Raw genomic sequence first — 72,089 nt, 5'->3', positions numbered from 1 at the left:
TCCAACCCAATCCAATCCAATCCAAACCAATCCAATCCAATCCAGTCCAGTCCAATCCAAGGAACGGGATCCAATCCCATCCAATCCAATGCAATCCAATCCAATCCAATCCAATCCAATCCAATCCAATCCTATCCTATCCAATCCAATCAAATCAAATGCAATGCAATCCAATCCAATCCAAGGTACGGCATCCAATCCAATCGAATCCAATCCAATCGAATCCAATCCAAGGAACGGATTCCAATCCAATCCAATCCAATCCAATCCAAGGATCGGCATCCAATCCAATCCAATCCAATCCAATCCAATACAAGGAACGGCATCCAAACCAATCCAATTCATTCCAATCCAATCCAATGCAATCCAATCCAATCCAATCGAATCCTATCCAATCTAAGGAACGGCTTCCAATGCAATCCAATCCAATCCAATCCAATCCAATTAACGGCATCAAATCCAATCCAATCCAATCAAATGCAATCCAATCCAATCCGAGGTACGGCATCCAATCCAATCGAATCCAATCCAATCGAATCCAATCCAAGGAACGGATTCCAATCCAATCCAATCCAATCCAATCCAATCCAAGGATCGGCATCCAATCCAATCCAATCCAATCAAATCCAATACACTCCAAACAAACCCATCCAATCCAATCCAGTCCAGTCCAGTCCAGTCCAATCCAAGGAACGGGATCCAATCCTATCCAATACAATGCAATCCGATTCAATCCAATCCAATCCAATTCAATCAATTCCAATCTAAGGATCGGCATCCAATCCAATCCAATCCCATCCACTCCAACGATTACAATCCAATCCAAACCAATCCAATCCAGTCCAGTCCAATCCAAGGAACGGGATCCAATCCAATCCAATCCAATGCAATCCGATCCAATCCAATCCAATCCAATCCAATCCAATACTAGGAACGGCATCCAAACCAATCCAATCCATTCCAATCCAATCCAATGCAATCCTATCCAATCCAATCCAATCCAATCCAATCCGATCCAATCTAAGGAACGGCTTCCAATGCAATCCAATCCAATGCAATCCGATCCAATCCAATCCAATCCAATCCAATTCAATACTAGGAACGGCATCCAAACCAATCCAATCCATTCCAATCCAATCCAATGCAATCCTATCCAATCCAATCCAATCCAATCCAATCCAATTAAAGGCATCAAATCCAATCCAATCCAATCCAATGCAATCCAATCCAGTCCAGGGTACGGGATCCTATCCAATCCAATCCAATCCAATCGAATCGAATCCAATCCAATCCAAGTCAATCCAATCCAATTCAATCCAATCCAAGGAACGGCATCCAATCAAATCCAACCCAATCCAATCCAATCCAATCCAATCCAAGGAACGGCATCCAATCCAATCCAATCCCATCCAATCCAATCCTACCCAATCCAATCCCATCCAACAAACGGCATCCACTTCAATCTCATCCAATCCAATCCACTCCAATCCACTCCAACCCAATCCAATCCAATCCAAACGAATCCAATCCAATCCAGTCCAGTCCAGTCCAATCCAAGGAACGGGATCCAATCCCATCCAATCCAATGCAATCCAATCCAATACAATGCAAGCCAATCCACTCCAAGCTAAGGAACGGCATCCAATCCATTTCAATCCAATCCAATCCAATCCAATTCAAGGATCGGCATCCAAACCAATCCAATCCATTCCAATCCAATCCAATCCAATCGATGCAATCCAATCGAATCCAATCCAATCCAAGGAACGGCATCATATCCAAACCAATCCAATCCAATCTAAGAACCGGCATCCAATCAATCCAATCCAAGTAACGGCATCCAATCCAATCCAATCCAATCCCATCCAATGCAATCCACTCCAATCCAATCCAAACCAATCCAATCGAATCGAATCCAATCCAATCCAATCCAATCCAATCCAATCCAATGAAATCCAATTCAATCCAAGGAACGGCATCCAATTCAATCCAATCCAATCCAATCCACGGAACGGCATCTAATCCAATCCAATGCAATCCAAGCTAATCCGAGGAACGGCATCCAATCCAATCCAACCCAATCCAATCCCATCCAACAAACGGCATCCACTTCAATCTCATCCAATCCAATCCACTCCAATCCACTCCAACCCAATCCAATCCAATCCAAACCAATCCAATCCAATCCAGTCCAGTCCAATCCAAGGAACGGGATCCAATCCCATCCAATCCAATGCAATCCAATCCAATCCAATCCAATCCAATCCTATCCTATCCAATCCAATCAAATCAAATGCAATGCAATCCAATCCAATCCAAGGTACGGCATCCAATCCAATCGAATCCAATCCAATCGAATCCAATCCAAGGAACGGATTCCAATCCAATCCAATCCAATCCAAGGATCGGCATCCAATCCAATCCAATCCAATCCAATCCAATACAAGGAACGGCATCCAAACCAATCCAATTCATTCCAATCCAATCCAATGCAATCCAATCCAATCCAATCGAATCCTATCCAATCTAAGGAACGGCTTCCAATGCAATCCAATCCAATCCAATCCAATCCAATTAACGGCATCAAATCCAATCCAATCCAATCAAATGCAATCCAATCCAATCCGAGGTACGGCATCCAATCCAATCGAATCCAATCCAATCGAATCCAATCCAAGGAACGGATTCCAATCCAATCCAATCCAATCCAATCCAATCCAAGGATCGGCATCCAATCCAATCCAATCCAATCAAATCCAATACACTCCAAACAAACCCATCCAATCCAATCCAATCCAGTCCAGTCCAGTCCAATCCAAGGAACGGGATCCAATCCTATCCAATACAATGCAATCCGACTCAATCCAATCCAATCCAATTCAATCAATTCCAATCTAAGGATCGGCATCCAATCCAATCCAATCCCATTCACTCCAACGATTACAATCCAATCCAAACCAATACAATCCAGTCCAGTCCAATCCAAGGATCGGGATCCAATCCAATCCAATCCAATGCAATCCGATCCAATCCAATCCAATCCAATCCAATCCAATACTAGGAACGGCATCCAAACCAATCCAATCCATTTCAATCCAATCCAATGCAATCCTATCCAATCCAATCCAATCCGATCCAATCTAAGGAACGGCTTCCAATGCAATCCAATCCAATGCAATCCAATCCAATCCAATCCAATCCAATTAAAGGCATCAAATCCAATCCAATCCAATCCAATGCAATCCAATCCAGTCCAATGTACGGGATCCTATCCAATCCAATCCAATCGAATCGAATCAAATCCAATCCAATCCAAGCCAATCCAATCCAATTCAATCCAATCCAAGGAACGGCATCCAATCAAATCCAACCCAATCCAATCCAATCCAATCCAATCCAAGGAACGGCATCCAATCCAATCCAATCCCATTCAATCCAATCCTACCCAATCCAATCCCATCCAACAAACGGCATCCACTTCAATCTCATCCAATCCAATCCACTCCAATCCACTCCAACCCAATCCAATCCAATCCAAACGAATCCAATCCAATCCAGTCCAGTCCAATCCAATCCAAGGAACGGGATCCAATCCCATCCAATCCAATGCAATCCAATCCAATACAATGCAATCCACTCCAATCCAATCCAAACCAATCCAATCGAATCGAATCCAATCCAATCCAAACCAATCCAATGCAATCCAATTCAATCCAAGGAACGGCATCCAATTCAATCCAATCCAATCCAATCCAAGGAACGGCATCTAATCCAATCCAATCCAAGCTAATCTAAGGAACGGCATCCAATCCAATCCAACCCAATCCAATCCCATCCAACAAACGGCATCCACTTCAATCTCATCCAATCCAATCCACTGCAATCCACTCCAACACAATCCAATCCAATCCAAACCAATCCAATCCAATCCAATCCAGTCCAGTCCAATCCAAGGAACGGGATACAATCCCATCCAATCCAATGCAATCCAATCCAATCCAATCCTATCCTATCCAATCCAATCCAATCAAATGCAATCCAATCCAATCCAAGGTACGGCATCCAATCCAATCGAATCCAATCCAATCGAATCCAATCCAAGGAACGGCATCCAATCCATCCAATCCAATCCAATGCAATCCAATCCAATCCAATCCTATCCTATCCAATCCAATCAAATGCAATCCAATCGAATCCAATCCAAGGTACGGCTTCCAATCCAATCGAATCCAATCCAAGGAACGGATTCCAGTTCAATCCAATCCAATCCAATCCAATCCAAGGATCGGCATCCAATCCAATCCAATCCAATCCAATCAAATCCAATACACTCCAACCAATCCAATCCAATCCAATTAACTCCAGTCCAGTCCAATCCAAGGAACGGGATCCAATCCTATCCAATCCAATGCAATCCGATTCAATCCAATCCAATCCAATCCAATCAATTCCAATCTAAGGATCGGCATCCATTCCAATCCAATCCCATCCACTCCAACGATTCCAATCCAATCCAAACGAATCCAATCCAGTCCAGTCCAGTCCAATCCAAGTATCGGGAACCAATCCAATCCAATCCAATGCAATCCGATCCAATCCAATCAAATCCAATCCAATCCAATACAAGGAACGGCATCCAAACCAATCCAATTCATTCCAATCCAATCCAATGCAATCCAATCCAATCCAATCCAATCCAATCCTATCCTATCCAATCTAAGGAACGGCTTCCAATGCAATCCAATCTAATCCAATCCAATCCAATTAACGGCATCAAATCCAATCCAATCCAATCAAATGCAATCCAATCCAATCCGAGGTACGGCATCCAATCCAATCGAATCCAATCCAATCGAATCCAATCCAAGGAACGGATTCCAATCTAATCCATACCAATCCAATCCAAGGATCGGCATCCAATCCAATCCAATCCAGTCCAATCCAGTCCAATCCAAGGAACGGGATCCAATCCTATCCAATCCAATGCAATCCGATTCAATCCAATCCAATCCAATCCAATCAATTCCAATCTAAGGATCGGCATCGAATCCAATCCAATCCCATCCACTCCAACGATTCCAATCCATTCCAAACCAATCCAATCCAGTCCAGTCCAATCCAAGGATCGGGATCCAATCCAATCCAATCCAATGCAATCCGATCCAATCCAATCCAATCCAATCCAATACAATACAAGGAAGGGCATCCAAACCAATTCAATCCATTCCAATCCTCTCCAATGCAATCCAATCCAATCCAATCGAATCCTATCCATTCTAAGGAACGGCTTCCAAAGGAAACCAATCCAATCCAATCCAATCCAATTAAAGGCATCAAATCCAATCCAATCCAATCCAATGCAATCCAATCCAGTCCAAGGTACGGGATCCTTTCCAATCCAATCGAATCGAATAGAATCCAATCCAATCCAATCCAATCCAAGGAACGGCATCCAATCCAATCCAATCCCATCCAATCCAATCCTATCCAATCCAATCCTATCCAACAAACGGCATGCACTTCAATCTCATTCAATCCAATCCACTCCAATCCACTCCAACCCAATCCAATCCAATCCAAACCAATCCAATCCAATCCAATCTAATCCTATCCAACGAACGGCATTCAATCCAGTCCGATCCAATCCACTCCAATCCACTCCAATCCAATCCCACCCAATCCAACCCAATCCAATCCAATCCAGTCCAGTCCAAGAAACGTGATCCAATCCCAGCCAATCCAGTGCAATCCAATCAAATCCATTCCAAGCCAATCCACTCCAAGCTGAGGAACGTCATTCAAACCAATCCAATCCAATCCAATCTAATTCAAGGCTCGGCATCCAATCCAATCTAATCCATTCCAAGCTAATCCAATCCAATCCAAGGACGGCATCAAATCCAATCCAATCCAATCCAATCCAATACAATACAATCCAATATAATCCAATCCAATCCAAGGAACGGCTTCCAATCCAATCCAATCCAATTCAATCCATTCCAAGCCAATCCAATTCAATCCAATCTAAGGAACAAATCCAATCCAATCCACTCCAATCCAAGGAACGGCACCCAATCCAATCCATTCCAATCCAATCCAATCCAATCCAATCCAATCCTGTCACACGAACGGCCACCAATCCAATCCAATGTAATCCAATCCAATGCACTCCAATCCAATCCAATCCAATACAATCCAATCCAGTCCTGTCCCATCCATGGAACGGGATCCAATCCCAACCAACCCAATGCAATCAAACCCAATCCAATTCAAGCCAATCCATTCCAAGATAAGGAACGGCATCCAATCCATTCAAATCCAATCCAATCCAACCCAATCCAATCCAAGGATCGGTATCCAATCCACACCAATCCATTCCAATCCAATCCAATCCAATCCAATCCAATCCAATCAAATCCAATACCCTCCAACCAATCCAATCCAATCCAATTAAATCCAGTCCAGTCCAGTCCAATCCAAGGAACGGGATCCAATCCTATCCAATCCAATGCAATCCGATTCAATCCAATCCAATCCAATCCAATCAATTCCAATCTAAGGATCGGCATCCAATCCAATCCAATCCCATCCACTCCAACGATTCCAATCCACTCCAAACCAATCCAATCCAGTCCAGTCCAATCCAAGGATCGGGATCCAATACAATCCAATCCAAAGCAATCCGATCCAATCCAATCCAATCCAATCCAATACAAGGAACGGCATCCAAACCAATCCAATTCATTCCAATCCAATCCAATGCAATCCAATCCAATCCAATCCAATCCTATCCAATCGAAGGAACGGCTTCCACTGCAATCCAATCCAATCCAATCCAATTAACGGCATCAAATCCAATCCAATCCAATCAAATTCAATCCGATCCAATCCGAGGTACGGCATCCAATCCAATCGAATCCAATCCAATCGAATCCAATCCAAGGAACGGATTCCAATCCAATCCAATCCAATCCAATCCAATCCAAGGATCGGCATCCAATCCAATCCAATCCAATCAAATCCAATACACTCCAACCAAACCCATCCAATCCAATCCAATCCAGTCCAGTCCAGTCCAATCCAAGGAACGGGATCCAATCCTATCCAATCCAATGCAATCCGATTCAATCCAGTCCAATCCAATCCAATCAATTCCAATCTAAGGATCGGCATCGAATCCAATCCAATCCCATCCACTCCAACGATTCCAATTCAATCCAAACCAATCCAATCCAGTCCAGTCCAATCCAAGGATCGGGATCCAATCCAATCCAATCCAATGCAATCCGATCCAATCCAATCCAATCCAATCCAATCCAATCCAATACAAGGAACGGCATCCAAACCAATTCAATCCATTCCAATCCAGTCCAATGCAATCCAATCCAATACAATCCAATTAAAGGCATCAAATCCAATCCAATCCAATCCAATGCAATCCAATCCAGTCCAAGGTACGGGATCCTATCCAATCCAATCGAATCGAATCGAATCCAATCCAATCCAATCCAATCCAATCCAATCCAATCCAAGGAACGGCATCCAATCAAATCCAACCCAATCCAATCCAGTCCATTCCAATCCAAGGAACGGCATCCAATCCAATCCAATCCCATCCAATCCAATCCTATCCAATCCAATCCCTTCCAACAAACGGCATCCACTTCAATCTCATCCAATCCAATCCACTCCAATCCACTCCAACCCAATCCAATCCAATCCAAACCAATCCAATCCAATCCAGTCCAGTCCAATCCGAGGAACGGGATCCAATCCCATCCAATCCAATTTAATCCAATCCAATCCAATCCAATGCAAGCCAATCCACTCCAAGCTAAGGAACGGCATCCAATCCATTTCAATCCAATCCAATCCAATCCAATCCAAGGATCTGCATCCAATCCAATCCAATCCATTCCAATCCAATCCAATCCAATCCATGCAATCCAATCGAATCCAATCCAATCCAAGGAACGGCATCATATCCAAACCAATCCAATCCAATCTAAGAACCGGCATCCAATCAATCCAATCCAAGTAACGGCATCCAATCCAATCCAATCCAATCCAATCCAATCCAATGCAATCCAATTCAATCCAAGGAACGGCATCCAATTCAATCCAATCCAATCCAATTCAATCCAATCCAAGGAACGGCATCTAATCCAATCCAATCCAATCCAAGCTAATCCTAGGAACGGCATCCAATCCAATCAAATCCAATCCAATCCTATCCAACGAACGCCATCCAATGCAATCCAATCCAAGCCAATCCAATCCTATCCAACCCAATCAAATCCAGTCCAGTCCAATCCAAGGAACGGGATCCAATCCCATTCAATCCAATTTAATCCAATCCAATCCAATCCAAGCCAACCCTCTCCAAGCCAAGGAACGGCATCCAATCCAATCCAATCCAATCTAATCCAAGGAACGGCATCCAATCCAATCCAATCCAATCTAATCCAAGCCAAGCCAAGCCAATACAATCAAAAACAAGGAACGGCATCAAATCCAATCCAATTCAATACAATCCAATACAATCCAATCCAGGGAACGGCATCCAATCCAATACAATCCAATCCTATCCAACGAACGGCATCAAATCCAATCCAATTCAATACAATCCAATACAATCCAATCCAGGGAACGGCATCCACTCCAATCCAATCCAATCCAATCCAATCCAAAACAATCCAATCCAGTCCAGTCCAGTCCAATCCAAGGAACGGGATCCAATTCCAACCAATCCAGTGCAATCCAATCCAATCGAATCCAAGCCAATCGAATCCAATCCAAGGAACGGATTCCAATCCAATCCAATCCAATCCAATCCAATCCAAGGATCGGCATCCAATCCAATCCAATCCAATCAAATCCAATACACTCCAACCAAACCCATCCAATCCAATCCAATCCAGTCCAGTCCAGTCCAATCCAAGGAACGGGATCCAATCCTATCCAATCCAATGCAATCCGATTCAATCCAGTCCAATCCAATCCAATCAATTCCAATCTAAGGATCGGCATCGAATCCAATCCAATCCCATCCACTCCAACGATTCCAATTCAATCCAAACCAATCCAATCCAGTCCAGTCCAATTCAAGGATCGGGATCCAATCCAATCCAATCCAATGCAATCCGATCCAATCCAATCCAATCCAATCCAATCCAATCCAATACAAGGAACGGCATCCAAACCAATTCAATCCATTCCAATCCAGTCCAATGCAATCCAATCCAATACAATCCAATTAAAGGCATCAAATCCAATCCAATCCAATCCAATGCAATCCAATCCAGTCCAAGGTACGGGATCCTATCCAATCCAATCGAATCGAATCGAATCCAATCCAATCCAATCCAATCCAATCCAATCCAATCCAATCCAAGGAACGGCATCCAATCAAATCCAACCCAATCCAATCCAGTCCATTCCAATCCAAGGAACGGCATCCAATCCAATCCAATCCCATCCAATCCAATCCTATCCAATCCAATCCCTTCCAACAAACGGCATCCACTTCAATCTCATCCAATCCAATCCACTCCAATCCACTCCAACCCAATCCAATCCAATCCAAACCAATCCAATCCAATCCAGTCCAGTCCAATCCGAGGAACGGGATCCAATCCCATCCAATCCAATTTAATCCAATCCAATCCAATCCAATGCAAGCCAATCCACTCCAAGCTAAGGAACGGCATCCAATCCATTTCAATCCAATCCAATCCAATCCAATCCAAGGATCTGCATCCAATCCAATCCAATCCATTCCAATCCAATCCAATCCAATCCATGCAATCCAATCGAATCCAATCCAATCCAAGGAACGGCATCATATCCAAACCAATCCAATCCAATCTAAGAACCGGCATCCAATCAATCCAATCCAAGTAACGGCATCCAATCCAATCCAATCCAATCCAATCCAATCCAATGCAATCCAATTCAATCCAAGGAACGGCATCCAATTCAATCCAATCCAATCCAATTCAATCCAATCCAAGGAACGGCATCTAATCCAATCCAATCCAATCCAAGCTAATCCTAGGAACGGCATCCAATCCAATCAAATCCAATCCAATCCTATCCAACGAACGCCATCCAATGCAATCCAATCCAAGCCAATCCAATCCTATCCAACCCAATCAAATCCAGTCCAGTCCAATCCAAGGAACGGGATCCAATCCCATCCAATCCAATTTAATCCAATCCAATCCAATCCAAGCCAACCCTCTCCAAGCCAAGGAACGGCATCCAATCCAATCCAATCCAATCTAATCCAAGGAACGGCATCCAATCCAATCCAATCCAATCTAATCCAAGCCAGGCCAAGCCAATACAATCAAAAACAAGGAACGGCATCAAATCCAATCCAATTCAATACAATCCAATACAATCCAATCCAGGGAACGGCATCCAATCCAATACAATCCAATCCTATCCAACGAACGGCATCAAATCCAATCCAATTCAATACAATCCAATACAATCCAATCCAGGGAACGGCATCCACTCCAATCCAATCCAATCCAATCCAATCCAAAACAATCCAATCCAGTCCAGTCCAGTCCAATCCAAGGAACGGGATCCAATCCCAACCAATCCAGTGCAATCCAATCCAATCGAATCCAAGCCAATCCACTCCAAGCTAAGGAACGTCATTCAATCCAATCCAATCTAATTCAATCTAATTCAAGGAACGGTATCCAATCCAATCCAATCCGTTCCAAGCCAATCCAATCCAATCCAAGGAACGGCATCAAATCCAATCCAATCCAATACAATACAATACAATCCAATACAATATAATCCAATACAATCCAAGGAACGGCATCCAATCCAATCCAATCCAATTCACTCCATTCCAATCCAATCCAAACCTATCCAATCCAATCGAAGGAACGGCATCCAATGCAATCCAATCCAATCCAATCCAGTCCAATCCAAGGAACGGCATCCAATCCAATCCAATCCAATCCAATCCTATCCTATCATTCGAACGGCCACCAATCCAATCCAATCCAATCCAATTTTCTATGGTTCTATGGTTCTAATCAAATGCACTCCAATCCAATCCAATCCAATCCAACCCAATCCAATCCAATCCAGTCCTGTCCAATCCATGGAACGGGATCCAATCCCATCCAATCCAATGCAATCAAATCCAATCCAATCCAAGCCAATCCACTCCAAGTTAAGGAACGGCATCCAATCCATTCAAATCCAATCCAATCCAACCCAATCCAATCCAAGGATCGGTATCCAATCCAAACCAATCCATTCCAATCCAATCCAATCCAATCCAATCCAATCCAATCCAATCCAATCCAATCCAATCCAATCCAATCCAATCCAATCCATTCCAATCCAATCCAATCCAATTCAACCTAATCCAATCCAAGGAACGGCATCCAATCCAATCCAATCCAAGTAACGGCATCCAATCCAATCCAATCCAATGCAATCCAATCCAATCCAATCCTATCCTATCCAATCCAATCCAATCGAATCCAATGCAATCCAATCCAATACAAGGTACGGCATCCAATCCAATGCAATCCAATCGAATCCAATCCAAGGAACGGCATCTAATCCAATCCAATCCAATCCAAGGATCGGCATCCAATCCAATCCAATCAAATGCAATACACTCCAACCAATCAAATCCAATCCAATCCAATCCAGTCCAGTTCAGTCCAGTCCAATCCAAGGAACGGGATCCAATCCTATCCAATCCAATGCAATCTGATATCATCCAATCCAATCCACTCCAATCCACTCCAACCCAATCCAATCCAATCCAAACGATTCCAATCCAATCCAGTCCAGTCCAGTCCAATCCAAGGAACGGGATCCAATCCCATCCAATCCAATGCAATCCAATCCAATACAATGCAAGCCAATCCACTCCAAGCTAAGGAACGGCATCCAATCCATTTCAATCCAATCCAATCCAATCCAATTCAAGGATCGGCATCCAAACCAATCCAATCCATTCCAATCCAATCCAATCCAATCGATGCAATCCAATCGAATCCAATCCAATCCAAGGAACGGCATCATATCCAAACCAATCCAATCCAATCTAAGAACCGGCATCCAATCAATCCAATCCAAGTAACGGCATCCAATCCAATCCAATCCAATCCCATCCAATGCAATCCACTCCAATCCAATCCAAACCAATCCAATCCAATCGAATCGAATCGAATCGAATCCAAACCAATCCAATCCAATCCAATGAAATCCAATTCAATCCAAGGAACGGCATCCAATTCAATCCAATCCAATCCAATCCACGGAACGGCATCTAATCCAATCCAATGCAATCCAAGCTAATCCGAGGAACGGCATCCAATCCAATCCAACCCAATCCAATCCCATCCAACAAACGGCATCCACTTCAATCTCATCCAATCCAATCCACTCCAATCCACTCCAACCCAATCCAATCCAATCCAAACCAATCCAATCCAATCCAGTCCAGTCCAATCCAAGGAACGGGATCCAATCCCATCCAATCCAATGCAATCCAATCCAATCCAATCCAATCCAATCCTATCCTATCCAATCCAATCAAATCAAATGCAATGCAATCCAATCCAATCCAAGGTACGGCATCCAATCCAATCGAATCCAATCCAATCGAATCCAATCCAAGGAACGGATTCCAATCCAATCCAATCCAATCCAATCCAATCCAAGGATCGGCATCCAATCCAATCCAATCCAATCCAATCCAATACAAGGAACGGCATCCAAACCAATCCAATTCATTCCAATCCAATCCAATGCAATCCAATCCAATCCAATCGAATCCTATCCAATCTAAGGAACGGCTTCCAATGCAATCCAATCCAATCCAATCCAATTAACGGCATCAAATCCAATCCAATCCAATCAAATGCAATCCAATCCAATCCGAGGTACGGCATCCAATCCAATCGAATCCAATCCAATCGAATCCAATCCAAGGAACGGATTCCAATCCAATCCAATCCAATCCAATCCAATCGAAGGATCGGCATCCAATCCAATCCAATCCAATCAAATCAAATACACTCCAAACAAACCCATCCAATCCAATCCAGTCCAGTCCAGTCCAATCCAAGGAACGGGATCCAATCCTATCCAATACAATGCAATCCGATTCAATCCAATCCAATCCAATTCAATCAATTCCAATCTAAGGATCGGCATCCAATCCAATCCAATCCCATTCACTCCAACGATTACAATCCAATCCAATCCAATCCAATCCAATGCAATCCGATCCAATCCAATCCAATCCAATCCAATACTAGGAACGGCATCCAAACCAATCCAATCCATTTCAATCCAATCCAATGCAATCCTATCCAATCCAATCCAATCCAATCCGATCCAATCTAAGGAACGGCTTCCAATGCAATCCAATCCAATGCAATCCAATCCAATCCAATCCAATCCAATTAAAGGCATCAAATCCAATCCAATCCAATCCAATGCAATCCAATCCAGTCCAATGTACGGGATCCTATCCAATCCAATCCAATCGAATCGAATCGAATCCAATCCAATCCAAGCCAATCCAATCCAATTCAATCCAATCCAAGGAACGGCATCCAATCAAATCCAACCCAATCCAATCCAATCCAATCCAATCCAAGGAACGGCATCCAATCCAATCCAATCCCATTCAATCCAATCCTACCCAATCCAATCCCATCCAACAAACGGCATCCACTTCAATCTCATCCAATCCAATCCACTCCAATCCACTCCAACCCAATCCAATCCAATCCAAACGAATCCAATCCAATCCAGTCCAGTCCAATCCAATCCAAGGAACGGGATCCAATCCCATCCAATCCAATGCAATCCAATCCAATACAATGCAATCCACTCCAATCCAATCCAAACCAATCCAATCGAATCGAATCCAATCCAATCCAAACCAATCCAATGCAATCCAATTCAATCCAAGGAACGGCATCCAATTCAACCCAATCCAATCCAATCCAAGGAACGGCATCTAATCCAATCCAATCCAATCCAAGCTAATCTAAGGAACGGCATCCAATCCAATCCAACCCAATCCAATCCCATCCAACAAACGGCATCCACTTCAATCTCATCCAATCCAATCCACTGCAATCCACTCCAACACAATCCAATCCAATCCAAACCAATCCAATCCAATCCAATCCAGTCCAGTCCAATCCAAGGAACGGGATACAATCCCATCCAATCCAATGCAATCCCATCCAATCCAATCCTATCCTATCCAATCCAATCCAATCAAATGCAATCCAATCCAATCCAAGGTACGGCATCCAATCCAATCGAATCCAATCCAATCGAATCCAATCCAAGGAACGGCATCCAATCCATCCAATCCAATCCAATGCAATCCAATCCAATCCAATCCTATCCTATCCAATCCAATCAAATGCAATCCAATCGAATCCAATCCAAGGTACGGCTTCCAATCCAATCGAATCCAATCCAAGGAACGGATTCCAGTTCAATCCAATCCAATCCAATCCAATCCAAGGATCGGCATCCAATCCAATCCAATCCAATCCAATCAAATCCAATACACTCCAACCAATCCAATCCAATCCAATTAACTCCAGTCCAGTCCAATCCAAGGAACGGGATCCAATCCTATCCAATCCAATGCAATCCGATTCAATCCAATCCAATCCAATCCAATCCAATCAATTCCAATCTAATGATCGGCATCCATTCCAATCCAATCCCATCCACTCCAACGATTCCAATCCAATCCAAACGAATCCAATCCAGTCCAGTCCAGTCCAATCCAAGGATCGGGAACCAATCCAATCCAATCCAATGCAATCCGATCCAATCCAATCAAATCCAATCCAATCCAATACAAGGAACGGCATCCAAACCAATCCAATTCATTCCAATCCAATCCAATGCAATCCAATCCAATCCAATCCAATCCAATCCAATCCTATCCTATCCAATCTAAGGAACGGCTTCCAATGCAATCCAATCTAATCCAATCCAATCCAATTAACGGCATCAAATCCAATCCAATCCAATCAAATGCAATCCAATCCAATCCGAGGTACGGCATCCAATCCAATCGAATCCAATCCAATCGAATCCAATCCAAGGAACGGATTCCAATCTAATCCATACCAATCCAATCCAAGGATCGGCATCCAATCCAATCCAATCCAATCAAATCCAATACACTCCAACCAAACCCATCCAATCCAATCCAATCCAGTCCAATCCAGTCCAATCCAAGGAACGGGATCCAATCCTATCCAATCCAATGCAATCCGATTCAATCCAATCCAATCCAATCCAATCAATTCCAATCTAAGGATCGGCATCGAATCCAATCCAATCCCATCCACTCCAACGATTCCAATCCATTCCAAACCAATCCAATCCAGTCCAGTCCAATCCAAGGATCGGGATCCAATCCAATCCAATCCAATGCAATCCGATCCAATCCAATCCAATCCAATCCAATCCAATACAATACAATACAAGGAAGGGCATCCAAACCAATTCAATCCATTCCAATCCACTCCAATGCAATCCAATCCAATCCAATCGAATCCTATCCATTCTAAGGAACGGCTTCCAAAGCAATCCAATCCAATCCAATCCAATCCAATTAAAGGCATCAAATCCAATCCAATCCAATCCAATGCAATGAAATCCAGTCCAAGGTACGGGATCCTTTCCAATCCAATCGAATCGAATAGAATCCAATCCAATCCAATCCAATCCAATCCAAGGAACGGCATCCAATCCAATCCAATCCCATCCAATCCAATCCTATCCAATCCAATCCTATCCAACAAACGGCATCCACTTCAATCTCATTCAATCCAATCCACTCCAATCCACTCCAACCCAATCCAATCCAATCCAAACCAATCCAATCCAATCCAATCTAATCCTATCCAACGAACGGCATTCAATCCAGTCCGATCCAATCCACTCCAATCCACTCCAATCCAATCCCACCCAATCCAACCCAATCCAATCCAATCCAGTCCAGTCCAAGAAACGTGATCCAATCCCAGCCAATCCAGTGCAATCCAATCCAATCCATTCCAAGCCAATCCACTCCAAGCTGAGGAACGTCATTCAAACCAATCCAATCCAATCCAATCCAATCTAATTCAAGGCTCGGCATCCAATCCAATCTAATCCATTCCAAGCTAATCCAATCCAATCCAAGGAACGGCATCAAATCCAATCCAATCCAATCCAATTCAATACAATACAATCCAATATAATCCAATCCAATCCAAGGAACGGCTTCCAATCCAATCCAATCCAATTCAATCCATTCCAATCCAATCCAATTCAATCCAATCTAAGGAACAAATCCAATCCAATCCACTCCAATCCAAGGAACGGCACCCAATCCAATCCATTCCAATCCAATCCAATCCAATCCAATCCAATCCTGTCACACGAACGGCCACCAATCCAATCCAATGTAATCCAATCCAATGCACTCCAATTCAATCCAATCCAATCCAATCCAATCCAGTCCTGTCCCATCCATGGAACGGGATCCAATCCCAACCAACCCAATGCAATCAAACCCAATCCAATCCAAGCCAATCCATTCCAAGATAAGGAACGGCATCCAATCCATTCAAATCCAATCCAATCCAACCCAATCCAATCCAAGGATCGGTATCCAATCCAAACCAATCCATTCCAATCCAATCCAATCCAATCCAATCCAATCCAATCAAATCCAATACACTCCAACCAATCCAATCCAATCCAATTAAATCCAGACCAGTCCAGTCCAATCCAAGGAACGGGATCCAATCCTATCCAATCCAATGCAATCCGATTCAATCCAATCAATTCCAATCCAATCAATTCCAATCTAAGGATCGGCATCCAATCCAATCCAATCCCATCCACTCCAACGATTCCAATCCACTCCAAACCAATCCAATCCAGTCCAGTCCAATCCATGGATCGGGATCCAATCCAATCCAATCCAAAGCAATCCGATCCAATCCAATCCAATCCAATCCAATACAAGGAACGGCATCCAAACCAATCCAATTCATTCCAATCCAATCCAATGCAATCCAATCCAATCCAATCCAATCCTATCCAATTGAAGGAACGGCTTCCACTGCAATCCAATCCAATCCAATCCAATTAACGGCATCAAATCCAATCCAATCCAATCAAATTCAATCCGATCCAATCCGAGGTACGGCATCCAATCCAATCGAATCCAATCCAATCGAATCCAATCCAAGGAACGGATTCCAATCCAATCCAATCCAATCCAATCCAATCCAAGGATCGGCATCCAATCCAATCCAATCCAATCAAATCCAATACACTCCAACCAAACCCATCCAATCCAATCCAATCCAGTCCAGTCCAGTCCAATCCAAGGAACGGGATCCAATCCTATCCAATCCAATGCAATCCGATTCAATCCAGTCCAATCCAATCCAATCAATTCCAATCTAAGGATCGGCATCGAATCCAATCCAATCCCATCCACTCCAACGATTCCAATTCAATCCAAACCAATCCAATCCAGTCCAGTCCAATCCAAGGATCGGGATCCAATCCAATCCAATCCAATGCAATCCGATCCAATCCAATCCAATCCAATCCAATCCAATCCAATACAAGGAACGGCATCCAAACCAATTCAATCCATTCCAATCCAATCCAATGCAATCCAATCCAATACAATCCAATTAAAGGCATCAAATCCAATCCAATCCAATGCAATCCAATCCAGTCCAAGGTACGGGATCCTATCCAATCCAATCCAATCGAATCGAATCGAATCGAATCCAATCCAATCCAATCCAATCCAATCCAATCCAAGGAACGGCATCCAATCAAATCCAACCCAATCCAATCCAGTCCATTCCAATCCAAGGAACGGCATCCAATCCAATCCAATCCCATCCAATCCAATCCTATCCAATCCAATCCCTTCCAACAAACGGCATCCACTTCAATCTCATCCAATCCAATCCACTCCAATCCACTCCAACCCAATCCAATCCAATCCAAACCAATCCAATCCAATCCAGTCCAGTCCAATCCGAGGAACGGGATCCAATCCCATCCAATCCAATTTAATCCAATCCAATCCAATCCAATGCAAGCCAATCCACTCCAAGCTAAGGAACGGCATCCAATCCATTTCAATCCAATCCAATCCAATCCAATCCAAGGATCTGCATCCAATCCAATCCAATCCATTCCAATCCAATCCAATCCAATCCATGCAATCCAATCGAATCCAATCCAATCCAAGGAACGGCATCATATCCAAACCAATCCAATCTAAGAACCGGCATCCAATCAATCCAATCCAAGTAACGGCATCCAATCCAATCCAATCCAATCCAATCCAATCCAATGCAATCCAATTCAATCCAAGGAACGGCATCCAATTCAATCCAATCCAATCCAATTCAATCCAATCCAAGGAACGGCATCTAATCCAATCCAATCCAATCCAAGCTAATCCTAGGAACGGCATCCAATCCAATCAAATCCAATCCAATCCTATCCAACGAACGCCATCCAATGCAATCCAATCCAAGCCAATCCAATCCTATCCAACCCAATCAAATCCAGTCCAGTCCAATCCAAGGAACGGGATCCAATCCCATCCAATCCAATTTAATCCAATCCAATCCAATCCAAGCCAACCCTCTCCAAGCCAAGGAACGGCATCCAATCCAATCCAATCCAATCTAATCCAAGGAACGGCATCCAATCCAATCCAATCCAATCTAATCCAAGCCAAGCCAAGCCAATACAATCAAAAACAAGGAACGGCATCAAATCCAATCCAATTCAATACAATCCAATACAATCCAATCCAGGGAACGGCATCCAATCCAATACAATCCAATCCTATCCAACGAACGGCATCAAATCCAATCCAATTCAATACAATCCAATACAATCCAATCCAGAGAACGGCATCCAATCCACTCCAATCCAATCCAATCCAATCCAATCCAATCCAATCCAATCCAATCCAATCCAATCCAGTCCAGTCCAGTCCAATCCAAGGAACGGGATCCAATCCCAACCAATCCAGTGCAATCCAATCCAATCGAATCCAAGCCAATCCACTCCAAGCTAAGGAACGTCATTCAATCCAATCCAATCTAATTCAATCTAATTCAAGGAACGGTATCCAATCCAATCCAATCCGTTCCAAGCCAATCCAATCCAATCCAAGGAACGGCATCAAATCCAATCCAATCCAATACAATACAATACAATCCAATACAATATAATCCAATACAATCCAAGGAACGGCATCCAATCCAATCCAATCCAATTCACTCCATTCCAATCCAATCCAAACCTATCCAATCCAATCGAAGGAACGGCATCCAATGCAATCCAATCCAATCCAATCCAGTCCAATCCAAGGAACGGCATCCAATCCAATCCAATCCAATCCAATCCAATCCTATCCTATCATTCGAACGGCCACCAATCCAATCCAATCCAATCCAATTTTCTATGGTTCTATGGTTCTAATCAAATGCACTCCAATCCAATCCAATCCAATCCAACCCAATCCAATCCAATCCAGTCCTGTCCAATCCATGGAACGGGATCCAATCCCATCCAATCCAATGCAATCAAATCCAATCCAATCCAAGCCAATCCACTCCAAGTTAAGGAACGGCATCCAATCCATTCAAATCCAATCCAATCCAACCCAATCCAATCCAAGGATCGGTATCCAATCCAAACCAATCCATTCCAATCCAATCCAATCCAATCCAATCCAATCCAATCCAATCCAATCCAATCCAATCCAATCCAATCCAATCCATTCCAATCCAATCCAATCCAATTCAACCTAATCCAATCCAAGTAACGGCATCCAATCCAATCCAATCCAATGCAATCCAATCCAATCCAATCCTATCCTATCCAATCCAATCCAATCGAATCCAATGCAATCCAATCCAATACAAGGTACGGCATCCAATCCAATGCAATCCAATCGAATCCAATCCAAGGAACGGCATCTAATCCAATCCAATCCAATCCAAGGATCGGCATCCAATCCAATCCAATCAAATGCAATACACTCCAACCAATCAAATCCAATCCAATCCAATCCAGTCCAGTTCAGTTCAGTCCAATCCAAGGAACGGGATCCAATCCTATCCAATCCAATGCAATCTGATTCAATCCAATCCAATCCAATCCAATCAATTCGAATCTAAGGATCGGCACCCAATCCAATCCAATCCTATCCACTCCAACGAATCCAATCCAATCCAATCCAATCCAATCCAAAACAATACAATATAATCCAATCCAATCCAAGGAACGGCTTCCAATCCAATCCAATCCAATTCAATCCATTCCAATCCAATCCAATCCAATCCAATCCAATCCAATCCAATCCAATCTAAGGAACGGCATCCAATTGAAACCAATCCAAACCAGTCCAATCCAAGGAACGGCATCCAATCCAATCCATTCCAATCCAATCCAATCCAATCCATACCAATCCTATCATACGAACGGCCACCAATCCAATCCAATGCAATCCAATCCAATGCACTCCAATCCAATCCAATCCAATCCAGTCCTGCCCAATCCATGGAACGGGATCCAATCCCAACCAACCCAATGCAATCAAACCCAATCCAATCCAAGCCAATCCATTCCAAGATAAGGAACGGCACCCAATCCATTCAAATCCAATCCAATCCAACCCAATCCAATCCAAGGATCGGTATCCAATCCAAACCAATCCATTCCAATCCAATCCAATCCAATCCATTCCAATCCAATCCAATCCAATCCAATTCAATCTAATCCAATCCAAGGAACGGCATCCAATCCAATCCAATCCAAGTAACGGCATCCAGTCCAATCCAATCCAATGCAATCCAATCCAATCCAATCCTATCCTATCCAATCCAATCCAATAAAATGCAATCCAATCCAGTCCAATCCAAGGTACGGCATCCAATCCAATCGAATCTAATCCAATCGAATCCAATCCAAGGAACGGATTCCAATCCAATCCAATCCAATCCAATCCAATCCAAGGATCGGCATCCAATCCAATCCAATCCAATCAACTCCAATACACTCCAACCAATCCAATCCAATTAAATCCAGTCCAGTCCAGTCCAATCCAAGGAACGGGATCCAATCCTATCCAATCCAATGCAATCCGATTCTATCCAATCCAATCCAATCCAATCAATTCCAATCTAAGGATCGGCATCCATTCCAATCCAATCCCATCCACTCCAACGATTCCAATCCAATCCAAACCAATCCAATCCAGTCCAGTCCAGTCCAATCCAAGGATCCGGATCAAATCCAATCCAATCAAATGCAATCCGATCCAATCCAATCCAATCCAATCCAATACAAGGAACGGCATCCAAACCAATCCAATACATTCCAATGCAATCCAATGCAATCCAATCCAATCCAATCCTATCCAATCTAAGGAACGGCTTCCAATGCAATCCAATCCAATCCAGTCCAATCCAATTAACGGCATCAAATCCAATCCAATCCAATCAAATGCAATCCAATCCAATCCGAGGTACGGCATCCAATCCAATCGAATCCAATCCAATCGAATCCAATCCAAGGAACGGATTCCAATCCAATCCAATCCAATCCAATCCAAGGATCGGCATCCAATCCAATCCAATCCAATCAAATCCAATACACTCCAACCAACCCCATCCAATCCAATCCAATCCAGTCCAGTCCAGTCCAATCCAAGGAACGGGATCCCATCCTATCCAATCCAATGCAATTCGATTCAATCCAATCCAATCCAATCCAATCAATTCCAATCTAAGGATCGGCATCCAATCCAATCCAATCCCATCCACTCCAACGATTCCAATCCAATCCAAACCAATCCAATCCAGTCCAGTCCAATCCAAGGATTGGGATCCAATCCAATCCAATCCAATGCAATCCGATCCAATCCAATCCAATCCAATCCAATACAAGGAACGGCATCCAAACCACTCCAATCCATTCCAATCCAATCCAATGCAATCCAATCCAATCCAATCCAATCCAATCCAATCCTATCCAATATAAGGAACGGCTTCCAATGCAATCCAATGCAATCCAATCCAATTAAAGGCATCAAATCCAATCCAATCCAATCCAATGCAATCCAATCCAGTCCAAGGTACCGGATCCTATCCAATCCAATCCAATCGACTCGAATCGAATCGAATCGAATCCAATCCAAGCCAATCCAATCCAATTCAATCCAATCCAAGGAACGGCACCCAATCCAATCCAATCCCATCCAATCCAATCCTACCCAATCCAATCCCATCCAACAAACGGCATCCACTTCAATCTCATCCAATCCAATCCACTCCAATCCACTCCAACCCAATCCAATCCAATCCAATCCAATCCAATCCAATCCAATCCAGTCCAGTCCAGTCCAATCCAAGGAACGGGATCCAATCCCATCCAATTCAATGCAATCCAATCCAATACAATGCAAGCCAATCCACACCAAGCTATGGAACGGCATCCAATCCATTTCAATCCAATCCAATCCAATCCAATCCAAGGATCGGCATCCAATCCAATCCAATCCATTCCAATCCAATCCAATCCAATCGATGCAATCCAATCGAATCCAATCCAATCCAAGGAACGGCATCATATCCAAACCAATCCAATCCAATCTAAGAACCGGCATCCAATCAATCCAATCCAAGTAACGGCATCCAATCCAATCCAATCCAATCCCATCCAATGCAATCTGATTCAATCCAATCCAATCCAATCCAATCAATTCGAATCTAAGGATCGGCACCCAATCCAATCCAATCCTATCCACTCCAACGAATCCAATCCAATCCAATCCAATCCAATCCAATCCAATCCAATACAATACAATATAATCCAATCCAATCCAAGGAACGGCTTCCAATCCAATCCAATCCAATCCAAGCTAATCCTAGGAACGGCATCCAATCCAATCAAATCCAATCCAATCCTATCCAACGAACGCCATCCAATGCAATCCAATCCAAGCCAATCCAATCCTATCCAACCCAATCAAATCCAGTCCAGTCCAATCCAAGGAACGGGATCCAATCCCATCCAATCCAATGCACTCCAATCCAATCCAATCCAAGCCAACCCTCTCCAAGACAAGGAACGGCATCCAATCCAATCCAATCCAATCTAATCCAAGGAACGGCATCCAATCCAATCCAATCCAATCTAATCCAAGCCAAGCCAAGCCAATACAATCAAAAACAAGGAACGGCATCAAATCCAATCCAATTCAATACAATACAATACAATACAATCCAGGGAACGGCATCCAATCCAATACAATCAAATCCTATCCAACGAACGGCATCAAATCCAATCCAATTCAATACAATCCAATACAATCCAATCCAGGGAACGGCATCCAATCCACTCCAATCCAATCCAATCCAATCCAATCCAATCCAATCCAATCCAGTCCAGTCCAATCCAAGGAACGGGATGCAATCCCAACCAATCCAGTGCAATCCAATCCAATCGAATCCAAGCAAATCCACTCCAAGCTAAGGAACGTCATTCAATCCAATCCAATCCAATCTAATTCAATCTAATTCAAGGAACGGTATCCAATCCAATCCAATCCGTTCCAAGCCAATCCAATCCAATCCAAGGAACGGCATCAAATCCAATCCAATCCAATCCAATACAATACAATCCAATACAATATAATCCAATACAATCCAAGGAACGGCATCCAATCCAATCCAATCCAATTCACTCCATTCCAATCCAATCCAAACCTATCCAATCCAATCGAAGGAACGGCATCCAATGCAATCCAATCCAATCCAATCCAGTCCAATCCAAGGAACGGCATCCAATCCAATCCAATCCAAGTAACGGCATCCAGTCCAATCCAATCCAATGCAACCCAATCCAATCCAATCCTATCCTATCCAATCCAATCAAATGCAATCCAATCCAATCCAATCCAAGGTACGGCATCCAATCCAATCGAATCCAATCCAATCGAATCCAATCCAAGGAACGGATTCCAATCCAATCCAATCCAATCCAATCCAAGGATCGGCATCCAATCCAATCCAATCCAATCAACTCCAATACACTCCAACCAATCCAATCCGATTAAATCCAGTCCAGTCCAGTCCAATCCAAGGAACGGGATCCAATCCTATCCAATCCAATGCAATCCGATTCAATCCAATCCAATCCAATCCAATCAATTCCAATCTAAGGATCGGCATCCATTCCAATCCAATCCCATCCACTCCAACGATTCCAATCCAATCCAAACCAATCCAATCCAGTCCAGTCCAGTCCAATCCAAGGATCCGGATCAAATCCAATCCAATCCAATGCAATCCGATCCAATCCAATCCAATCCAATCCAATCCAATACAAGGAACGGCATCCAAACCAATCCAATACATTCCAATGCAATCCAATGCAATCCAATCCAATCCAATCCTATCCAATCTAAGGAACGGCTTCCAATGCAATCCAATCCAATCCAATCCAATCCAATTAACGGCATCAAATCCAATCCAATCCAATCAAATGCAATCCAATCCAATCCGAGGTACGGCATCCAATCCAATCGAATCCAATCCAATCGAATCCAATCCAAGGAACGGATTCCAATCCAATCCAATCCAATCCAATCCAATCCAAGGATCGGCATCCAATCCAATCCAATCCAATCAAATCCAATACACTCCAACCAAACCCATCCAATCCAATCCAATCCAGTCCAGTCCAGTCCAATCCAAGGAACGGGATCCAATCCTATCCAATCCAATGCAATCCGATTCAATCCAATCCAATCCAATCCAATCCAATCAATTCCAATCTAAGGATCGGCATCCAATCCAATCCAATCCCATCCACTCCAACGATTCCAATCCAATCCAAACCAATCCAATCCAGTCCAGTCCAATCCAAGGATTGGGATCCAATCCAATCCAATCCAATGCAATCCGATCCAATCCAATCCAATCCAATCCAATACAAGGAACGGCATCCAAACCACTCCAATCCATTCCAATCCAATCCAATGCAATCCAATCCAATCCAATCCAATCCTATCCAATATAAGGAACGGCTTCCAATGCAATCCAATGCAATCCAATCCAATTAAAGGCATCAAATCCAATCCAATCCAATCCAATGCAATCCAATCCAGTCCAAGGTACCGGATCCTATCCAATCCAATCCAATCGACTCGAATCGAATCCAATCCAATCCAAGCCAATCCAATCCAATTCAATCCAATCCAGGGAACGGCATCCAATCAAATCCAACCCAATCCAATCCAATCCAATCCAATCCAAGGAACGGCACCCAATCCAATCCAATCCCATCCAATCCAATCCTACCCAATCCAATCCCATCCAACAAACGGCATCCACTTCAATCTCATCCAATCCAATCCACTCCAATCCACTCCAACCCAATCCAATCCAATCCAAACCAATCCAATCCAATCCAATCCAGTCCAGTCCAGTCCAATCCAAGGAACGGGATCCAATCCCATCCAATTCAATGCAATCCAATCCAATACAATGCAAGCCAATCCACTCCAAGCTAAGGAACGGCATCCAATCCATTTCAATCCAATCCAATCCAATCCAAGGATCGGCATCCAATCCAATCCAATCCATTCCAATCCAATCCAATCCAATCGATGCAATCCAATCGAATCCAATCCAATCCAAGGAACGGCATCATATCCAAACCAATCCAATCCAATCTAAGAACCGGCATCCAATCAATCCAATCCAAGTAACGGCATCCAATCCAATCCAATCCAATCCCATCCAATGCAATCTGATTCAATCCAATCCAATCCAATCCAATCAATTCGAATCTAAGGATCGGCACCCAATCCAATCCAATCCTATCCACTCCAACGAATCCAATCCAATCCAATCCAATCCAATCCAATACAATACAATATAATCCAATCCAATCCAAGGAACGGCTTCCAATCCAATCCAATCCAATCCAAGCTAATCCTAGGAACGGCATCCAATCCAATCAAATCCAATCCAATCCTATCCAACGAACGCCATCCAATGCAATCCAATCCAAGCCAATCCAATCCTATCCAACCCAATCAAATCCAGTCCAGTCCAATCCAAGGAACGGGATCCAATCCCATCCAATCCAATGCACTCCAATCCAATCCAATCCAAGCCAACCCTCTCCAAGCCAAGGAACGGCATCCAATCCAATCCAATCCAATCTAATCCAAGGAACGGCATCCAATCCAATCCAATCCAATCTAATCCAAGCCAAGCCAAGCCAATACAATCAAAAACAAGGAACGGCATCAAATCCAATCCAATTCAATACAATCCAATACAATCCAATCCAGGGAACGGCATCCAATCCAATACAATCCAATCCTATCCAACGAACGGCATCAAATCCAATCCAATTCAATACAATCCAATACAATCCAATCCAGGGAACGGCATCCAATCCACTCCAATCCAATCCAATCCAATCCAATCCAATCCAGTCCAGTCCAATCCAAGGAACGGGATCCAATCCCAACCAATCCAGTGCAATCCAATCCAATCGAATCCAAGCCAATCCACTCCAAGCTAAGGAACGTCATTCAATCCAATCCAATCCAATCTAATTCAATCTAATTCAAGGAACGGTATCCAATCCAATCCAATCCGTTCCAAGCCAATCCAATCCAATCCAAGGAACGGCATCAAATCCAATCCAATCCAATCCAATACAATACAATCCAATACAATATAATCCAATACAATCCAAGGAACGGCATCCAATCCAATCCAATCCAATTCACTCCATTCCAATCCAATCCAAACCTATCCAATCCAATCGAAGGAACGGCATCCAATGCAATCCAATCCAATCCAATCCAGTCCAATCCAAGGAACGGCATCCAATCCAATCCAATCCAATCCAATCCAATCCAATCCTATCCTATCATTCGAACGGCCACCAATCCAATCCAATCCAATCCAATTTTCTATGGTTCTATGGTTCTAATCAAATGCACTCCAATCCAATCCAATCCAAACCAATCCAATCCAATCCAGTCCTGTCCAATCCATGGAACGGGATCCAATCCCATCCAATCCAATGCAATCAAATCCAATCCAATCCAAGCCAATCCACTCCAAGTTAAGGAACGGCATCCAATCCATTCAAATCCAATCCAATCCAACCCAATCCAATCCAAGGATCGGTATCCAATCCAAACCAATCCATTCCAATCCAATCCAATCCAATCCAATCCAATCCAATCCAACCCAATCCAATCCAATCCAGTCCTGTCCAATCCATGGAACGGGATCCAATCCCATCCAATCCAATGCAATCAAATCCAATCCAATCCAAGCCAATCCACTCCAAGTTAAGGAACGGCATCCAATCCATTCAAATCCAATCCAATCCAACCCAATCCAATCCAAGGATCGGTATCCAATCCAAACCAATCCATTCCAATCCAATCCAATCCAATCCAATCCAATCCAATCCAATCCAATCCAATCCAATCCAATCCAATCCAATCCATTCCAATCCAATCCAATTCAATTCAACCTAATCCAATCCAAGGAACGGCATGCAATCCAATCCAATCCAAGTAACGGCATCCAATACAATCCAATCCAATGCAATCCAATCCAATCCAATCCTATCCTATCCAATCCAATCCAATCCAATCGACTCCAATGCAATCCAATCCAATACAAGGTACGGCATCCAATCCAATCCAATCAAATGCAATACACTCCAACCAATCAAATCCAATCCAATCCAATCCAGTCCAGTTCAGTCCAGTCCAATCCAAGGAACGGGATCCAATCCTATCCAATCCAATGCAATCTGATTCAACCCAATTCAATCCAATCCAATCAATTCGAATCTAAGGATCGGCACCCAATCCAATCCAATCCTATCCACTCCAACGAATCCAATCCAATCCAATCCAAAACAATACAATATAATCCAATCCAATCCAAGAAACGGCTTCCAATCCAATCCAATCCAATTCAATCCATTCCAATCCAATCCAATCCAATCCAATCCAATCCAATCTAAGGAACGGCATCCAATCCAATCCAATCCAAACCAGTCCAATCCAAGGAACGGCATCCAATCCAATCCATTCCAATCCAATCCAATCCAATCCATACCAATCCTATCATACGAACGGCCACCAATCCAATCCAATGCAATCCAATCCAATGCACTCCAATCCAATCCAATCCAATCCAGTCCTGCCCAATCCATGGAACGGGATCCAATCCCAACCAACCCAATGCAATCAAACGCAATCCAATCCAAGCCAATCCATTCCAACATAAGGAACGGCACCCAATCCATTCAAATCCAATCCAATCCAACCCAATCCAATCCAAGGATCGGTATCCAATCCAAACCAATCCATTCCAATCCAATCCAATCCAATCCAATCCATTCCAATCCAATCCAATCCAATCCAATTCAATCTAATCCAATCCAAGGAACGGCATCCAATCCAATCCAATCCAAGTAACGGCATCCAGTCCAATCCAATCCAATGCAATCCAATCCAATCCAATCCTATCCTATCCAATCCAATCCAATCAAATGCAATCCAATCCAATCCAATCCAAGGTACGGCATCCAATCCAATCGAATCCAATCCAATCGAATCCAATCCAAGGAACGGATTCCAATCCAATCCAATCCAATCCAAACCAATCCAAGGATCGGCATCCAATCCAATCCAATCCAATCAACTCCAATACACTCCAACCAATCCAATCCAATTAAATCCAGTCCAGTCCAGTCCAATCCAAGGAACGGGATCCAATCCTATCCAATCCAATGCAATCCGATTCAATCCAATCCAATCCAATCCAATCAATTCCAATCTAAGGATCGGCATCCATTCCAATCCAATCCCATCCACTCCAACGATTCCAATCCAATCCAAACCAATCCAATCCAGTCCAGTCCAGTCCAATCCAAAGATCCGGATCAAATCCAATCCAATCCAATGCAATCCGATCCAATCCAATCCAATCCAATCCAATACAAGGAACGGCATCCAAACCAATCCAATACATTCCAATGCAATCCAATGCAATCCAATCCAATCCAATCCAATCCTATCCAATCTAAGGAACGGCTTCCAATGCAATCCAATCCAATCCAATCCAATCCAATTAACGGCATCAAATCCAATCCAATCCAATCAAATGCAATCCAATCCAATCCGAGGTACGGCATCCAATCCAATCGAATCCAATCCAATCGAATCCAATCCAAGGAACGGATTCCAATCCAATCCAATCAAATCCAATACACTCCAACCAAACCCATCCAATCCAATCCAATCCAGTCCAGTCCAGTCCAATCCAAGGAACGGGATCCAATCCTATCCAATCCAATGCAATCCGATTCAATCCTATCCAATCCAATCCAATCAATTCCAATCTAAGGATCGGCATCCAATCCAATCCAATCCCATCCACTCCAACGATTCCAATCCAATCCAAACCAATCCAATCCAGTCCAGTCCAATCCAAGGATTGGGATCCAATCCAATCCAATCCAATGCAATCCGATCCAATCCAATCCAATCCAATCCAATACAAGGAACGGCATCCAAACCACTCCAATCCATTCCAATCCAATCCAATGCAATCCAATCCAATCCAATCCAATCCTATCCAATATAAGGAACGGCTTCCAATGCAATCCAATGCAATCCAATCCAATTAAAGGCATCAAATCCAATCCAATCCAATCCAATGCAATCCAATCCAGTCCAAGGTACCGGATCCTATCCAATCCAATCCAATCGACTCGAATCGAATCGAATCCAATCCAAGCCAATCCAATCCAATTCAATCCAATCCAGGGAACGGCATCCAATCAAATCCAACCCAATCCAATCCAATCCAATCCAATCCAAGGAACGGCACCCAATCCAATCCAATCCCATCCAATCCAATCCTACCCAATCCAATCCCATCCAACAAACGGCATCCACTTCAATCTCATCCAATCCAATCCACTCCAATCCACTCCAACCCAATCCAATCCAATCCAAACCAATCCAATCCAATCCAATCCAGTCCAGTCCAGTCCAATCCAAGGAACGGGATCCAATCCCATCCAATTCAATGCAATCCAATCCAATACAATGCAAGCCAATCCAGTCCAAGCTAAGGAACGGCATCCAATCCATTTCAATCCAATCCAATCCAATCCAAGGATCGGCATCCAATCCAATCCAATCCATTCCAATCCAATCCAATCCAATCGATGCAATCCAATCGAATCCAATCCAATCCAAGGAACGGCATCATATCCAAACCAATCCAATCCAATCTAAGAACCGGCATCCAATCAATCCAATCCAAGTAACGGCATCCAATCCAATCCAATCCAATCCCATCCAATGCAATCTGATTCAATCCAATCCAATCCAATCCAATCAATTCGAATCTAAGGATCGGCACCCAATCCAATCCAATCCTATCCACTCCAACGAATCCAATCCAATCCAATCCAATACAATACAATATAATCCAATCCAATCCAAGGAACGGCTTCCAATCCAATCCAATCCAATTCACTCCATTCCAATCCAATCCAATCCAATCCAATCCAATCCAATCTAAGGAACGGCATCCAATCCAATCCAATCCAAACCAGTCCAATCCAAGGAACGGCATCCAATCCAATCCATTCCAATCCAATCCAATCCAATCCATACCAATCCTATCATACGAACGGCCACCAATCCAATCCAATGCAATCCAATCCAATGCACTCCAATCCAATCCAATCCAATCCAATCCAATCCAATGCACTCCAATCCAATCCAATCCAATCCAATCCAGTCCTGCCCAATCCATGGAACGGGATCCAATCCCAACCAACCCAATGCAATCAAACCCAATCCAATCCAAGCCAATCCATTCCAACATAAGGAACGGCACCCAATCCATTCAAATCCAATCCAATCCAACCCAATCCAATCCAGGGATCGGTATCCAATCCAAACCAATCCATTCCAATCCAATCCAATACAATCCATTCCAATCCAATCCAATCCAATCCAATTCAATCTAATCCAATTCAAGGAACGGCATCCAATCCAATCCAATCCAAGTAACGGCATCCAGTCCAATCCAATCCAATGCAATCCAATCCAATCCAATCCTATCCTATCCAATCCAATCCAATCCAATCCAATCAAATGCAATCCAATCCAATCCAATCCAAGGTACGGCATCCAATCCAATCGAATCCAATCCAATCGAATCCAATCCAAGGAGCGGATTCCAATCCAATCCAATCCAATCCAATCCAAGGATCGGCATCGAATCCAATCCAATCCAATCAACTCCAATACACTCCAACCAATCCAATCCAATTAAATCCAGTCCAGTCCAGTCCAATCCAAGGAACGGGATCCAATCCTATCCAATCCAATGCAATCCGATTCAATCCAATCCAATCCAATCCAATCAATTCCAATCTAAGGATCGGCATCCATTCCAATCCAATCCCATCCACTCCAACGATTCCAATCCAATCCAAACCAATCCAATCCAGTCCAGTCCAGTCCAATACAAGGATCCGGATCAAATCCAATCCAATCCAATGCAATCCGATCCAATCCAATCCAATCCAATCCAATACAAGGAACGGCATCCAAACCAATCCAATACATTCCAATCCAATCCAATGCAATCCAATCCAATCCAATCCAATCCAACCCAATCCAATCCCATCCAACAAACGGCATCCACTTCAATCTCATCCAATCCAATCCACTCCAATCCACTCCAACCCAATCCAATCCAATCCAAACCAATCCAATCCAATCCAGTCCAGTCCAATCCAAGGAACGGGATCCAATCCCATCCAATCCAATGCAATCCAATCCAATCCAATCCAATCCTATCCTATCCAATCCAATCCAATCAAATGCAATGCCATCCAATCCAATCCAAGGTACGGCATCCAATCCAATCGAATCCAATCCAATCGAATCAAATCCAAGGAACGGATTCCAATCCAATCCAATCCAATCCAATCCAAGGATCGGCATCCAATCCAATCCAATCCAATCCAATCCAGTCCAATACAAGGAACGGCATCCAAACCAATCCAATTCATTCCAATCCAATCCAATGCAATCCAATCCAATCCAATCCTATCCAATCTAAGGAACGGCTTCCAATGCAATCCAATCCAATCCAATCCAATCCAATTAACGACATCAAATCCAATCCAATCCAATCAAATGCAATCCAATCCAATCCGAGGTACGGCATCCAATCCAATCGAATCCAATCCAATCGAATCCAATCCAAGGAACGGATTCCAATCCAATCCAATCCAATCCAATCCAAGGATCGGCATCCAATCCAATGCAATCCAATCAAATCCAATACACTCCAAACAAACTCATCCAATCCAATCCAATCCAGTCCAGTCCAGTCCAATCCAAGGAACGGGATCCAATCCTATCCAATCCAATGCAATCCGATTCAATCCAATCCAACCCAATTCAATCAATTCCAATCTAAGGATCGGCATCCAATCCAATCCAATCCCATCCACTTCAACGATTACAATCCAATCCAAACCAATCCAATCCAGTCCAGTCCAATCCAAGGATCGGGATCCAATCCAATCCAATCCAATCCTATCCTATCCAATCCAATCCAATCAAATGCAATCCAATCCAATCCAATCCAAGGTACGGCATCCAATCCAATCGAATCCAATCCAATCGAATCCAATCCAAGGAACGGATTCCAATCCAATCCAATCCAATCCAATCCAAGGATCGGCATCCAATCCAATCCAATCCAATCAACTCCAATACACTCCAACCAATCCAATCCAATTAAATCCAGTCCAGTCCAGTCCAATCCAAGGAACGGGATCCAATCCTATCCAATCCAATGCAATCCGATTCAATCCAATCCAATCCAATCCAATCAATTCCAATCTAAGGATCGGCATCCATTCCAATCCAATCCCATCCACTCCAACGATTCCAATCCAATCCAAACCAATCCAATCCAGTCCAGTCCAGTCCAATACAAGGATCCGGATCAAATCCAATCCAATCCAATGCAATCCGATCCAATCCAATCCAATCCAATCCAATACAAGGAACGGCATCCAAACCAATCCAATACATTCCAATCCAATCCAATGCAATCCAATCCAATCCAATCCAATCCAATCCAACCCAATCCAATCCCATCCAACAAACGGCATCCACTTCAATCTCATCCAATCCAATCCACTCCAATCCACTCCAACCCAATCCAATCCAATCCAAACCAATCCTATCCAATCCAGTCCAGTCCAATCCAAGGAACGGGATCCAATCCCATCCAATCCAATGCAATCCAATCCAATCCAATCCAATCCAATCCAATCCTATCCTATCCAATCCAATCCAATCAAATGCAATGCAATCCAATCCAATCCAAGGTACGGCATCCAATCCAATCGAATCCAATCCAATCGAATCAAATCCAAGGAACGGATTCCAATCCAATCCAATCCAATCCAATCCAAGGATCGGCATCCAATCCAATCCAATCCAATCCAATCCAATCCAATACAAGGAACGGCATCCAAACCAATCCAATTCATTCCAATCCAATCCAATGCAATCCAATCCAATCCAATCCTATCCAATCTAAGGAACGGCTTCCAATGCAATCCAATCCAATCCAATCCAATCCAATTAACGACATCAAATCCAATCCAATCCAATCAAATGCAATCCAATCCAATCCGAGGTACGGCATCCAATCCAATCGAATCCAATCCAATCGAATCCAATCCAAGGAACGGATTCCAATCCAATCCAATCCAATCCAATCCAAGGATCGGCATCCAATCCAATGCAATCAAAGCAAATCCAATACACTCCAAACAAACTCATCCAATCCAATCCAATCCAGTCCAGTCCAGTCCAATCCAAGGAACGGGATCCAATCCTATCCAATCCAATGCAATCCGATTCAATCCAATCCAATCCAATTCAATCAATTCCAATCTAAGGATCGGCATCCAATCCAATCCAATCCCATCCACTCCAACGATTACAATCCAATCCAAACCAATCCAATCCAGTCCAGTCCAATCCAAGGATCGGGATCCAATCCAATCCAATCCAATGCAATCCGATCCAATCCAATCCAATCCAATCCAATCCAATCCAATCCAATCCAATACAGGGAACGGCATCCAAACCAATCCAATCCATTCCAATCCAATCCAATGCAATCCTATCCAATCCAATCCAATCCAATCCTATCCAATCTAAGGAACGGCTTCCAATGCAATCCAATGCAATCCAATCCAGTCCAAGGTACGGGATCCTATCCAATCCAATCCAATCGAATCGAATAGAATCCAATGCAGTCCAAGCCAATCCAATCCAATTCAATCCAATCCAAGGAACGGCATCCAATCAAATCCAACCCAATCCAATCCAATCCAATCCAATCCAAGGAACGGCATCCAATCCAATCCAATCCCATCCAATCCAATCCTACCCAATGCAATCCCATCCAACAAACGGCATCCACTTCAATCTCATCCAATCCAATCCACTCCAATCCACTCCAACCCAATCCAATCCAATCGAAACCAATCCAATCCAATCCAGTCCAGTCCAGTCCAATCCAAGGAACGGGATCCAATCCCATCCAATCCAATGCAATCCAATCCAATACAATGCAAGCCAATCCACTCCAAGCTAAGGAACGGCATCCAATCCATTTCAATCCAATCCAATCCAATCCAATCCAAGGATCGGCATCCAATCCAATCCAATGCAATCCAATCCAATCCAATACAAGGAACGGCATCCAAACCAATCCAATTCATTCCAATCCAATCCAATGCAATCCAATCCAATCCAATCCAATCCTATCCAATCGAAGGAACGGCTTCCAATGCAATCCAATCCAATCCAATCCAGTCCAATTAACGGCATCAAATCCAATCCAATCCAATCAAATGCAATCCAATCCAATCAGAGGTACGGCATCCAATCCAATCGAATCCAATCCAATCGAATCCAATCCAAGGAACGGATTCCAATCCAATCCAATCCAATCCAATCCAAGGATCGGCATCCAATCCAATCCAATCCAATCAAATCCAATACACTCCAAACAAACTCATCCAATCCAATCCAATCCAGTCCAGTCCAGTCCAATCCAAGGAACGGGATCCAATCCTATCCAATCCAATGCAATCCGATTCAATCCAATCCAATCCAATTCAATCAATTCCAATCTAAGGATCGGCATCCAATCCAATCCAATCCCATCCACTCCAACGATTACAATCCAATCCAAACCAATCCAATCCAGTCCAGTCCAATCCAAGGATCGGGATCCAATCCAATCCAATCCAATGCAATCCGATCCAATCCAATCCAATCCAATCCAATCCAATCCAATCCAATCCAATCCAATCCAATCCAATACTAGGAACGGCATCCAAACCAATCCAATCCATTCCAATCCAATCCAATGCAATCCTATCCAATCCAATCCAATCCAATCCGATCCAATATAAGGAACGGCTTCCAATGCAATCCAATCCAATCCAATCCAATCCAATTAAAGGCATCAAATCCAATCCAATCCAATCCAATGCAATCCAATCCAGTCCAAGGTACGGGATCCTATCCAATCCAATCCAATCGAATCGAATCCAATCCAATCCAAGCCAATCCAATCCAATTCAATCCAATCCAAGGAACGGCATCCAATCAAATCCAACCCAATCCAATCCAATCCAATCCAATCCAAGGAACGGCATCCAATCCAATCCAATCCCATCCAATCCAATCCTACCCAATCCAATCCCATCCAACAAACGGCATCCACTTCAATCTCATCCAATCCAATCCACTCCAATCCACTCCAACCCAATCCAATCCAATCCAAACCAATCCAATCCAATCCAGTCCAGTCCAGTCCAATCCAAGGAACGGGATCCAATCCCATCCAATCCAATGCAATCCAATCCAATACAATGCAAGCCAATCCACTCCAAGCTAAGGAACGGCATCCAATCCATTTCAATCCAATCCAATCCAATCCAAGGATCGGTATCCAATCCAATCCAATCCATTCCAATCCAATCCAATCCAGTCGATGCAATCCAATCGAATCCAATCCAATCCAAGGAACGGCATCATATCCAAACCAATCCAATCCAATCTAAGAACCGGCATCCAATCAATCCAATCCAAGTAACGGCATCCAATCCAATCCAATCCAATCCAATCCCATCCAATGCAATCCACTCCAATCCAATCCAAACCAATCCAATCGAATCGAATCCAATCCAATCCAAACCAATCCAATGCAATCCAATTCAATCCAATCCAATCCAATCCAAGGAACGTCATCTAATCCAATCCAATCCAATCCAAGCTAATCCTAGGAACGGCATCCAATCCAATCCAACCCAATCCAATCCCATCCAACAAACGGCATCCACTTCAATCTCATCCAATCCAATCCACTCCAATCCACTCCAACCCAATCCAATCCAATCCAATCCAAACCAATCCAATCCACTCCAATCCACTCCAACCCAATCCAATCCAATCCAATCCAAACCAATCCAATCCAATCCAATCCAGTCCAGTCCAATCCAAGGAACGGGATACAATCCCATCCAATCCAATGCAATCCAATCCAATCCAATCCTATCCTATCCAATCCAATCCAATCCAACCAAATGCAATCCAATCCAATCCAAGGTACGGCATCCAATCCAATCGATTCCAATCCAATCGAATCCAATAAAAGGAACGGATTCCAATCCAATCCAATCCAATCCAAGGATCGGCATCCAATCCAATCCAATCCAACAAATCCAATACACCCCAACCAATCCAATCCAATTAAATCCAGTCCAGTCCAGTCCAATCCAAGGAACGGGATCCAATCCTATCCAATCCAATGCAAACCGATTCAATCCAATCCAATCCAATCAATTCCAATCTAAGGATCGGCATCCAATCCAATCCAATCCCATCCACTCCAACGATTCCAATCCAATCCAAACCAATCCAATCCAGTCCAGTCCAATCCAAGGATCCGGATCAAATCCAATCCAATCCAATCCAATCCAATACAAGGAACGGCATCCAAACCAATCCAATTCATTCCAATCCAATCCAGTGCAATCCAATCCAATCCAATCCAATCTTATCCAATCTAAGGAACGGCTTCCAATGCAATCCAATCCAATCCAATCCAATTAACGGCATCAAATCCAATCCAATCCAATCAAATGCAATCCAATCCAATCCGAGGTACGGCATCCAATCCAATCGAATCCAATCCAATCGAATCCAATCCAAGGAACGGATTCCAATCCAATCCAATCCAATCCAAGGATCGGCATCCAATCCAATCCAATCCAATCAAATCCAATACACTCCAACAAAACCCATCCAATCCAATCCAATCCAGTCCAGTCCAGTCCATTCCAAGGAACGGGATCCAATCCTATCCAATCCAATGCAATCCGATTCAATCCAATCCAATCCAATGCAATCAATTCCAATCTAAGGATCGGCATCCAATCCAATCCAATCCCATCCACTCCAACGATTACAATCCAATCCAAACCAATCCAATCCAGTCCAGTCCAATCCAAGGATCGGGATCCAACCCAATCCAATCCAATGCAATCCGATCCAATACAATCCAATCCAATCCAATCCAATACAAGGAACGGCATCCAAACCAATCCAATCCATTCCAATCCAATCCAATCCAATCCAATCCAATCCCATCCTATCCAATCGAAGGAACGGCTTCCAATGCAATCCAATCCCATCCAATCCAAGTAAAGGCATCAAATCCAATACAATCCAATGCAATGCAATCCAATCCAGTCCAAGGTACGGGATCCTATCCAATCCAATCCAATCGAATCGAATCCAATCCAAGTCAATCCAATCCAATACAATTAATTCCAATCAAAGGAACGGCATCCAATCAAATCCAACCCAAGCCAATCCAATCCAATCCAAGGAACGGCATCCAATCCAATCCAATCCCATCCAATCCAATCCAATCCTACCCAATCCAATCCCATCCAACAAACGGCATCCACTTTAATCTCATCCAATCCAATCCACTCCAATCCACTCCAACCCAATCCAATCCAATCCAAACCAATCCAATCCAATCCAGTCCAGTCCAGTCCAATCCAAGGAACGTGATCCAATCCCATCCAATCCAATGCAATCCAATCCAATACAATGCAAGCCAATCCACTCCAAGCTAAGGAACGGCATCCAATCCATTTCAATCCAATCCAATCCAATCCAATCCAAGGATCGGCATCCAATCCAATCCAATCCATTCCAATCCAATCCAATCCAATCCAATCGATGAAATCCAATCGAATACAATCCAATCCAAGGAACGGCATCACATCCAAACCAATCCAATCCAATCTAAGAACCGGCATCCAATCAATCCAATCCAAGTAATGGCATCCAATCCAATCCAATCCAATCGAATCCAATCCCATCCAATGCAATCCACTCCAATCCAATCCAAACCAATCCAATCGAATCGAATCGAATCCAATCCAATCCAAACCAATCCAATGCAATCCAATTCAATCCAAGGAACGGCATCCAATTCAATCCAATCCAATCCAATCCAAGGAACGGCATCTAATCCAATCCAATCCAATCCAAGCTAATCCTAGGAACGGCATCCAACCCAATCCAACCCAATCCAATCCCATCCAACAAACGGCATCCACTTCAATCTCATCCAATCCAATCCACTCCAACCACTCCAACCCAATCCAATCCAATCCAAACCAATCCAATCCAATCCAGTCCATTCCAGTCCAATGCAAGGAACGGGATACAATCCCATCCAATCCAATGCAATCCAATCCAATCCAATCCTATCCTATCCAATCCAATCCAATCAAATCCAATCCAATCCAATCCAAGGTACGGCATCCAATCCAATCGAATCCAATCCAATCGAATCCAATCCAAGGAACGGATTCCAATCCAATCCAAGGAACGGCATCCAATCAAATCCAACCCAATCCAATCCAATCCAATCCAATCCAAGGAACGGCATCCAATCCAATCCAATCCCATCCAATCCAATCCTACCCAATCCAATCCCATCCAACAAACGGCATCCACTTCAATCTCATCCAATCCAATCCACTCCAATCCACCCCAACCCAATCCAATCCAATCCAAACCAATCCAATCCAATCCAGTCCAGTCCAGACCAATCCAAGGAACGGGATCCAATACCATCCAATCCAATGCAATCCAATCCAATACAATGCAAGCCAATCCACTCCAAGCTAAGGAACGGCATCCAATCCATTTCAATCCAATCCAATCCAATCCAAGGATCGGCATCCAATCCAATCCAATCCATTCCAATCCAATCCAATCCAATCCAATCGATGCAATCCAATCGAATGCAATCCAATCCAAGGAACGGCATCATATCCAAACCAATCCAATCCAATCTAAGAACCGGCATCCAATCAATCCAATACAAGTAATGGCATCCAATCCAATCCAATCCAATCCAATCCCATCCAATGCAATCCACTCCAATCCAATCCAAACCAATCCAATCGAATCGAATCGAATCGAATCCAATCCAATCCAAACCAATCCAATGCAATCCAATTCAATCCAAGGAACGGCATCCAATTCAATCCAATCCAATCCAATCCAAGGAACGGCATCTAATCCAATCCAATCCAATCCAAGCTAATCCTAGGAACGGCATCCAATCCAATCCAACCCAATCCAATCCCATCCAACAAACGGCATCCACTTCAACCTCATCCAATCCAATCCACTCCACTCCACTCCAACCCAATCCAATCCAATCCAAACCAATCCAATCCAATCCAGTCCAGTCCAATCCAAGGAACGGGATACAATCCCATCCAATCCAATGCAATCCAATCCAATCCAATCCTATCCTATCCAATCCAATCCAATCAAATGCAATCCAATCCAATCCAAGGTACGGCATCCAATCCAATCGAATCCAATCCAATCGAATCCAATCCAAGGAACGGATTCCAATCCAATCCAATCCAATCCAAGGATCGGCATCCAAACCAATCCAATCCAATCCACTCCATCCAATCCCATCCAATCCAAACCAGTCCAATCCAATCCAGTCCAGTCCAATGCAATCCGATCCAATCCAATTCTATCCAATCCAATCAATTCCAATCCTAGGAACGGCATCCAATCCAATCCAATCCAATCCAATCCAATCCAAGGAACGGCATTCAATCCAATCCAGTCCAATGAAACTCAACGCAATCAAAGGAACGGCATCCAATCGAATCCAATCCAATCCAATCCAATCCGAACCAATCCAATCCAATCCAACCCAATACAATCCAATCCAATGAACGACATCCAATCCAATCCAATGCAATGCAATCCAGTCCAATCCAATCCGATCCAATCCAATCAAATCCAATCCAATCTCAGGAACGACATTCAATCCAATCCAATCCAATCCAATCCAGTCCAATCCAATCCAATCCAATCCAAAGAACGGCATCCACCCCAATCCAATCCAATCCAATCAAATCCTATCCATTCCAATCCAATCCAATGCAATCCAATCCAACGAACGGCATCCAACCCAATCCAATCCAATCCAATGAACGGCATCAAATCCAATCCAATCCAATGCAATCCATTCCAATTCAATCCAATCCAATTCAATCCAAGGAACGGCATCTAATCCAACCCAATCCAATCCAATCCAATCCACTCCTATCCAATTCAGTACAAGAAATGCCATCCAATCCAATCCAATTCAATCACATTCGATCCAATCCAATCCAATCCAATCCAATCCAATCCAAGGATCGGCATCCAATACAATCCAAACCAATCTAATCGAATCCAATCCAATCCAATGCAATTCAATCCAAACCAAGGAACGGCATCCAATCCAATCCAATCCAATCCACTCCAATCCAATCCAATCCAATCCAATCCACTTCAATCAGGTCCAGTCCAATCCAAGGAACGGGATCCAATCCAATCCAATCCAATCTAATGCAAGGAACCGCATCCAATCCAATCCAATCCAATGAACATCATCCAATGCAACCCAATCCAATCCAATTCAATCCAAGTAACGGCATCCAATCGAATCCAATCCAAGGAACGGCATTAAACCAAACCAATCCAATCCAATCCAACGAACGGCATCCTCCCCAATCCAATCCAATCCAATCTAATCCTATCCAATCCAATGTAATCCAAGGAACGCCATCCAATCCATTCCAATCCAATCCGATCCAATCCAATCCAATCCAATCCAAGAAACGGCATCCAATCCAATCCAATCCAATCCAATCCAAGGATCGGCATCCAATCCTATCCAATCCAATCGAATCCACTCCACTCCAATCCAATCCCATCCCATCCCATCCAATCCAAACCAATCCAATCCAATCCAGTCCAGTCCAGTCCAGTCCAGTCCAGTCCAATCCAAGGAACGGGATCCAATCCAATGCAATCCGATCCAATCCAATTCTATCCAATCCAATCAATTCCAATCCTAGGAACAGCATCCAATCCAATCCAATCCAATCAAATCCAAGGAACGGAATTCAATCCAATCCAATCCAATCCAGTCCAATGAAACCCAATGCAATCAAAGCAACGGCATCCAATCAATTCCAATCCAATCCAAACGAAACCAATCCAATCCAACCCAATACAATCCAATCCAATGAACGGCATCCAATCCAATCCAATCCAATCCAATCGGAGCCAATCCAATCCAAGGAACGGCATCCAATCCAATCCAATCCAATGCAATCCAATCCAACGAACGGCATCCAACCCAATCCAATCCAATCCAATGAACGGCATCAAATCCAATCCAATCCAATGCAATCCATTCCAATCCAATCCAATCCAATTCAATCCAAGGAACGGCACCTAATCCAATGCAATCCAATCCAATCTAATCCAATCCAATGCAATCCAATCCACCGAACGGCATCCAACCCAATCCAATCCAATCCAATCCACTCCTATCCAATTCAGTCCAAGAAATGCCATCCAATCCAATCCAATTCAATCACATTCGATCCAATCCAATCCAATCCAATCCAATCCATGAAACGGCATCCAATCCATTCCAATCCAATCCAAGGATCGGCATCCAATACAATCCAAACCAATCTAATCGAATCCAATCCAATCCAATGCAATTCAATCCAAACCAAGGAACGGCATCCAATCCAATCCAATCCAATCCAATCCACTCCAATCCAATCCAATCCAATCCACTTCAATCAGGTCCAGTCTAATCCAAGGAACGGAAACCAATCCAATCCAATCCAGTCTAATGCAAGGAACCGCATCCAATCCAATCCAATCCAATGAACATCATCCAATGCAATCCAATCCAACCAAAACCAATCCAATCCAATCAAATCCAAACAAAGGAACGGCATTCAATCCAATCCAATCCAATCCAATGAACGTCATCCAATCCAATCCAATCCAACCCAAACCAATCCAATCCAATCAAATCCAAACTAAGGAACGGCATTCAATGCAATCCAATCCAACCCAATCCAATCCAAGGAACGGCATCCAATCCAATCCATTCCAATCCAATCCAATCTAATCCAATCTATCCAAGGAACGGCATCCTATCTAATCCAATCCAATCCAATCCAATTCAATGAACGGCATCCAATCCAATCCAATCCAATCCAAACAAATCCAATCAAAGGAACGGCATCCAATCCAATCCAATCTAATCCAATCCAATCTAATCCAAGTAACGGCATCCAATCCAATCCTATGCAATGCAATCCAAGGAGCGCCATGCAATTCAATCCAATCCAATCCAAACAAATCCAATCTAAGGAACGGCATTCAATCCATTCCAATCCAATCCAATCCAATCAAAGGAACGGCATCCAACCCAATCCAATCCAACCCAATCCACTCCTATCCAATTCAGTACAAGAAATGCCATCCAATCCAATCCAATTCAATCACATTCGATCCAATCCAATCCAATCCAATCCAATCCATGAAACGGCATCCAATCCAATCCAATCCAATCCAAGGATCGGCATCCAATACAATCCAATCCAATCCAATCGAATCCAATCCAATGCAATCCAATCCACCGAACGGCATCCAACCCAATCCAATCCAATCCAATCCACTCCTATCCAATTCAGTACAAGAAATGCCATCCAATCCAATCCAATTCAATCACATTCGATCCAATTCAATCCAATCCAATCCAATTCATGAAACGGCATCCAATCCAATCCAATCCAATCCAAGGATCGGCATCCAATACAATCCAAACCAATCTAATCGAATCCAATCCAATCCAATGCAATTCAATCCAAACCAAGGAACGGCATTCAATCCATTCCAATCCAATCCAATCCAATCAAAGGAACGGCATCCAACCCAATCCAATCCAATCCAATCCACTCCTATCCAATTCAGTACAAGAAATGCCATCCAATCCAATCCAATTCAATCACATTCGATCCAATCCAATCCAATCCAATCCAATCCATGAAACGGCATCCAATCCAATCCAATCCAATCCAAGGATCGGCATCCAATACAATCCAAACCAATCTAATCGAATCCAATCCAATCCAATGCAATTCAATCCAAACCAAGGAACGGCATCCAATCCAATCCAATCCAATCCAATCCACTCCGATACAATCCAATCCAATCCAATCCACTTCAATCAGGTCCAGTCCAATCCAAGGAACGGGATCCAATCCAATCCAATCCAATCTAATGCAAGGAACCGCATCCAATCCAATCCAATCCAATGAACATCATCCAATGCAATCCAATCCAACCAAAACCAATCCAATCCAATCAAATCCAAACTAAGGAACGGCATTCAATCCAATCCAATCCAATCCAATGAACGTCATCCAATCCAATCCAATCCAACCCAAACCAATCCAATCCAATCAAATCCAAACTAAGGAACGGCATTCAATGCAATCCAATCCAATCCAATTCAGGGAACGGCATCCAATCCAATCCATTCCAATCCAATCCAATCTAATTCAATCTATCCAAGGAACGGCATCCTATCCAATCCAATCCAATCCAATCCAATCCAACGAACGGCATCCAATCCAATCCAATCCAATTCAAACATATCCAATCTAAGGAACGGCATTCAATCCATTCCAATGCAATCCAATCCAATCAAAGGAACGGCATCCAATCCAATCCAATCTAATCCAATCCAATCTAATCCAAGTAACGGCATCCAATCCAATCCTTTGCAATGCAATCCAAGGAGCGCCATGCAATTCAATCCAATGCAATCCAAACAAATCCAATCGAAGGAACGGCATTCAATCCAATCGAATCCAGTCCAATCCAAGGACCGCATCTAATCCATTCCAATCCAATCCAATCCAATCCAATCCAATCCAATCAAAGGAACTGCATCCAATCCAATCCAATCCAATCCATCCAATGAACGGCATGCCATCCAAACCAATGCAACCCAATCCAATCCAATTCAATCCAAGGAACGGCATCCAATCGAATCCAATCCAAGGAACGGCATTAAACCAAACCAATCCAATCCAATCCAACGAACGGCATCCTCCCCAATCCAATCCAATCCAATCTAATCCTATCCAATCCAATCCAAGGAACGCCATCCAATCCATTCCAATCCAATCCGATCCAATCCAATCCAATCCAATCCAAAAAACGGCATCCAATCCAATCCAATCCAATCCAATCCAAGGATCGGCATCCAATCCTATCCAATCCAATCGAATCCACTCCACTCCAATCCAATCCCATCCCATCCAATCCAAACCAATCCAATCCAATCCAGTCCAGTCCAGTCCAGTCCAGTCCAGTCCAATCCAAGGAACGGGATCCAATCCAATCCAATCCAATGCAATCCGATCCAATCCAATTCTATCCAATCCAATCAATTCCAATCCTAGGAACAGCATCCAATCCAATCCAATCCAATCAAATCCAAGGAACGGAATTCAATCCAATCCAATCCAATCCAGTCCAATGAAACCCAATGCAATCAAAGCAACGGCATCCAATCAATTCCAATCCAATCCAAACCAAACCAATCCAATCCAACCCAATACAATCCAATCCAATGAACGGCATCCAAACCAATCCAATCCAATCCAATCGGAGCCAATCCAATCCAAGGAACGGCATCCAATCCAATCCTATGCAATGCAATCCAGTCCAATCCAATCCAATGCAATCCAAACCTATCCAATCCAATCCAAGGAACGCCGTCCAATCCAATCCAATCCAAGCCGATCCAATCCAATCCAATCCAATCCATTCCAAGAAACGGCATCCAATCCAATCCAATCCAAGGATCGGCATCCAAACCAATCCAATCCAATCCAATCCACTCCATCCAATCCCATCCAATCCAAACCAGTCCAATCCAATCCAGTCCAGTCCAATGCAATCCGATCCAATCCAATTCTATCCAATCCAATCAATTCCAATCCTAGGAACGGCATCCAATCCAATCCAATCCAATCCAATCCAATACAAGGAACGGAATTCAACCCAATCCAATCCAATCCAGTCCAATGAAACTCAATGCAATCAAAGGAACGGCATCCAATCGAATCCAATGCAATCCAATCCAATCCGAACCAATCCAATCCAATCCAACCCAATACAATCCAATCCAATGAACGACATCCAATCCAATCCAATGCAATGCAATCCAGTCCAATCCAATCCGATCCAATCCAATCAAATCCAATCCAATCTCAGGAACGACATTCAATCCAATCCAATCCAATCCAATCCAATCCAGTCCAATCCAATCCAATCCAATCCAAAGAACGGCATCCACCCCAATCCAATCCAATCCAATCAAATCCAATCCATTCCAATTCAATCCAATGCAATCCAATCCAACGAACGGCATCCAAACCAATCCAATCCAATCCAATCCAATCCAATGAACGGCATCAAATCCAATCCAATCCAATGCAATCCATTCCAATCCAATCCAATCCAATTCAATCCAAGGAACGGCATCTAATCCAATCCAATCCAATCCAATCGAATCCAATCCAATGCAATCCAATCCACCGAACGGCATCCAACCCAATCCAATCCAATCCAATCCACTCCTATCCAATTCAGTACAAGAAATGCCATCCAATCCAATCCAATTCAATCACATTCGATCCAATCCAATCCAATCCAATCCAATTCATGAAACGGCATCCAATCCAATCCAATCCAATCCAAGGATCGGCATCCAATACAATCCAAACCAATCTAATCGAATCGAATCCAATCCAATGCAATTCAATCCAAACCAAGGAACGGCATCCAATCCAATCCAATCCAATCCAATCCACTCCAATCCAATCCAATCCAATCCAATCCACTTCAATCAGGTCCAGTCCAATCCAAGGAACGGGATCCAATCCAATCCAATCCAATCTAATGCAAGGAACCGCATCCAATCCAATCCAATCCAATGAACATCATCCAATGCAATCCAATCCAACCAAAACCAATCCAATCCAATCAAATCCAAACTAAGGAATGGCATTCAATCCAATCCAATCCAATCCAATCCAATGAACGTCATCCAATCCAATCCAATCCAACCCAAACCAATCCAATCCAATCAAATCCAAACTAAGGAACGGCATTCATTGCAATCCAATCCAATCCAATCCAATCCAAGGAACGGCATCCAATCCAATCCATTCCAATCCAATCCAATCTAATCCAATCTATCCAAGGAACGGCATCCTATACAATCCAATCCAATCCAATCCAATTCAATGAACGGCATCCAATCCAATCCAATCCAATCCAAACAAATCCAGTCTAAGGAACGGCATTCAATCCATTCCAATCCAATCCAATCCAATCAAAGGAACGGCATCCAACCCAATTCAATCCAATCCAATCCACTCCTATCCAATTCAGTACACGAAATGCCATCCAATCCAATCCAATTCAATCACATTCGATCCAATCCAATCCAATCCATGAAACGGCATCCAATCCAATCCAATCCAATCCAAGGATCGGCATCCAATACAATCCAAACCAATCGAATCCAATCCAATCCAATCCAATGCAATTCAATCCAATCCACTCCAATCCAATCCAATCCAATCCACTTCAATCAGGTCCAGTCCAATCCAAGGAACGGGATCCAATCCAATCCAATCCAATCTAATGCAAGGAACCGCATCCAATCCAATCCAATCCGATGAACATCATCCAATGCAATCCAATCCAACCAAAACCAATCCAATCCAATCAAATCCAAACTAAGGAACGGCATTCAATCCAATCCAATCCAATCCAATGAACGTCATCCAATCCAATCCAATCCAACCCAAACCAATCCAATCCAATCAAATCCAAACTAAGGAACGGCATTCAATGCAATCCAATCCAATCCAATCCAATCCAAGGAACGGCATCCAATCCAATCCATTCCAATCCAATCCAATCTAATCCAATCTATCCAAGGAACGGCATCCTATCCAATACAATCCAATCCAATCCAATTCAATGAACGGCATCCAATCCAATCCAATCCAATCCAAACAAATCCAATCTAAGGAACGGCATCCAACCCAATCCAATCCAATCCAATCCAATCTAATCCAAGTAACGGCATCCAATCCAATCCTATGCAATGCAATCCAAGGAGCGCCATGCAATTCAATCCAATGCAATCCAAACAAATCCAATCGAAGGAACGGCATTCAATCCAATCGAATCCAATCCAATCCAAGGACCGCATCTAATCCATTCCAATCCAATCCAATCAAAGGAACTGCATCCAATCCAATCCAATCTAATCCAAGGAACGGCATCCAATCCAATCCGATGCAATGCAATCCAAGGAACGCCATGCAGTCCAATCCAATGCAATCCAATCCGATCCAATCCAATCCAATCCAATCCAAGCAACGGCATCCAATCCAATCCAAGCCAATCCAATCCAAACCAAGCCAATCCGATCCAAGGAACGGCATCAAATCCAATTCAATACAATCCAATACAATCCAATCCAAGGAACGGCATCCAATCCAATCCTATGCAATGCTATCCAAGGAACGCCATGCAATCCAATCCAATGCAATCCAATCCGATCCAATCAAATCCAAACAAATCCAATCTAAGGAACGGCATTCAATCCAATCCAATCCAATCCAATCTAAGGACCTGCATCCAATCAATCCAATCCAAGTAACGGCATCCAATCCAATCCAATCCAATCCCATCCAATGCAATCCACTCCAATCCAATCCAAACCAATCCAATCCAATTCAATCCAATCCAATCCAATGCAATCCAATTCAATCCAAGGAACGGCATCCAATTGAATGCAATCCAATCCAATCCAATCCAATTCAATGAACGGCATCCAATCCAATCCAATCCAAACAAATCCAATCTAAGGAACGGCATTCAATCCATTCCAATCCAATCCAATCCAATCAAAGGAACGGCATCCAATCAATCCAATCCAAGTAACGGCATCCAATCCAATCCAATCCAATCCCATCCAATGCAATCCACTCCAATCCAATCCAAACCAATCCAATCCAATTCAATCCAATCCAATCCAATGCAATCCAATTCAATCCAAGGAACGGCATCCAATTGAATCCAATCCAATCCAATCCAATCCAATTCAATGAACGGCATCCAATCCAATCCAATCCAAACAAATCCAAACTAAGGAACGGCATTCAATCCAATCCAATCCAATCCAATGAACGTCATCCAATCCAATCCAATCCAACCCAAACCAATCCAATCCAATCAAATCCAAACTAAGGAACGGCATTCAATGCAATCCAATCCAATCCAATCCAATCCAAGGAACGGCATCCAATCCAATCCATTCCAATCCAATCCAATCTAATCCAATCTATCCAAGGAACGGCATCCTATCCAATCCAATCCAATCCAATTCAATGAACGGCATCCAATCCAATCCAATCCAATCCAATCCAAACAAATCCAATCGAAGGAACGGCATTCAATCCATTCCAATCCAATCCAATCAAAGGAACGGCATCCAACCCAATCCAATCCAATCCAATCCACTCCTATTCAATTCAGTACAAGAAATGCCATCCAATCCAATCCAATTCAATCACATTCGATCCAATCCAATCCAATCCAAACCAATCCATGAAACGGCATCCAATCCAATCCAATCCAATCCAAGGATCGGCATCCAATACAATCCAAACCAATCTAATCGAATCCAATCCAATCCAATGCAATTCAATCCAAACCAAGGAACGGCATCCAATCCAATCCAATCCAATCCAATCCACTCCAATACAATCCAATCCAATCCAATCCACTTCAATCAGGTCCAGTCCAATCCAAGGAACGGGATCCAATCCAATCCAATCCAATCTAATGCAAGGAACCGCATCCAATCCAATCCAATCCAATGAACATCATCCAATGCAATCCAATCCAACCAAAACCAATCCAATCCAATCAAATCCAAACTAAGGAACGGCATTCAATCCAATCCAATCCAATCCAATGAACGTCATCCAATCCAATCCAATCCAACCCAAACCAATCCAATCCAATCAAATCCAAACTAAGGAACGGCATTCAATGCAATCCAATCCAATCCAATCCAATTCAAGGAACGGCATCCAATCCAATCCATTCCAATCCAATCCAATCTAATTCAATCTATCCAAGGAACGGCATCCTATCCAATCCAATCCAATCCAATCCAATCCAACGAACGGCATCCAATCCAATCCAATCCAATCCAAACAAATCCAATCTAAGGAACGGCATTCAATCCATTCCAATCCAATCCAATCCAATCAAAGGAACGGCATCCAATCCAATCCAATCTAATCCAATCCAATCTAATCCAAGTAACGGCATCCAATCCAATCCTTTGCAATGCAATCCAAGGAGCGCCATGCAATTCATCTAATCCATTCCAATCCAATCCAATCCAATCCAATCCAATCAAAGGAACTGCATCCAATCCAATCCATCCAATGAACGGCATGCCATCCAAACCAATGCAACCCAATCCAATCCAATTCAATCCAAGGAACGGCATCCAATCGAATCCAATCCAAGGAACGGCATTAAACCAAACCAATCCAATCCAATCCAACGAACGGCATCCTCCCCAATCCAATCCAATCCAATCTAATCCTATCCAATTCAGTACAAGAAATGCCATCCAATCCAATCCAATTCAATCACATTCGATCCAATCCAATCCAATCCAATCCAATTCATGAAACGGCATCCAATCCAATCCAATCCAATCCAAGGATCGGCATCCAATACAATCCAAACCATTCTAATCGAATCCAATCCAATCCAATGCAATTCAATCCAAACCAAGGAACGGCATCCAATGCAATCCAATCCAATCCAATCCACTCCAATCCAATCCAATCCAATCCAATCCAATCCAATCCACTTCAATCAGGTCCAGTCCAATCCAAGGAACGGGATCCAGTCCAATCCAATCCAATCTAATGCAAGGAACCGCATCCAATCCAATCCAATCCAATGAACATCATCCAATGCAATCCAATCCAACCAAAACCAATCCAATCCAATCAAATCCAAACTAAGGAACGTCATCCAATCCAATCCAATCCAACCCAAACCAATCCAATCCAATCAAATCCAAACTAAGGAACGGCATTCATTGCAATCCAATCCAATCCAATCCAATCCAAGGAACGGCATCCAATCCAATCCATTCCAATCCAATCCAATCTAATCCAATCTATCCAAGGAGCGGCATCCTATACAATCCAATCCAATCCAATCCAATTCAATGAACGGCATCCAATCCAATCCAATCCAAACAAATCCAATCTAAGGAACGGCATTCAATCCATTCCAATCCAATCCAATCCAATCAAAGGAACGGCATCCAACCCAATTCAATCCAATCCAATCCACTCCTATCCAATTCAGTACAAGAAATGCCATCCAATCCAATCCAATTCAATCACATTCGATCCAATCCAATCCAATCCAATCCAATCCATGAAACGGCATCCAATCCAATCCAATCCAATCCAAGGATCGGCATCCAATACAATCCAAACCAATCTAATCGAATCCAATCCAATCCAATGCAATTCAATCCAAAGCAAGGAACGGCATCCAATCCAATCCAATCCAATCCAATCCACTCCAATCCAATCCAATCCAATCCAATCCAATCCACTTCAATCAGGTCCAGTCCAATCCAAGGAACGGGATCCAATCCAATCCAATCCAATCTAATGCAAGGAACCGCATCCAATCCAATCCAATCCAATGAACATCATCCAATGCAATCCAATCCAACCAAAACCAATCCAATCCAATCAAATCCAAACTAAGGAACGGCATTCAATCCAATCCAATCCAATCCAATGAACGTCATCCAATCCAATCCAATCCAACCCAAACCAATCCAATCCAATCAAATCCAAACTAAGGAACGGCATTCAATGCAATCCAATCCAATCCAATTCAGGGAACGGCATCCAATCCAATCCATTCCAATCCAATCCAATCTAATTCAATCTATCCAAGGAACGGCATCCTATCCAATCCAATCCAATCCAATCCAATCCAACGAACGGCATCCAATCCAATCCAATCCAATTCAAACATATCCAATCTAAGGAACGGCATTCAATCCATTCCAATCCAATCCAATCCAATCAAAGGAACGGCATCCAATCCAATCCAATCTAATCCAATCCAATCTAATCCAAGTAACGGCATCCAATCCAATCCTTTGCAATGCAATCCAAGGAGCGCCATGCAATTCAATCCAATGCAATCCAAACAAATCCAATCGAAGGAACGGCATTCAATCCAATCGAATCCAGTCCAATCCAAGGACCGCATCTAATCCATTCCAATCCAATCCAATCCAATCCAATCCAATCCAATCCAATCAAAGGAACTGCATCCAATCCAATCCAATCCAATCCATCCAATGAACGGCATGCCATCCAAACCAATGCAACCCAATCCAATCCAATTCAATCCAAGGAACGGCATCCAATCGAATCCAATCCAAGGAACGGCATTAAACCAATCCAATCCAATCCAATCCAACGAACGGCATCCTCCCCAATCCAATCCAATCCAATCTAATCCTATCCAATCCAATCCAAGGAACGCCATCCAATCCATTCCAATCCAATCCGATCCAATCCAATCCAATCCAATCCAAAAAACGGCATCCAATCCAATCCAATCCAATCCAAGGATCGGCATCCAATCCTATCCAATCCAATCGAATCCACTCCACTCCAATCCAATCCCATCCCATCCAATCCAAACCAATCCAATCCAATCCAGTCCAGTCCAGTCCAGTCCAGTCCAGTCCAATCCAAGGAACGGGATCCAATCCAATCCAATCCAATGCAATCCGATCCAATCCAATTCTATCCAATCCAATCAATTCCAATCCTAGGAACAGCATCCAATCCAATCCAATCCAATCAAATCCAAGGAACGGAATTCAATCCAATCCAATCCAATCCAGTCCAATGAAACCCAATGCAATCAAAGCAACGGCATCCAATCAATTCCAATCCAATCCAAACCAAACCAATCCAATCCAACCCAATACAATCCAATCCAATGAACGGCATCCAAACCAATCCAATCCAATCCAATCGGAGCCAATCCAATCCAAGGAACGGCATCCAATCCAATCCTATGCAATGCAATCCAGTCCAATCCAATCCAATGCAATCCAAACCTATCCAATCCAATCCAAGGAACGCCGTCCAATCCAATCCAATCCAAGCCGATCCAATCCAATCCAATCCAATCCATTCCAAGAAACGGCATCCAATCCAATCCAATCCAAGGATCGGCATCCAAACCAATCCAATCCAATCCAATCCACTCCATCCAATCCCATCCAATCCAAACCAGTCCAATCCAATCCAGTCCAGTCCAATGCAATCCGATCCAATCCAATTCTATCCAATCCAATCAATTCCAATCCTAGGAACGGCATCCAATCCAATCCAATCCAATCCAATCCAATCCAAGGAACGGAATTCAACCCAATCCAATCCAATCCAGTCCAATGAACCTCAATGCAATCAAAGGAACGGCATCCAATCGAATCCAATGCAATCCAATCCAATCCGAACCAATCCAATCCAATCCAACCCAATACAATCCAATCCAATGAACGACATCCAATCCAATCCAATGCAATGCAATCCAGTCCAATCCAATCCGATCCAATCCAATCAAATCCAATCCAATCTCAGGAACGACATTCAATCCAATCCAATCCAATCCAATCCAATCCAGTCCAATCCAATCCAATCCAATCCAAAGAACGGCATCCACCCCAATCCAATCCAATCCAATCAAATCCAATCCATTCCAATTCAATCCAATGCAATCCAATCCAACGAACGGCATCCAACCCAATCCAATCCAATCCAATCCAATCCAATGAACGGCATCAAATCCAATCCAATCCAATGCAATCCATTCCAATCCAATCCAATCCAATTCAATCCAAGGAACGGCATCTAATCCAATCCAATCCAATCCAATCGAATCCAATCCAATGCAATCCAATCCACCGAACGGCATCCAACCCAATCCAATCCAATCCAATCCACTCCTATCCAATTCAGTACAAGAAATGCCATCCAATCCAATCCAATTCAATCACATTCGATCCAATCCAATCCAATCCAATCCAATTCATGAAACGGCATCCAATCCAATCCAATCCAATCCAAGGATCGGCATCCAATACAATCCAAACCAATCTAATCGAATCCAATCCAATCCAATGCAATTCAATCCAAACCAAGGAACGGCATCCAATCCAATCCAATCCAATCCAATCCACTCCAATCCAATCCAATCCAATCCAATCCACTTCAATCAGGTCCAGTCCAATCCAAGGAACGGGATCCAATCCAATCCAATCCAATCTAATGCAAGGAACCGCATCCAATCCAATCCAATCCAATGAACATCATCCAATGCAATCCAATCCAACCAAAACCAATCCAATCCAATCAAATCCAAACTAAGGAATGGCATTCAATCCAATCCAATCCAATCCAATCCAATGAACGTCATCCAATCCAATCCAATCCAACCCAAACCAATCCAATCCAATCAAATCCAAACTAAGGAACGGCATTCATTGCAATCCAATCCAATCCAATCCAATCCAAGGAACGGCATCCAATCCAATCCATTCCAATCCAATCCAATCTAATCCAATCTATCCAAGGAACGGCATCCTATACAATACAATCCAATCCAATCCAATTCAATGAACGGCATCCAATCCAATCCAATCCAATCCAAACAAATCCAGTCTAAGGAACGGCATTCAATCCATTCCAATCCAATCCAATCCAATCAAAGGAACGGCATCCAACCCAATTCAATCCAATCCAATCCACTCCTATCCAATTCAGTACAAGAAATGCCATCCAATCCAATCCAATTCAATCACATTCGATCCAATCCAATCCAATCCATGAAACGGCATCCAATCCAATCCAATCCAATCCAAGGATCGACATCCAATACAATCCAAACCAATCGAATCCAATCCAATCCAATCCAATGCAATTCAATCCAATCCACTCCAATCCAATCCAATCCAATCCACTTCAATCAGGTCCAGTCCAATCCAAGGAACGGGATCCAATCCAATCCAATCCAATCTAATGCAAGGAACCGCATCCAATCCAATCCAATCCGATGAACATCATCCAATGCAATCCAATCCAACCAAAACCAATCCAATCCAATCAAATCCAAACTAAGGAACGGCATTCAATCCAATCCAATCCAATCCAATGAACGTCATCCAATCCAATCCAATCCAACCCAAACCAATCCAATCCAATCAAATCCAAACTAAGGAACGGCATTCAATGCAATCCAATCCAATCCAATCCAATCCAAGGAACGGCATCCAATCCAATCCATTCCAATCCAATCCAATCTAATCCAATCTATCCAAGGAACGGCATCCTATCCAATACAATCCAATCCAATCCAATTCAATGAACGGCATCCAATCCAATCCAATCCAATCCAAACAAATCCAATCTAAGGAACGGCATCCAACCCAATCCAATCCAATCCAATCCAATCTAATCCAAGTAACGGCATCCAATCCAATCCTATGCAATGCAATCCAAGGAGCGCCATGCAATTCAATCCAATGCAATCCAAACAAATCCAATCGAAGGAACGGCATTCAATCCAATCGAATCCAATCCAATCCAAGGACCGCATCTAATCCATTCCAATCCAATCCAATCAAAGGAACTGCATCCAATCCAATCCAATCCAATCCAATCTAATCCAAGGAACGGCATCCAATCCAATCCGATGCAATGCAATCCAAGGAACGCCATGCAGTCCAATCCAATGCAATCCAATCCGATCCAATCCAATCCAATCCAATCCAAGCAACGGCATCCAATCCAATCCAAGCCAATCCAATCCAAACCAAGCCAATCCGATCCAAGGAACGGCATCAAATCCAATTCAATACAATCCAATACAATCCAATCCAAGGAACGGCATCCAATCCAATCCTATGCAATGCTATCCAAGGAACGACATGCAATCCAATCCAATGCAATCCAATCCGATCCAATCAAATCCAAACAAATCCAATCTAAGGAACGGCATTCAATCCAATCCAATCCAATCCAATCTAAGGACCTGCATCCAATCAATCCAATCCAAGTAACGGCATCCAATCCAATCCAATCCAATCCCATCCAATGCAATCCACTCCAATCCAATCCAAACCAATCCAATCCAATTCAATCCAATCCAATCCAATGCAATCCAATTCAATCCAAGGAACGGCATCCAATTGAATCCAATCCAATCCAATCCAATCCAATTCAATGAACGGCATCCAATCCAATCCAATCCAAACAAATCCAATCTAAGGAACGGCATTCAATCCATTCCAATCCAATCCAATCCAATCAAAGGAACGGCATCCAACCCAATTCAATCCAATCCAATCCACTCCTATCCAATTCAGTACAAGAAATGCCATCCAATCCAATCCAATTCAATCACATTCGATCCAATCCAATCCAATCCATGAAACGGCATCCAATCCAATCCAATCCAATCCAAGGATCGGCATCCAATACAATCCAAACCAATCGAATCGAATCCAATCCAATCCAATGCAATTCAATCCAATCCACTCCAATCCAATCCAATCCAATCCAATCCACTTCAATCAGGTCCAGTCCAATCCAAGGAACGGGATCCAATCCAATCCAATCCAATCTAATGCAAGGAACCGCATCCAATCCAATCCATTCCGATGAACATCATCCAATGCAATCCAATCCAACCAAAACCAATCCAATCCAATCAAATCCCAACTAAGGAACGGCATTCAATCCAATCCAATCCAATCCAATGAACGTCATCCAATCCAATCCAATCCAACCCAAACCAATCCTATCCAATCAAATCCAAACTAAGGAACGGCATTCAATGCAATCCAATCCAATCCAATCCAATCCAAGGAACGGCATCCAATCCAATCCATTCCAATCCAATCCAATCTAATCCAATCTATCCAAGGAACGGCATCCTATCCAATACAATCCAATCCAATCCAATTCAATGAACGGCATCCAATCCAATCCAATCCAATCCAAACAAATCCAATCTAAGGAACGGCATTCAATCCATTCCAATCCAATCCAATCCAATCAAAGGAACGGCATCCAACCCAATCCAATCCAATCCAATCTAATCCAAGTAACGGCATCCAATCCAATCCTATGCAATGCAATCCAAGGAGCGCCATGCAATTCAATCCAATGCAATCCAAACAAATCCAATCGAAGGAACGGCATTCAATCCAATCGAATCCAATCCAATCCAAGGACCGCATCTAATCCATTCCAATCCAATCCAATCCAATCAAAGGAACTGCATCCAATCCAATCCAATCCAATCCAATCCAATCTAATCCAAGGAACGGCATCCAATCCAATCCGATGCAATGCAATCCAAGGAACGCCATGCAGTCCAATCCAATGGAATCCAATCCGATCCAATCCAATCCAATCCAATCCAAGCAACGGCATCCAATCCAATCCAAGCCAATCCAATCCAAACCAAGCCAATCCGATCCAAGGAACGGCATCAAATCCAATTCAATACAATCCAATCCAATCCAATCCAAGGAACGGCATCCAATCCAATCCTATGCAATGCTATCCAAGGAACGCCATGCAATCCAATCCAATGCAATCCAATCCGATCCAATCAAATCCAAACAAATCCAATCTAAGGAACGGCATTCAATCCAATCCAATCCAATCCAATCTAAGGACCTGCATCCAATCAATCCAATCCAAGTAACGGCATCCAATCCAATCCAATCCAATCCCATCCAATGCAATCCACTCCAATCCAATCCAAACCAATCCAATCCAATCCAATCCAATCCAATCCAATGCAATCCAATTCAATCCAAGGAACGGCATCCAATTTAATCCAATCCAATCCAATCCAATCCAACGAACGGCATCCTCCCCAATCCAATCCAATCCAATCTAATCCTATCCAATCCAATCCAAGGAACGCCATCGAATCCATTCCAATCCAATCCGATCCAATCCAATCCAATCCAATCCAAGAAACGGCATCCAATCCAATCCAATCCAATCCAATACAAGGATCGGCATCCAATCCTATCCAATCCAATCGAATCCACTCCACTCCAATCCAATCCCATCCCATCCAATCCAAACCAATCCAATCCAATCCAGTCCAGTCCAGTCCAGTCCAGTCCAATCCAAGGAACGGGATCCAATCCAATCCAATCCAATCCAATGCAATCCGATCCAATCCAATTCTATCCAATACAATCAATTCCAATACTAGGAACAGCATCCAATCCAATCCAATCCAATCAAATCCAAGGAACGGAATTCAATCCAATCCAATCCAATCCAGTCCAATGAAACCCAATGCAATCAAAGCAACGGCATCCAATCAATTCCAATCCAATCCAAACCAAACCAATCCAATCCAACCCAATACAATCCAATCCAATGAACGGCATCCAATCCAATCCAATCCAATCCAATCCAATCGGAGCCAATCCAATCCAAGGAACGGCATCCAATCCAATCCAATGCAATGCAATCCAGTCCAATCCAATCCGATCCAATCCAATCAAATCAAATCCAATCTCAGGAACGACATTCAATCCAATCCAATCGAATCCAATCCAGTCCAATCCAATCCAATCCAATGAACGGCATGCAATCCAATCCAATGCAATCCAAACCTATCTAATCCAATCTAAGGAACGCCGTCCAATCCAATCCAATCCAAGCCGATCCAATCCAATCCAACCCATTCCAAGAAACGGCATCCAATCCAATCCAATCCAATCCAATCCAAGGATCGGCATCCAAACCAATCCAATCCAATCCACTCCAAACAATCCCATCCAATCCAAACCAGTCCAATCCAATCCAGTCCAGTCCAATGCAATCCGATCCAATCCAATTCTATCCAATCCAATCAATTCCAATCCTAGGAACGGCATCCAATCCAATCCAATCCAATCCAATCCAATCCAAGGAACGGCATTCAATCCAATCCAATCCAGTCCAATGAAACTCAATGCAATCAAAGGAACGGCATCCAATCGAATCCAATCCAATCCGATCCAATCCGAACCAATCCAATCCAATCCAACCCAATACAATCCAATCCAATGAACGACATCCAATCCAATCCAATGCAATGCAATCCAGTCCAATCCAATCCGATCCAATCCAATCAAATCCAATCCAATCTCAGGAACGACATTCAATCCAATCCAATCCAATCCAATCCAGTCCAATCCAATCCAATCCAATCCAAAGAACGGCATCCACCCCAATCCAATCCAATCCAATCAAATCCTATCCATTCCAATCCAATCCAATGCAATCCAATCCAACGAACGGCATCCAATCCAATCCAATCCAATGCAATCCAATTCAATCCAAGGAACAGCATCCAATTTAATCCAATCCAATCCAATCCAATCCAATCCAACGAACGGCATCCTCCCCAATCCAATCCAATCCAATCTAATCCTATCCAATCCAATCCAAGGAACGCCATCCAATCCATTCCAATCCAATCCGATCCAATCCAATCCAATCCAATCCAAGAAACGGCATCCAATCCAATCCAATCCAATCCAAGGATCGGCATCCAATCCTATCCAATCCAATCGAATCCACTCCACTCCAATCCAATCCCATCCCATCCAATCCAAACCAATCCAATCCAATACAGTCCAGTCCAGTCCAGTCCAGTCCAATCCAAGGAATGGGATCCAATCCAATCCAATCCAATGCAATCCGATCCAATCCAATTCTATCCAATCCAATCAATTCCAATTCTAGGAACAGCATCCAATCCAATCCAATACAATCAAATCCAAGGAACGGAATTCAATCCAATCCAATCCAATCCAGTCCAATGAAACCCAATGCAATCAAAGCAACGGCATCCAATCAATTCCAATCCAATCCAAACCAAACCAATCCAATCCAACCCAATACACTCCAATCCAATGAACGGCATCCAATCCAATCCAATCCAATCGGAGCCAATCCAATCCAAGGAACGGCATCCAATCCAATCCAATGCAATGCAATCCAGTCCAATCCAATCCGATCCAATCCAATCAAATCCAATCCAATCTCAGGAACGACATTCAATCCAATCCAATCTAATCCAATCCAGTCCAATCCAATCCAATCCAATGAACGGCATGCAATCCAATCCAATGCAATCCAAACCTATCCAATCCAATCCACGGAACGCCGTCCAATCCAATCCAATCCAAGCCGATCCAATCCAATCCAATCCATTCCAAGAAACGGCATCCAATCCAATCCAATCCAATCCAAGGATCGGCATCCAAACCAATCCCATCCAATCCAAACCAGTCCAATCCAATCCAATCCAGTCCAGTCCAATGCAATCCGATCCAATCCAATTCTATCCAATCCAATCAATTCCAATCCTAGGAACGGCATCCAATCCAATCCAATCCAATCCAATCCAATCCAAGGAACGGCATTCAATCCAATCCAATCCAATCCAGTCCAATGAAACTCAATGTAATCAAAGGAACGGCATCCAATCGAATCCAATCCAATCCAATCCAATCCGAACCAATCCAATCCAATCCAACCCAATACAATCCAATCCAATGAACGACATCCAATCCAATCCAATGCAATGCAATCCAGTCCAATCCAATCCGATGCAATCCAACCAAATCCAATCCAATCTCAGGAACGACATTCAATCCAATCCAATCCAATCCAATCCAGTCCAATCCAATCCAATCCAATCCAATCCAAAGAACGGCATCCACCCCAATCCAATCCAATCCAATCAAATCCTATCCATTCCAATCCAATCCAATGCAATCCAATCCAACGAACGGCATCCAATCCAATCCAATCCAATCCAATCCAATGAACGGCATCAAATCCAATCCAATCCAATGCAATCCATTCCAATCCAATCCAATCCAATTCAATCCAAGGAACGGCATCTAATCCAATCCAATCCAATCCAATCCAATGCAATGCAATCCAATCCATCGAACGGCATCCAACCCAATCCAATCCAATCCAATCCACTCCTATCCAATTCAGTACAAGAAATGCCATCCAATCCAATCCAATTCAATCACATTCGTTCCAATCCAATCCAATCCAATCCAATCCATGAAACGGCATCCAATCCAATCCAATCCAATCCAAGGATCGGCATCCAATACAATCCAAACCAATCTAATCGAATCCAATCCAATCCAGTGCAATTCAATCCAAACCAAGGAACGGCATCCAATCCAATCCAATCCAATCCACTCCAATCCCATCCAATCCAATCCAATCCACTTCAATCAGGTCCAGTCCAATCCAAGGAACGGGATCCAATCCAATCCAATCCAATCTAATGCAAGGAACCGCATCCAATCCAATCCAATCCAATGAACATCATCCAATGCAACCCAGTCCAATCCAATTCAATCCAAGTAACGACATCCAATCGAATCCAATCCAAGGAACGGCATTAAACCAAACCAATCAAATCCAATCCAACGAACGGCATCCTCCCCAATACAATCCAATCCAATCTATTCCTATCCAATCCAATCCAAGGAACGCCATCCAATCCATTCCAATCCAATCCGATCCAATCCAATCCAATCCAATCCAATCCAATCCAAGAAACGGCATCCAATCCAATCCAATCCAATCCAAGGATCGGCATCCAATCCTATCCAATCCAATCGAATCCACTCCACTCCAATCCAATCCCATCCCATCCAATCCAAACCAATCCAATCCAATCCAGTCCAGTCCAGTCCAGTCCAGTCCAATCCAAGGAACGGGATCCAATCCAAAACAATCCAATGCAATCCGATCCAATCCAATTCTATCCAATCCAATCAATTCCAATCCTAGGAACAGTATCCAATCCAATCCAATCCAATCAAATCCAAGGAACGGAATTCAATCCAATCCAATCCAATCCAGTCCAATGAAACCCAATGCAATCAAAGCAACGGCATCCAATCAATTCCAATCCAATCCAAACCAAACCAATCCAATCCAACCCAATACAATCCAATCCAATGAACGGCATCCAATCCAATCCAATCGGAGCCAATCCAATCCAAGGAACGGCATCCAATCCAATCCAATGCAATGCAATCCAGTCCAATCCAATCCGATCCAATCCAATCAAATCCAATGCAATCTCAGGAACGACATTCAATCCAATCCAATCCAATCCAATCCAGTCCAATCCAATCCAATCCAATCCAAAGAACGGCATCCACCCCAATCCAATCCAATCCAATCAAATCCTATCCATTCCAATCCAATCCAATGCAATCCAATCCAACGAACGGCATCCAATCCAATCCAATTCAATCCAATCCAATCCAATGAACGGCATCAAATCCAATCCAATCCAATGCAATCCATTCCAATCCAATCCAATCCAATTCAATCCAAGGAACGGCATCTAATCCAATCCAATCCAATCCAATCGAATCCAATCCAATGCAATCCAATCTTCGAACGGCATCCAACCCAATCCAATCCAATCCAATCCACTCCTATCCAATTCAGTACAAGAAATGCCATCCAATCCAATCCAATTCAATCACATTCGATCCAATCCAATCCAATCCAATCCAATCCAATGAACGGCATCAAATCCAATCCAATCCAATGCAATCCATTCCAATCCAATCCAATCCAATTCAATCCAAGGAACGGCATCTAATCCAATCCAATCCAATCCAATCGAATCCAATCCAATGCAATCCAATCCACCGAACGGCATCCAAACCAATCCAATCCAATCCAATCCACCCCTATCCAATTCAGTACAAGAAATGCCATCCAATCCAATCCAATTCAATCACATTCGATCCAATCCAATCCAATCCATGAAACGGCATCCAATCCAATCCAATCCAATCCAAGGATCGGCATCCAATACAATCCAAACCAATCTAATCGAATCCAATCCAATCCAGTGCAATTCAATCCAAACCAAGGAACGGCATCCAATCCAATCCAATCCAATCCACTCCAATTCCATCCAATCCAATCCAATCCACTTCAATCAGGTCCAGTCCAATCCAAGGAACGGGATCCAATCCAATCCAATCCAATCTAATGCAAGGAACCGCATCCAATCCAATCCAATCCAATGAACATCATCCAATGCAACCCAATTCAATCCAATTCAATCCAAGTAACGACATCCAATCGAACCCAATCCAAGGAACGGCATTTAACCAAACCAATCCAATCCAATCCAACGAACGGCATCCTCGCCAATCCAATCCAATCCAATCTAACCCTATCCAATCCAATCCAAGGAACGCCATCCAATCCATTCCAATCCAATCCGGTCCAATCCAATGCAATCCAATCCAAGAAACGGCATTCAATCCAATCCAATCCAATCCAAGGATCGGCATCCAATCCTATCCAATCCAATCGAATCCACTCCACTCCAATCCAATCCCATCCCATCCCATCCAATCCAAACCAATCCAATCCAATCCAGTCCAGTCCAGTCCAGTCCAGTCCAGTCCAGTCCAGTCCAGTCCAATCCAAGGAACGGGATCCAATCCAATCCAATCCAATGCAATCCGATCCAATCCAATTCTATCCAATCCAATCAATTCCAATCCTAGGAACAGCATCCAATCCAATCCAATCCAATCAAATCCAAGGAACGGAATTCAATCCAATCCAATCCAATCCAGTCCAATGAAACCCAATGCAATCAAAGCAACGGCATCCAATCAATTCCAATCCAATCCAAACCAAACCAATCCAATCCAACCCAATACAATCCAATCCAATGAACGGCATCCAATCCAATCCAATCCAATCCAATCGGAGCCAATCCAATCCAAGGAACGGCATCCAATCCAATCCAATGCAATGCAATCCAGTCCAATCCAATCCGATCCAATCCAATCAAATCCAATCCAATCTCAGGAACGACATTCAATCCAATCCAATCCAATCCAATCCAGTCCAATCCAATCCAATCCAATCCAAAGAACGGCATCCACCCCAATCCAATCCAATCCAATCAAATCCTATCCATTCCAATCCAATCCAATGCAATCCAATCCAACGAACGGCAACCAATCCAATCCAATTCAATCCAATCCAATACAATGAACGGCATCAAATCCAATCCAATCCAATGCAATCCATTCCAATCCAATCCAATCCAATTCAATCCAAGGAACGGCATCTAATCCAATCCAATCCAATCCAATCGAATCCAATCCAATGCAATCCAATCCACCGAACGGCATCCAACCCAATCCAATCCAATCCAATCCACTCCTATCCAATTCAGTACAAGAAATGCCATCCAATCCAATTCAATTCAATCACATTCGATCCAATCCAATCCAATCCAATCCAATCCATGAAACGGCATCCAATCCAATCCAATCCAATCCAAGGATCGGCATCCAATACAATCCAAACCAATCTAATCGAATCCAATCCAATGCAATGCAATTCAATCCAAACCAAGGAACGGCATCCAATCCAATCCAATCCAATCCAATCCACTCCAATCCAATCCAATCCAATCCAATCCACTTCAATCAGGTCCAATCCAATCCAAGGAACGGGATCCAATCCAATCCAATCCAATCTAATGCAAGGAACCGCATCCAATCCAATCCAATCCAATGAACATCATCCAATGCAATCCAATCCAACCAAAACCAATCCAATCCAATCAAATCCAAACTAAGGCACGGCATTCAATCCAATCCAATCCAATCCAATGAACGTCATCCAATCCAATCCAATCCAACCCAAACCAATCCAATCCAATCAAATCCAAACTAAGGAACGACATTCAATGCAATCCAATCCAATCCAATCCAAGGAACGGCATCCAATCCAATCCATTCCAATCCAATCCAATCTAATCCAATCTATCCAAGGAACGGCATCCTATCCAATCCAATCCAATCCAATCCAATCCAACGAACGGCATCCAATCCAATCCAATCCAATCCAAACAAATCCAATCGAAGGAACGGCATTCAATCCATTCCAATCCAATCCAATCCAATCAAAGGAACGGCATCCAATCCAATCCAATCCAATCCAATCCAATCTAATCCAAGTAACGGCATCCACTCCAATCCTATGCAATGCAATCCAAGGAGCGCCATGCAATTCAATCCAATGCAATCCAAACAAATCCAATCGAAGGAACGGCATTCAATCCAATCGAATCCAATCCAATCCAAGGACCGCATCTAATCCATTCCAATCCAATCCAATCCAATCAAAGGAACTGCATCCAATCCAATCCAATCCAATCCAATCTAATCCAAGGAACGGCATCCAATCCAATCCGATGCAATGCAATCCAAGGAACGCCATGCAGTCCAATCCAATGCAATCCAATCAAATCCAAACCAATCCAATCCAATCCAATCCAAGCAACGGCATCTAATCCAATCCAAGCCAATCCAATCCAAAGCAAGCCAATCCAATCCAAGGAACGGCATCAAATCCAATTCAATACAATCCAATACAATCCAATCCAAGGAACGGCATCCAATCCAATGCAATGCTATCCAAGGAACGCCATGCAATCCAATCCAATGCAATCCAATCCGATCCAATCCAATCCAAACAAATCCAATCTAAGGAACGGCATTCAATCCAATCCAATCCAATCCAATCTAAGGACCGGCATCCAATCAATCCAATCCAAGTAACGGCATCCAATCCAATCCAATCCCATCCAATGCAATCCACTCCAATCCAATCCAAACCAATCCAATCCAATCCAATCCAATCAAATGCAATCCAATTCAATCCAAGGAACGGCATCCAATTTAATCCAATCCAATCCAATCCAATCCAATCCAACGAACGGCATCCTCCCCAATTAAATCCAATCCAATCTAATCCTATCCAATCCAATCCAAGGAACGCCATCCAATCCATTCCAATCCAATCCAATCCGATCCAATCCAATCCAATCCAATCCAAGAAACGGCATCCAATCCAATCCAATCCAAGGATCGGCATTCAATTCTATCCAATCCAATCGAATCGACTCCACTCCAATCCAATCCCATCCCATCCAATCCAAACCAATCCAATCCAATCCAGTCCAGTCCAGTCCAGTCCAGTCCAATCCAAGGAACGGGATCCAATCCAATCCAATCCAATGCAATCCGATCCAATCCAATTCTATCCAATCCAATCAATTCCAATCCTAGGAACAGCATCCAATCCAATCCAATCCAATCAAATCCAAGGAACGGAATTCAATCCAATCCAATCCAATCCAGTCCAATGAAACCCAATGCAATCAAAGCAACGGCATCCAATCAATTCCAATCCAATCCAAACCAAACCAATCCAATCCAACCCAATACAATCCAATACAATGAACGGCATCCAATCCAATCCAATCCAATCGGAGCCAATCCAATCCAAGGAACGGCATCCAATCCAATCCAATGCAATGCAATCCAGTCCAATCCAATCCGATTCAATCCAATCCAATCTAAGGAACGACATTCAATCCAATCCAATCTAATCCAATCCAGTCCAATCCAATCAAATCCAATGAACGGCATGCAATCCAATCCAATGCAATCCAAACCTATCCAATCTAATCCAAGGAACGCCGTCCAATCCAATCCAATCCAAGCCGATCCAATCCAATCCAATCCATTCCAAGAAACGGCATCCAATCCAATCCAATCCAATCCAAGGATCGGCATCCAAACCAATCCAATCCAATCCAATCCACTCCATCCAATCCCATCCAATCCAAACCAGTCCAATCCAATCCAGTCCAGTCCAATGCAATCCGATCCAATCCAATTCTATCCAATCCACTCAATTCCAATCCTAGGAACAGCATCCAATCCAATCCAATCCAATCCAATCCAATCCAATCCAATCCAAGGAACGGCATTCAATACAATCCAATCCAATCCAGTCCAATGAAACTCAATGCAATCAAAGGAACGGCATCCAATCCAATCCAATCCAATCCGAACCAATCCAATCCAATCCAACCCAATACAATCCAATCCAATGAACGACATCCAATCCAATCCAATGCAATGCAATCCAGTCCAATCCAATCCAATCCAATCCAATCAAATCCAATCCAATCCAATCTCAGGAACGACATTCAATCCAATCCAATCCAATCCAATCCAGTCCAATCCAATCCAATCCAATCCAAAGAACGGCATCCACCCCAATCCAATCCAATCAAACCCTATCCATTCCAATCCAATCCAATGCAATCCAATCCAACGAACGGCATCCAATCCAATCCAATCCAATCCAATGAACGGCATCAAATCCAATCCAATCCAATGCAATCCATTCCAATCCAATCCAATCCAATTCAATCCAAGGAACGGCATCTAATCCAATCCAATCCAATCCAATCGAATCCAATCCAAGGCAATCCAATCCATCGAACGGCATCCAACCCAATCCAATCCAATCCAATCCACTCCTATCCAATTCAGTACAAGAAATGCCATCCAATCCAATCCAATTCAATCACATTCCTTCCAATCCAATCCAATCCAATCCAATCCATGAAACGGCATCCAATCCAATCCAATCCAATCCAAGGATCGGCATCCAATACAATCCAAACCAATCTAATCGAATCCAATCCAATCCAATGCAATTCAATTCAATCCAAGGAACGGCATCCAATTTAATTCAATCCAATCCAATCCAATCCAATCCAACGAACGGCATCCTCCCCAATCCAATCCAATCCAATCTAATCCTATCCAATCCAATCCAAGGAACGCCATCCAATCCATTCCAATCCAATCCGATCCAATCCAATCCAATCCAATCCAAGAAACGGCATCCAATCCAATCCAATCCAATCCAATCCAAGGATCGGCATCCAATCCTATCCAATCCAATCGAATCCACTCCACTCCAATCCAATCCCATCCCATCCAATCCAAACCAATCCAATCCAATCCAGTCCAGTCCAGTCCAGTCCAGTCCAGTCCAATCCAAGGTACGAGATCCAATCCAATCCAATCCAATGCAATCCGATCCAATCCAATTCTATCCAATCCAATCAATTCCAATCCTAGGAACAGCATCCAATCTAATCCAATCCAATCAAATACAAGGAACGGAATTCAATCCAATCCAATCCAATCCAATCCAGTCCAATGAAACCCAATGCAATCAAAGCAACGGCATCCAATCCAATCCAATCCAATCCAAACAAATCCAATCTAAGGAACGGCATTCAATCCATTCCAATCCAATCCAATCCAATCAAAAGAACGGCATCCAATCCAATCCAATCCAATCCAATGAACGTCATGCAATCCAATCCAATCCAACCCAAACCAATCCAATCCAATCAAATCCAAACTAAGGAACGGCATTCAATGCAATCCAATCCAATCCAATCCAATCCAAGGAACGGCATCCAATCCACTCCACTCCAATCCAATCCCATCCCATCCAATCCAAACCAATCCAATCCAATCCAGTCCAGTCCAGTCCAGTCCAGTCCAATCCAAGGAACGGGATCCAATCCAATCCAATCCAATGCAATCCGATCCAATCCAATTCTATCCAATCCAATCAATTCCAATCCTAGGAACAGCATCCAATCCAATCCAATCCAATCAAATCCAAGGAACGGAATTCAATCCAATCCAATCCAATCCAGTCCAATGAAACCCAATGCAATCAAAGCAACGGCATCCAATCAATTCCAATCCAATCCAAACCAAACCAATCCAATCCAACCCAATACAATCCAATACAATGAACGGCATCCAATCCAATCCAATCCAATCGGAGCCAATCCAATCCAAGGAACGGCATCCAATCCAATCCAATGCAATGCAATCCAGTCCAATCCAATCCGATTCAATCCAATCCAATCTAAGGAACGACATTCAATCCAATCCAATCTAATCCAATCCAGTCCAATCCAATCAAATCCAATGAACGGCATGCAATCCAATCCAATGCAATCCAAACCTATCCAATCTAATCCAAGGAACGCCGTCCAATCCAATCCAATCCAAGCCGATCCAATCCAATCCAATCCATTCCAAGAAACGGCATCCAATCCAATCCAATCCAATCCAAGGATCGGCATCCAAACCAATCCAATCCAATCCAATCCACTCCATCCAATCCCATCCAATCCAAACCAGTCCAATCCAATCCAGTCCAGTCCAATGCAATCCGATCCAATCCAATTCTATCCAATCCACTCAATTCCAATCCTAGGAACAGCATCCAATCCAATCCAATCCAATCCAATCCAATCCAATCCAATCCAAGGAACGGCATTCAATACAATCCAATCCAATCCAGTCCAATGAAACTCAATGCAATCAAAGGAACGGCATCCAATCCAATCCAATCCAATCCGAACCAATCCAATCCAATCCAACCCAATACAATCCAATCCAATGAACGACATCCAATCCAATCCAATGCAATGCAATCCAGTCCAATCCAATCCAATCCAATCCAATCAAATCCAATCCAATCCAATCTCAGGAACGACATTCAATCCAATCCAATCCAATCCAATCCAGTCCAATCCAATCCAATCCAATCCAAAGAACGGCATCCACCCCAATCCAATCCAATCAAACCCTATCCATTCCAATCCAATCCAATGCAATCCAATCCAACGAACGGCATCCAATCCAATCCAATCCAATCCAATGAACGGCATCAAATCCAATCCAATCCAATGCAATCCATTCCAATCCAATCCAATCCAATTCAATCCAAGGAACGGCATCTAATCCAATCCAATCCAATCCAATCGAATCCAATCCAAGGCAATCCAATCCATCGAACGGCATCCAACCCAATCCAATCCAATCCAATCCACTCCTATCCAATTCAGTACAAGAAATGCCATCCAATCCAATCCAATTCAATCACATTCCTTCCAATCCAATCCAATCCAATCCAATCCATGAAACGGCATCCAATCCAATCCAATCCAATCCAAGGATCGGCATCCAATACAATCCAAACCAATCTAATCGAATCCAATCCAATCCAATGCAATTCAATTCAATCCAAGGAACGGCATCCAATTTAATTCAATCCAATCCAATCCAATCCAATCCAACGAACGGCATCCTCCCCAATCCAATCCAATCCAATCTAATCCTATCCAATCCAATCCAAGGAACGCCATCCAATCCATTCCAATCCAATCCGATCCAATCCAATCCAATCCAATCCAAGAAACGGCATCCAATCCAATCCAATCCAATCCAATCCAAGGATCGGCATCCAATCCTATCCAATCCAATCGAATCCACTCCACTCCAATCCAATCCCATCCCATCCAATCCAAACCAATCCAATCCAATCCAGTCCAGTCCAGTCCAGTCCAGTCCAGTCCAATCCAAGGTACGAGATCCAATCCAATCCAATCCAATGCAATCCGATCCAATCCAATTCTATCCAATCCAATCAATTCCAATCCTAGGAACAGCATCCAATCTAATCCAATCCAATCAAATACAAGGAACGGAATTCAATCCAATCCAATCCAATCCAATCCAGTCCAATGAAACCCAATGCAATCAAAGCAACGGCATCCAATCCAATCCAATCCAATCCAAACAAATCCAATCTAAGGAACGGCATTCAATCCATTCCAATCCAATCCAATCCAATCAAAAGAACGGCATCCAATCCAATCCAATCCAATCCAATGAACGTCATGCAATCCAATCCAATCCAACCCAAACCAATCCAATCCAATCAAATCCAAACTAAGGAACGGCATTCAATGCAATCCAATCCAATCCAATCCAATCCAAGGAACGGCATCCAATCCAATCCATTCCAATCCAATCCAATCCAATCCAATCCAATCCAATCCAACGAACGGCATCCTCCCCAATCCAATCCAATCCAATCTAATCCTATCCAATCCAATCCAAGGAACGCCATCCAATCCATTCCAATCCAATCCGATCCAATCCAATCCAATCCAATCCAAGAAACGGCATCCAATCCAATCCAATCCAATCCAATCCAAGGATCGGCATCCAATCCTATCCAATCCAATCGAATCCACTCCACTCCAATCCAATCCCATCCCATCCCATCCAATCCAAACCAATCCAATCCAATCCAGTCCAGTCCAGTCCAGTCCAGTCCAGTCCAATCCAAGGAACGGGATCCAATCCAATCCAATCCAATGAAACTCAATGCAATCAAAGGAACGGCATCCAATCCAATCCAATCCAATCCAATCCAATCCGAACCAATCCAATCCAATCCAATCCAACCCAATACAATCCAATCCAATGAACGACATCCAATCCAATCCAATGCAATGCAATCCAGTCCAATCCAATCCGATCCAATCCAATCAAATCCAATCCAATCTCAGGAACGACATTCAATCCAATCCAATCCAATCCAATCCAGTCCAATCCAATCCAATCCAATCCAAAGAACGGCATCCACCCCAATCCAATCCAATCCAATCAAATCCTATCCATTCCAATCCAATCCAATGCAATCCAATCCAACGAACGGCATCCAACCCAATCCAATCCAATCCAATCCAATGAACGGCATCAAATCCAATCCAATCCAATGCAATCCATTCCAATCCAATCCAATCCAATTCAATCCAAGGAACGGCATCTAATCCAACCCAATACAATCCAATCCAATGAACGGCATCCAATCCAATCCAATCTAATCCAATCGGAGCCAATCCAATCCAAGGAACGGCATCCAATCCAATCCAATGCAATGCAATCCAGTCCAATCCAATCCGATCCAATCCAATCTAATCCAATCCAATGTAAGGAACGACATTCAATCCAATCCAATCCAATCCAATCCAGTCCAATCCAATCCAATCCAATGAACGGCATGCAATCCAATCCAATGCAATCCAAACCTATCCAATCCAATCCAAGGAACGCCGTCCAATCCAATCCAATCCAAGCCGATCCAATCCAATCCAATCCATTCCAAGAAACGGCATCCAATCCAATCCAATCCAATCCAAGGATCGGCATCCAAACCAATCCAATCCAATCCACTCCATCCAATCCCATCCAATCCAAACCAGTCCAATCCAATCCAGTCCAGTCCAATGCAATCCGATCCAATCCAATTCTATCCAATCCAATCAATTCCAATCCTAG

This window comes from Mustelus asterias, chromosome 23 (genome assembly GCF_964213995.1).
Source record: "Mustelus asterias chromosome 23, sMusAst1.hap1.1, whole genome shotgun sequence".
NCBI classification, from domain to species: domain Eukaryota; kingdom Metazoa; phylum Chordata; class Chondrichthyes; order Carcharhiniformes; family Triakidae; genus Mustelus; species Mustelus asterias.
Note: the sequence above shows the minus strand (reverse complement) of the source record.